The sequence below is a fragment of the Mus musculus genome, chromosome 6 (genome assembly GCF_000001635.26).
Source record: "Mus musculus strain C57BL/6J chromosome 6, GRCm38.p6 C57BL/6J".
Classification (NCBI taxonomy): domain Eukaryota; kingdom Metazoa; phylum Chordata; class Mammalia; order Rodentia; family Muridae; genus Mus; species Mus musculus.
Genome location: NC_000072.6, coordinates 123,822,514 through 123,894,602, shown reverse-complemented (window position 1 = coordinate 123,894,602; position 72,089 = coordinate 123,822,514). Strand labels below are relative to the sequence as shown.

At 38.5% G+C, this 72,089-nt stretch overlaps 1 protein-coding gene and 1 pseudogene across 1 annotated transcript; one reads left to right on the top strand and one right to left on the bottom strand.

Annotated features, from left to right (window-relative positions):
- On the bottom strand, window positions 7,348–8,207 carry Gm5317 (predicted gene 5317; annotated as a pseudogene).
- Window positions 41,413–71,789, top strand: Vmn2r25 (vomeronasal 2, receptor 25). Its single transcript, NM_001104641.1, has 6 exons — window positions 41,413–41,630; window positions 42,508–42,805; window positions 54,499–55,308; window positions 66,033–66,257; window positions 69,212–69,335; window positions 70,897–71,789. Exons 1-6 carry the CDS (start codon window positions 41,413–41,415, stop codon window positions 71,787–71,789), a joined length of 2,568 nt encoding a protein of 855 aa, NP_001098111.1.
- The last annotated feature ends 300 nt before the right edge of the window (window positions 71,790–72,089 follow it).

The window sequence follows — 72,089 nt, the reverse complement described above, 5'->3', positions numbered from 1 at the left end:
GCCAAGAAGTACTTAAAGATATGCTCATATTCCTTATCATCAGGGAAATGCAAATAAAATCTATGCTGAGTTTCATCAGATTGGCTAAGATCAAAAACTCAGGAGACAGCAGCACATGATGGTAAGGATGCATAGCAAGGGGAACACTTCTTCATTGCTGATGGGAGTGTATAGTTAAAGTCTTGGGAAATAATTTGGTGGTATTTCAGGAAACTGAGACTAGTTCTTTCTTAAGAACCAACTATCCCACTCCTGAGCACATACCCAAAAGGTATTTCATGATCATATAAAAATACTTTCTTAACTAGGTTCTTTGTAGCTTTATTTGGAATAGGCAGAAACTAGAAACAATTGAGATATACCTCAACTGAAGCATGAATAAAGAAAATGTGGTACATCTACACAATGGAATACTATTCAGCTATTATGCACCAAGGCATCATGAATTTTGCCAGCAATGGATGAAACTTGAGGATATTATTCTAATGATATAACCCAGGCCACAAACGACAAGCACAGTATATATTCAATTATAAATGGATATTAGTCATAAAATACAGGTATTTTACTATACTTGTTGGCATTAGAAGCAGTTTACACTTAGCCTCTAAATCCAGGGATGATGTTATCCCAAGGCTACAATGACCCTTCTGTGTCTGTTGTCATGACAATTGCCAAATATTCCCTGGGCATTCCTCACCTGCATCTCTTGTACTTGGTGGTGTCCATCATTACTTGGCATGCATATCATGGCCCAGATAAAAGAAAGAGACCACAAACCCCTCTCTCTTTTTCCTCTCCCTTGCTTCTTCCCCCTTTCAATAAAGAACTTCTCATGGGAATTGTGCTGGCCCAGCTTTCTAACTACACAAAGTAGCTAAGCAAGAAGGAAGGCACAAGAAAGGGTGCTTGCATCTCATTTAGAAGGATGGATAAAATAGTCAAAAGAGACAAATCAATGAGGGGTGTTGGAAGGATTTGGCAGGGAATGGGAACATTCTGGAATAGGTGTGGGGAAAGACAGGAGAGAAGGTTATATGGCCACAAACATGAATGAAAATCTGTGACTGACAGGGATGAGGGCTTGGGAGCATCTTCAAGAGGAGAGAGAGACCAGGTATAAAAGTGGTGCCCAAGAATCAATTGTGGTAAATTTGGCTGTGACTAAAAGCACTGGAGATATGGAAACTGAAGAGGCCACCTCCTGTACCTAGGCAGGAGTTCCAGTGGAGCAATAGAGATACCAAGTGACCCACAAAGCTTTCAACCCAAGATGTATCCTGTCTACAAGAAATGCAGGCATGGGTGGTGAATCAGAGACTGGGGGAATTACCAAACAATAACTGGCCCAAACTGAGATCCATCCCATGATCAAGAATCTGTCCCTGACACTGTTAATGATACTTTGTTGTTCTTGCAGACAAGAGTCTAGTGAGGCTAGACTCTGAGAGACCTCAGCAGTTGATTGGAAAGAATAGGTATCCTAAGAGGAGAGAAACTTCACAGGAAGACTAGGAGAATCAAGTATCCTGGACCCTTGGGTCTCTTAGAGGCTGACCAAGCAACCAAAGAACATACATGAATGGAAGTAGTCTTCAGTAGTCTTCACTACATACATGTAGCAGATGTGCAGCTTGGTCTTCATGTTAGTCCTAAACAACTAGAAAGTAGACTTGAAGAGCCAGGGTAGGGGTGATACACAGAGGATCCCATACCCATACTGAAGAAAAATGAAGGGGAGAATCACAGAAGGATAAGGTAAGGTAAGGAGTGTCTGGGAGGGGGAAGAGAGTGGGATATAAAATGAATAAGCAAAAATATTTAAAACTACTGCACGTAGTCATACTTCATTTCTATAAAACCATTCACGTCAATACAAATAATCAGCTAAACTGATGTAGACATCACAGTTAGCTTTCAAACATGATGTGAAATGTCAATTTATATATTTTCCATCATCATGTGTTTATGTGTAACTTTCATCGTCTTTTCTAGCTTTGGTAACAAAAGGACACACATGATATGCACTCACAGATAAGTGGATAGTAGCCCCGAAACTTGTACTACCCTAGATACAATTTACAAAACATATGAAACTCAAGAAGAAGGAAGACCAAACTGTGGATACTTCATTCCTTCTTAGAATGGAGAACAAAATAACCATGGAAGGAGTTACAGAGACAAAGTTTGGAGCTGAGACTGAAGAAAGGACCATCCAGAGACTTCCCCACCTGGGGATCCATCCCATATATAACCACTAAGCCCAGACACTATTGCATATGCCAGCAAGATTTTGCTGACAGGGCCCTGATATAGATCTCTCTTGTGAGGCTATGCCAGTGCCTGACAAATACAGAAGTGGATGTTCACAGTCATCTATTGGTTGGAACACAGGGCCCCTAAAGAAGGAGCTAGAGAAGGTAACCAAGGAGCTAAAGGGCTCGGCAACCCTATAGGAGGATCAGCAATATGAACTAACCAGTACCCCACAGAACTGTGTCTCTAGTTGCATATGTAGCAGAGAATGGCCTAGTCGGCTATCAATGAAAGGAGAGGCCCTTGGTCTCATGAAGATCATATAACCCAATACAGGGGAATGCCAGGGCCAGGAAGCAGGAGAGGGTGGGTTGGGGAGCAGGGCAGGGAGAGGGTATAGGGGACTTTGGGAATAACATTTGAAATATAAATGAGGAAAATATCTAATAAATTATATTAAAAATTATTGCTTACTTTCAATATTTACATACTAGCAGAAAACATTATTTTACGGCTATATATTAAGCAAGACTTTCTTCCCAAGGTAAAAAGAGTATCAAGTGTAGAGGTCAAATCTGCCTCAAATGATCATCCAATCATAAATGTAAAAGAAGACTTCTTTGTTTACCTCTATTTTTTGAGGTGGGTTTCCTACCTACATCAGGGTATAAGAACCAAGGATTTTAAAGTTCATGCTAGAAATTAGTTCTCAAATTTGTTCCAGTGTTTTAGTCTCCATAATTTTGAGTTCATTGAATTTACTGAGTTGGGAGTTATTGAATACATACAATGGCTAGGCAACGTTTTCATAACTGTGAACAGAATGTAACTGAACAAAATAAATACAGTGAGGAAAAGGACATACTTCAAATATAGGTAAACACTGTTCTACTGTTCATAATGTCAAAGTTTGTTCTTAAAGCAATGGTATCCTCCTCGGGCGAAAGACACTACACAGACAAGAACAGAGGGTCTTGAAAGTTGTGCTTCATTGGTGTCCAAGAAAATTCTGTTTGTTTCTCTCTCTTCCTTCCTTCCTTAATCCCTCCCTACCTCATCCACTGCTTCCCTCCTTCTCTTCTTTGTATAGTGTCAGTCTAACTGGCAGTCTACATGTAGAAAAGTAGAAATTGATCTGCTTTTGTCTCCTTGTACAAAGCTCAAGTCCAAGTTTATCAAGGACCTCAAATAAATAAATAAATAAATAAATAGATAGATAGATAGATAGATAGATAGATAGATAGATAAATACCAGATAGCTTTAACCTAATTGCAGAGCAAGTGGGAAAGAGCCTCAAACACACTGCTACAGGGGAAGATTTCCTGAACAGAACAAAAATGGCTCAGGCTCTAAGATCAACAATTGACAAATGGACCTCATGAAACTGAAAAACATCTGTAAGGCAAAGCACATTGTCAATAGGACAAAAAGGCATCCTACAGATTGGGTAAAATCTTTACTAACCCTAGGTCTGATAAAAGGCTAATATCCAAAATATACAAATAACTCAAGGTGTAGATTTCAGAAAACCAAATAACCCAATTAGAAATGGGTCACAGCGCTAAATGGAGAATTTTCAATTGATGAGTCAAGAATGGCTGAGTAGCACCTCAAGAAATTTTCAACAAACTCTTAGTTACCAGGGAAATACAAATCAAAACAAGTCTGAGATTCCACTTTACACCAAACAGAAAAGTGCTAGTGTGGTTGTGGAGGAAAAGAAACCCTCCTCCTTTGCTGGATTGGAAAACTGGTAGAACCATTTTGCAAATCAATCTGGTAGCTCCTCAGAAAGTTGCAAATAGTTCTACCTGAAGATACAGGTATACCACACTTGGGCATATATCCAAAAATTGCTTCAACATATGACAAAAACACATGCTCCATTATGTTTATAGCATCTATATTTATAAAAGCCAGAAGGTGAACAAAACCCAGATGTTCCTTCAAAGAAGACTAGATACAGAAAATGTAGTACATTTACACAATAAAATACTACTCGGCTGTTGGGAACTAAAAAGGGGGGCCCTGGTGAAGAGGTAGAAGAGAGACCCACACCCTGCCAGAGTTCCACCTGTGCTCTGGTCAGCCAGATGTGGAAGGGCTGCTATCTACCTTCCACTCATCCCTGGGTGGACATCTAATCCTCTGACCCACTTTTCAGGGGGTGGCAAGGGGCAGCACTACCTGGGATTCCCAGAGCTACATTGCTAAAGCCACTGCAGTTATAGGAGCGAGGGATGAAGGAAGAAAGGTTCCCAACACCAGCAAGAGTGAGTACAACGGATCTTGACTGGAACACAGGAAGGCCTTCTAAGGGGAGTTTATAAACAGCTCATTAGGAGAAAGCCTGTCCCATCCTCCAAGTGCAGTGGGCCTTGATGAGCAGAGTCATTCATTCTATGGTTTTATAGCTTTATTATAGAAAGGCAGGAAGAAAGAGAGAAGGTAGAAAGAGAGTGGGGGAAGGCTAGAGAGAAAGAGAGTAAGAGGGAGAGAAGAGAGGAGAGAGGAGAGGAGAAGACAAAGTGAGAGGAGAGAGGGGGTGAGAGTGAGAGGTAAGAGAGACAAGTAAGAGAGTGAGGTGGGAGCTTAACAGCCCCTTTTATGGTCTTCACTGTTGCAAGGTAACTGGGGAGAGGTTTAGCCTGAAGGTCAGAAGCTTGGGCCATTGCCTATGTGATTTAGACATGCTTCTCTTGTAGGGGCTGTGGGGAGGGCAGTAACTTAGGCAGGGGCCAGAGTTCCAGGAGCATGAGGGAATGCCTACCATGTCATGAAGGTGAATTATCATCCTTCGGGGTTCAGACCTCAGCTCGACTGGAGACCAGCCTGTCTATGCATAGCCAAAATTCCCCACACTTGGCTACTAAAAACAAGGATATCACTAATGTTTCCAGCAAATAGACAGAACAAGAAAATATAATCCTGAGTGATGTAACCCATACCTAAGTGGACATACATGGTATGTACTCAGTGATACGTGGGTATTAACCAAAAAGTACAGAATACCATGATACAACTCAAAGACCATATGAACCTTAACAAGAAGAAAGGCCCAAGTCTGGATGCTTCAATTCCAATTAGCAGGGGGAACAAAATAATCACAGGAGGCAGCTAGAGGGAGGAACCTGAGTGGGAGAGAGGAGGAGGAAATAAAAGGATTGGGCAGGTCAGATATGGGTGAAGACAGCAGAAAAGCCCAGAGGGCAAAGATATTGAATAGAAATATGCAGGACTGTGGGTTGGAGAATGGGAGGAACCACTAGAACATTCCAGACACCAGGAATGAGGGCTGCTTCCAGCACCCAATGGAGATGACATTAGCCCAAATGCCTAACAGCAGGGAGATAGAACCTGTAGAGGTCACCTCCCGTAGATAAACATGACCATTATTTGAGGGATGGGGCCACCCATCTTCAAAATTTTTAACTCAGAGTTGTTCTTGTCTAAAGGAAATGTATGGACAAAAAAAAAAAAAAGAAAGAAAAGAAAAGGAAAAAAATGGAGGAGAGACTGGAGGAAAGGCCAACCAGACACCATCCTTAGGATCCATCCCAGGTGCAGATACCAAACTAGACCATATTGCTGATGCCAAGATGTGCTTGCAGACTCTGCCTGGCATGGCTGTCCTCTGAGAGGCGCTAACAGCAGTTTCCTAAGACACAAGCAGGTACTTAAAACCAACCATTCGACTGAACCTGGGCACCACAATGGAAGAGCTAGTAGAAGGACTGAAGGAGCTGAGTGGGATTGCAACCTTATAGGAAGAACAACAGTATCAACTAATTGGACCAATGAAATCTGGAAGAGCTTAACCCACCAAAGAGTACACATAGTCAGGTCCGTGGTCCCAGCTACATATGTAACAGAGGACTGACTTGTCAGGGCTCAGTGGGAGGGCACACAGTTAGTCCTGTGGAGGCTTGATGCTCCAGAGAAGTTGAATGCTAGAGGGATGAGGTGGGAGTGGGTGGGTGTGGGTGCACCCTCTTAGAGGCAAAAGGGCCAGAATTGAAGGTAGGGGACTCATGGAATGGGGAACTGGAAAGGAGGCAACATTTGAAATGTAAATAAATAAAACAAATAGTAAAAAAGAACCTTTATTTGTGTACACATCAGAGCTGTCTACCCCTAAGAAAGGATTCAAGAGACCAACCTTGAGACATTTTCTGTTCCCATTTTATAGGGAAAAACCACAAGTTGGGAGATCCTTTCAAGCAAGCCTGGTTACAGAAGCAAGACCAGGCAGTTTTTACAAAACAGCTAAGGAATATTTGTAGAGTGTATTTTATACAACATTTTATGGTTACATTATGGGGTGGAGCTCAAATTACCAAACAACCTAGTTTATTGCCCAGACAGTATGTTGCTTTCCACAAACTTTGATTGCGAGGCCCTAGTGCACAACCCAACACGCACACAACTCATTGAACATGGAAAAGTTAAGCAGGTACTAAATAAATAAATAAAGCAGGAGGGTACTCTGCACATTCTTGAAAGGGAAACAAAAATGGCCACAAACCCTTTTGCACTATAGTGGTGTCTTATCTGTAAGATATGTTAGGGAAATGCTGGAACAAAACTTATAGGAGTAACCAAGTAATAACTGATTTAATTTAAGGTCTACTCCCCAAGATTATACCCATACCTGACACTGCTTGTTTGACTAAGATCTTGAGAGTACATGGCCCAGGGACCTAAGGAAGAAAACAAATATTACTGGTCTAAACAAACAAATCTTAATAATGAATGACTCATCCTTATATTCTGCTATACTCATATATCTGTGCCTTGTTCAGCCATCATCAGAGACACTTCCTCCTGTAGCAGATGGGAACAAACACAGAGACCCACAGCCATATATTACAAAGGATGAGAGCCCTTGGAGCACTCAGTTCTAAATGAAATGTTTCCGTAAAAACCCCTCTTCTTGGAGCACAGGAAACACTTGAGAAGAGGAGGCAGAAAGAATGAAAGTTTCAGAGGGAATGAAAAACACCATAAAAACCAACCCTCAAAATCAACTCAGCAAAGTTCATAGGGACTCACAGAGACTGAAGCAGCATGCATAGGGCTTTCTTGGGTTTAAATCACATTCTTTTTTTCTTGTTATCAGGTTGGTGTTATAAAATGACATCTGTTAGGCCATCTGTCACTTTACTAATTTCTTCAAGAATCTGTTCCTTGGTTTTACTCTTCGGAATAGAGCCCACAAAATGCCTATTGTTGGCAACTGAGATGCAGACACCAATGTGCTTTCTGGAAAGAATTTCATGATTATTATACAGTTTAACAGCCCCTTGTGCTGCATCTTTTGTACAAAAAGTGACAAATGCATAACCTCTGTTGAGACCAGTAAGAGGATCCATCATTAAACGAAGATCCCATATAGGTCTAGCTTTCTCAAATAATGGAACAAGCTCATCCTCAAACAGATCTCTGAGGATTTTCCCCACAAGCAGCTCAGTGTCAACAGAAGGCTGCTGACCTGAGTAAACATAATCAGGAGGTGGGCACGCATACTTCCTCTGACCTGTAGTCACATCAAGTGTGTAGTCCATTCTTTCCAAAAGTGCCTTAATCTTTGCTTCATTTGGTTGTTTACTAGAGTAAACTTTGCTCCCTTGTTTCTCTGTCTGCCTGTAAGTCTCCATGATTCCACATAAAAAGGCACGTTTGTTCTGAACATGAGAGAGATCTGGCTTTAAACTGTTGAAGCACTGCCAATGTGCCGTCTTCTTTGAACTCTTTTAAAGCTTCAATAGCTCTTTCATCCTAATAACTATGTGCAACTAGCCATGCAGCATAAATTTCATCTAGTTTTTCAGCAACTTTCTGTGGTAAATCAGCATCAAGCAATGTCTGAAACTTTTTTTGAATGGATAACTGCTAAAGTAGTATCCATGGGTTCTTCAGTATCATTTCCATTAACATGTTCTGTAGCCATGTTTTCAGAGATCTCCCCACAGGATTGGAACCAATGGGGTCCCATCCAATCCGATGGGTCGGGTGAATGGAAACACCTGCTCACTGCATGAATGTTCAGCGTGAATGCAGCTGTTGTAAAATGGCCTTCTTGAAAGTTTCTATTCTGGCTTCAAGATATATTATAGACATATTATATATGGTCACAAAAACAGCATGGCAGTGGCATAAAAATATTTATGAGAATCAATGAAACATAGTAGAAGATCCAAATATGGACAGACAGAACTACACCTAGCTGATATTTGGCAAATACATAAACAATAATTACTGGAGAGAGTACAGCTGTTTAACAACTGATACTAACAAAACTGGATATCCATGTGTAGAAGAATTAAGCTAGATACATATCTGTCACTTTGCAAAAAATTCGTTTCAAACAGATCAGACACCACAACTTAAGAACTGACACTTGCAAACTGCTACAGCAGAAATTAAGTAGAATTCCAAAATATATGCTGCTTAGGGTTTTCGTTTTCCCATCATTTATACTTAGTGCTTAAAGTTTTAGGTGAGGGAGACTGTATTATTCACCGCCAGATGTAAAGGCAATGGATGAATCCTTGAGGACAGGTTGCTGTCCCCTGAAACTGAGAGTGTCATCAGGTAACATTTGAAACCTGTCCCAGGGTTTTGCCTACTTTGCTTTAGCAGGTCTACATGGTTTTCCTACCAAGATAGTTGAAAAAAAAAAAAAAAAGCCTTGATTGGATTCATGGTTTGGAGTTTTTCTCATTGTTATACTAATTTTCATTTAATTACTTCCATGTAGGTATTGTTACATTATCTGAGGACAATCTGACTTCATATATATGAGGGGATAGATATAAGAGAAAGGCATACACAAATACATTTCATTTCACAAGACACAAGGTTATTCAGAAATAAAGAAATGGAAATATATGTTTTGAGGTAGATAATCCTAGGGGAAGAGAGCAAAAATGTGCAACTTAGGAAATAAAGTACAACCTACTGCTAATAAAGTAGGGGAACTTCTAAGGTCTGTGCAGTCTCCTTTCAGGGGTAGAACCCTTGAAACCTGAGAGCCTTGATGGGATAAGGGATAGCAGGCCTCAAGGTTATGGCTTTCTTTAGGGAAGAAAGGCAGGTAGAAAGCAGGCATGTCCACACTGCTTTTGCTACTTTCTAATTTTCCAAGGTGCTACATTGGTATTTTTTAATTATCTTCTTCTTCTTCTTCTTCTTCTTCTTCTTCTTCTTCTTCTTCTTCTTCTTCTTCTTCTTCTTCTTCTTCTTCTTCTTCTTCTTCTTCTTCTTCTTCTCCTCCTCCTCCTCCTCCTCCTCCTCCTCCTCCTCCTCCTCCTCCTCCTCCTCCTCCTCCTCCTCCTTCTTCTTCTTCTTCTTCTTCTTCTTCTTCTTCTTCTTCTTCTTCCTGTTCCTCTTCCTCCTCCTCCTCCTCCTCCTCCTCCTCCTCCTCCTCCTCCTCCTCCTCCTCCTCCTCTTCTTCTTCTTCTTCTTCTTCTTCTTCTTCTTCTTCTTCTTCTTCTTCTTCTTCTTCTTCTTCTTCTTCTTCTTTTACTTATTCACTTCATATCCTATTCACTGCCCTCTTCCTGGTCACTCTCTCCCACAATCCTTCCTTCATCCCCTCTCCCCTTTTTTTCTGAAAGGGGATGCCCCATGGTACTTCAAGTCTCTGCAAGGCTAGGCACATCCTCTCACACTGAGGCCAGACGATGCAGCCCATCTAGAAGAACATATTCAAGAGACAGGCAACAGCATTTGGGATAGCTCCCATTCCATTTCTTTGGGACCCACACTAAGACCAAGCTGCACATCGGTTAAATATGTGTGGGGAGGCCTAGGTCTAGTCCCTGTATGTTTTATGATTGTGGTTCATACTCTGAGAGCCCAAAGTATCCAGGTCAGTTGATTCTGTTGATCTTCATGTGGAGTTCCTATCCCTGTTGGGGCTTTCATTCTATTCTCCTATAAGAGTTCCAAAGCTACATCCACTGTTTGTCAGTGGGTGTCTGCCTCTATCTGAGTCAGTTGGTGGATGGGGCCCCTCATAGAACACCCATTCTAGACTCTTGTCTGCAAACAGAAGAGAGTATCATTAATATTGTCAGGCATTGGTGTTTGTCCATGGATGGATCTCAAGTGGTGTCGGATGTTTGGCATTTCTCTCAGTCTCTGCTCCTTCAAGAATCCCTGCATTTCTTGGAGACTGGATAAATTTTGGGGATTGATGTTTGTGGGTGGGCTGTTGTCGTCCCTATAACTCCACCATGGTTCCTGCTTGACCACAGGAGGCAGTCTCCCCAGGCTCTATATACATAATGCTATGAGTAACAGCTAAAGACAGTGCCCACTTACTCTATGGTGCCTCCCCTAAATCAGGTCACTTTCTCTTCCTGGAGATTCATTTTATGCTCCCTCCATCTCTTGCAAAATTTCATTGATTTTCATGGCCATCATGACATCCACTCTGCCTCTCCTCACACCTGGCTCCAAGCTACCCAAAACCTCTGTATGTTCCTTGTCCCACCCAATTCCCTCCTGCCCTATGCTTTCACTAAGATTCCATTCCTGATTCCAAGTGAGCCACAAGCGTCCTTGGGTCCAGATTCCTTGGATCGGTTGTGTGTAGCATGGGCATCATCATTTTATGGGTAATATCCACCTATAAGTGAATACATATCATTTATGTTGTTTAGGGACTGGGTAATCTCAATCTATGATATTCTCAATATACAACTATCTGCCTGCAGAATTCATGATGTCCTTATTTTTCATAGCTGAATAATATTCTATTGTGTAGATGTACCACATTTTCTTTATCCATTCTTCAGTTGAGGAACATCTAAGTTGTTTCCAATTTCTGGCTATTATGAATATAGTTAAGCAAGTGTCTTAGTGGAATCGTGGAACATCTTTTGAATATATGCCCAGGAGTGGTGTAGCTGGGTCTTGAGGTAGAACTATTCCCAGCTTTCTGACAAAGTGCCAAATTGATTTCCAAAGTGGCTGTACAAGTTGGCACTCCCACTACCAATGGAGGGTGTTCTCTTAATCTACATCCTTATCAACATGTGTTATCATTTGAGTTTTTAATATTAGCCATTCTGACCAGTGTAAGATAGAATATCAGAGTTGTTTTGATTTGCATTTCCCTAATGACTAAGGATTTTGGAGGTTTTTAAAAGTTTTTCTTGGCCATTTGAGATTCTTCTGTTGAGGATTATGTCCCATTTTTTAGTTGTGTTATTTGTGTTGTTTAACTTCACAAGTTCTTTATAAATTTTGGACATTAGCTCTCTGTCAGATGTAGAGGTGTTGAAGATACTTTCCTAATCTGTAGGCTACTATTTTGTTGCCCTGACCTGCAGGGATAATCAGCAGGGACCTAGGGCAAGGGAGTGAGAGAATGGGAGGGACAAGAAACACGAAGAATGGGAGCAAGTCAATTTCCTGATCAAGCTCTGAAAAACTTCAAGAGTGGCAATATAAGTATAAGCAAGAAGAGACTTCAAAGGAGGGGGGAAGAGTCCAGGGACTCTCCAAAGGTCAGGTGGCAATCTTCAGCTCCTGAAACCAATGGTCACAGTGCCTTTCTACCCACAAACATTCTTACTGTTATGACCACGAATTTTGTCTCAGGGTTGTTTATGTAAGTTAGAAAATTTCCACAGGGCCATGGTTGAGGCCATGTCTCCTGGCATTTTGTCCTACTACAGTGTTTTTGCCTTACAGAAACTTTACAGTTTCACTCGTTTCCATTTATCAATTTGTGATCTTAGAGCCTGAGACATTGGTGTCAGGAAATTGTCTCCTGCATCAATTCATTTAATGGTACTTCCCAATTCCTCTCCTGTGAGATTTAGTGTATCCGGTTTTATGCTGAGGTCCTTCATCCAATTGGATATGAGTTTTTTGCAGGGTGGTAAGTATGAATCTACTTTCGTTCTTCTACATGCAGACATACAGTTATACCAACACCATATATTGAAGATGCTTTCTGTTGTCCATTGTATGGCCCAAGCTTCTTCACCAAAAATCAAGTGTAATTGGTATGTGGGTTTATTTTGGGGTTTTCAATTTGATTCCATTTGATCAATGTATCTGTTTCTGTACCAATACCAGGCAGTTTTGGTTTGGTTTGGTTTGGTTTTTAAATCAGTATTACTCTGTAGTAGAGATTAAGGTCAGAGATTGTAATTTCTCTCAAAGTTCTTTTATTGTTTAAGATTGTTTTGGCTTCTCTCGGTTTATTATTTTTCCATATGGAGTTCAGAGTTGCTCTTCTAAGCTCTCTATATAATTGGGGTGGAATTTTGCTGGGGATTGCATTGAATGTGTAGATTGCTTTTGGTAAGATGGCCATTTTCACTCTTAATCCTACCTACACATGATCATGGGAGACCTTTCCATCTTCTGATATCTCCTTAGATTTCTTTCTTCAGAGACTTAAAGTTCTTATCATACAGACTTTTCATTTTTGTGGTTAGAGTTACACCAAGGTATTTTATATTATTCATGGCTATTGTAAAGTATGTTGCTCCCTAATATTTTTCTCAGTCAGTTTATCGTTTGTACAGAGGAGGGTTACTGATTCCATTAAGTTAATTTTGCATCCAGCTACTTTGCTGAAGATGTTTTAAGCAGTAGGAGTTCTCTGGAAAAAAGTTTCGGGGTCATTCATGTATGCTTTCATATTATCCACAAATAGTGATCCTTTGATTAGTTCTTTTACAATATGTATCTTCTTGATCTTTTTTAGTTGTCTTATTGCTCTGGCTAGAACTTCAAGCTCTATATTGAAGATAGGGAGAGAGTGAGAGGTTTTGTCTTCTTCTTGGTTTTATTGGAATTGCTGTAAGTTTTGAAAGGATAAAAAATACAGACTCAACTCCAGCCTCCTAAGAAGCCCTAAATACCACAAATTCTAGACCCTTCTCCCTGCTAGAGTATAGGTAGAAGGTCACACTTCTTGCTGCTCCAGGGCCTGATTTTCTGTGAATATGTGATCCTGGCCTAGTAAGGTAACTGGAAATAAGTTGACTAACTGCTTATCTAGCTTCTGTAAACTGCTTGTACCATAGAAGGAAAGATTACATACTGAAACTGTGATTTGCCACCCCTGCCCAGGAACCCACACAAATGCAGACCTCTGGGGCCATAGAAAACTGATTGGCTCCCGGAGCCCAGGCTTGATGATTTAAAATGATTGGCCTAGAAACTATGGAGTGGTACAAATCGATTAGCCCACACTGTGTGGGCTCTTGATGCTATGACATGATTGGTTTGTGAAGCGCAGGCTTCGTTGTAACCCCATAAAAGCTGTCCCAATTCTACACTCATGGTCTGCGGTCCTCCACCCCTGCATGGTGTACGACTGTGGGCACCAGATCGCGCCTGGAATAAAAAGTCCTCTTGCGGTTTTCATCAAGGCCGTTTCTTGTGAGTGATTTGGGGTGTCGCCTCTCCTGAGTCAGAATGTGGGGGAGTCCTCACTTTGTGAGTCTTTTGGTTTCTCTTCATTTTGCTTGATGTTGGCTATTGGCTTGCATATTAATTTCATTATGGTTAGGCATATGCCTTGTATTCCTGATGTCTCTGATACTTTTAGCATGAAGGAGTATTGAATTTTGCCAAAGGCTCTTTCAGCATCTAATGAGATGATCATGTATGTTTTTTTTTCTTTCTCTTTGTTTATATGGTGGATTATTCATAGATTTTCATATACTGAATAATCCCTGTATCCTAGGAATAAAGCCTACTTCATCATGTTGGATGATTTTTTTTACATGTTCCTGGATTCAGTTTGCTAGTATTTTATTATGTTTCCATCAATGTTCATAAGTAAATTGGTCTGACATTCTCTTTCTTTGTTGAGTCTTTTAGTGGGTTTAAGTATTAGTGAGACTGTGGCTTCATAGAATGAGATTGGCAGTGTTCTTTTTGTTTCTGAAATCATTTGAGGAGTGCTGGAATTAGTTCTTCTAGTAATTTAAAAGTCTGATAGAATTCTGTGTTAAAGCCATCTCACCCTGTGCTTTTTGAGAGGTGGGGAGAGACTTTTAATGCCTGCTTCTATTACTTTAATGGCTATAGGGATATTTATCTAGTTTACCTGATCTAAATTTAACTTTGAGGAGTGGTATTTGTCTAGAAAATTCTCCATTCATTAATATTTTCAAATTTTTGTAGTATGAGCTTTTGAAGTAAGATCTAATGATTCTTTGAATTGCTTCAGTATCTATTATTATGTCTCCCTTTTAATTTCTGATTTTGTTTGTTTGGATTCTGGCTCTGTGCCTCTTGGTTAGTTGTAGCTACCTGCAATCACATGAACTGAGTACCTGAGTGAGAGGCTGGAGCTATATGGGAGGAAATGGCAGGAGACAAAATTCTGACCAAGGCCCAAGAGTTTACTAAGAGTCTGAGCTTATAAAGGGGGAAGGAGCATCCTCTGCTATGCCAGGCTCTTGATGCTTTGTTGCCAGTCTGTCAGCATTTGGTCCCCAGGCTGTTGCTTATCTCAAGAAGACAGGTTCAGCCTCTCATCGGGTAGCAGTGTCTTGGAGAAGAGCACAGGTGGCAGAACAATAGACCTATCTAGGTTGAAAGATTCCACCCTAGGTAGTCTCATTCACAATGGCAGAACAGGTCAGAGCCAGCCTGCTCAAGGCTGGGGGAGGCTACAGTTAGTTGAGTTAAGGATTGAGCTATCTTGTTGATTTTCTCCAAGAATAAGTTCTTGGTTTCCTTGATTTTTTTGTATTGTTTCTTTGTTTCTAACTAATTGATTTCATCCCAGATTTTGATTATTTCCTGGCTTATACTGAAATAAAATTAAAATTCAAGGTCCATGACTCATGCAGCTTGCTAGTTAGGAGGGCTTTTAGGCCTAGTGCAAAGATCAAAGGCTGAAAATCATCCCAGGAACCAACTAGCCATAAAGATAGGGAAGACATACAAGAGTGTCTGGACTAGCCCGACACCTCCCTATCTCCCTCCCTTCTGACATGGGTTAAATGTTAACCAGACGTTCTGCTATTACCTTGATCTGCGTGTACAGTTTGCTGATGTTTAAATGAACCAATCGTGTGAAAACACGCCAATTCCTCCCCCAGCCCCAGACCCTTTTCTATAAAAACCCCTAGCTTTTGAGCCTAGTGGCCGACAACTGCTATCTCCTGTGGGAGATATGTATAGGTCTGTAGCTCTGTCATTAAACTACCTCATGTGTTTGCATCAAGACAGTCACTCATGATTCTTTGGGTGCAGGCCGACTTGGGATACAAGTGGGGGTTTCCCCACTAGGTTCTTTCAATACTCCTATTTGGCCTGCTAGCCCTTTTTTTCTATAGCTTTCAGGTGTACTTTTAAACTACTGACAAGAGAACTTTCTAATTTATTTTTGAGGGTACTTTATAGGTGCTATGAACTTTCCTCTTAGCACTGCTTTCCTTTTGTCCTGTTAATTTATGTATCTTGTGCCTTCATTTTTTTTTAAATTTTATTTTTATTTTTTCTGTTTTTTTAAATTAATCATTATCATTTATATCTCAAACGATATCCCAGTTCCTGGTTACCCCTCCACAACCCCCACATTAGACATCTGCCCTCTCCCCCCTCCTCTTTGCCACTATGTTGGTGTTCCCACAACCAGCCACCCACTCCCACCTCACTGCTCCAGCATCCACCTATGATGGGGCATCAAACCTTCACAGGACCATGGGCCTCCCCTCCCATTGATGTCAGACAAGCCATCCTTTGCTATATATGTGTTTGGAGTCATGAATTCCTCCATGTAAACTCCTTGGTTGGTGGTCTATTCCCTGGGACGACTGGGTGGTCCATTATGCAGATATTGTTCTTCCTATGGGGTTGCAATCTCCCTTTGCTCCTCCTGTCCTGCCAGGTCCCCCACCGGGGGCCCCCAAACTCAGTATGAAGGTTGGTTCCAAGCATCCACATCTTCATTGGTGAGTTGCTGGCAGGAACTCCCAAGGAAAAACCACACCAGGTTCCTGTCAGAAAGTGCCTCTTGGCAACAGCAGCAGTGCTGGGTTTTGGTGTCTGCAAACACAGTGAATCCCCAAGTCAGGTAGTCCCCAGATGGCCATTTCTTCAGTCTCTGCTCCATTTTTTGTCCTTTCCCTTCCTTTAGAAAGGAACATTTATGGGCTAAAAAATTTGAGATGGGTGCATGGCACTATCCCTCTTACCAGGGGCAGTGCCTATCAACTGGCAGTGGTCTCTACAGGTTCTCTCTCCCCTTCCTTGTGCATTTCAGCTACAGTGATCTCCTTTGGGTCCTGGGATCCTCTCCATTTCCTGGCATCTGGGACCTTCCAGTGTCATGCCTTCATTTTAATTGAACTCTAATATGTCTTCAATTTTTTTCTTTATTTTTTACTGGAACAAGAGATATTGAGTAGAGAATTTTTTAAAATTTTTATGAGTGTGTGGGCTTTCTACTGTTTCTGTTGTTGAAGTTCAGCTTTAATCCATGATGGTCTGATAAGATACAAGGCAGTATTTATATTTTCTTCGATCTGTTGAGGCTTGCTTTGCTACTAACTATAAGGTTAGTATTGGAGAAGGATCCCTGAGGTGCTGAGGAGAAGATATATTCTTTGGTGTTTGTGTTGAATTTTCTATAGATGTCTGTTAGATCCATTTGATTTATAATATCTCTTAGTTTCATTATTCCTCTGTTTAGTTTTTGTCTGAATGACCTGTCAATTTGTGAGAGTAGGGTGTTGAAGTCTCCCACTATTAGTGTGTGGCGTTCAATGTGCAATTTAGCTTCTACAATGTTTCTTTAAAAATGTGAGTACCTTAGTGTTTGGGGCTCAGATGTTCAGAATTGAGTTTATCTTGGTAGACTTTTTTTTTTTCCTCTGATGAGTATGAAGTGTCTTTGCCTGTCTCTTTTGTGTAATATGGGTTTAAAGTCTATTTTATTAGATATTAGATAATATCCAGCTTGCTTCTTCGTCCATTTGCTTTGAAAACTTTGTTGCAGCTCCTTATTTTGAGGTAACATGTATATTTATTCATTAAGTGTGTTTCTTGTATGCAGCAGAATGATAGATCCTTGTTTTCATATCCATTCTGTTAGCCTGTGTCTTTACTGGAAAATTAAGTCCATTGATATTGAGAGTTATTAATGACCAGTAATTGTTATTTCCTTTTATTTTGATGTTGGTGGTATTAGTGTGAATGTGTGTTTTTCTGTGTTTGTGTTTGTGTGTGTGTATGTGTTTCTGTGTGATTTTCATGCTTCCCTTGCTTTTGCTGGTATAAAATTACTTATTTACTGTGTTTTCTTGGATACAGTTATCCTCCTTGGGTTTCAGTTTTCCTTCTAGTATTCTCTGTAGGGCTCATTTGTGCATAGATACTGTTTGAATTTAGATATATCTTGAAATATCCTGCTTTCCTTATCTATGGGGATTAAGAGATTTGCTGGATATAGTAGTCTATGTGGGCACCTGTGCTTTCTAGAGGTTACAAGATATCTGTTCAAGTCCTTCTAGCTTTCATGGGCTTTGTTGAATAGTCGGGTGTGATTCTGATAGGTCTGCCGTTTTATGACACTTGTCCTTTTCCCCTTGCTTCTTTTAATATTCTTTCTTGATCTGTATATTTTGTGTTCTGGTTATTATGTTGTGGTAGAATTTTCTTTTCTGGTCCAGTCTTATTGGTGTCCTCTTTGCCTCTTGTGTGTTTGCAGGCATCTAAATTTTTTGGGAAAGTTTTTTTCTATGACTTTGTTGAAAATATTTTCTGGGCCATGGAACTGTGACACTTTAATTTCTTTTACTCCTACTATTCCTCGATATCTTTTCATTATATTCCAGATTTTTGAGATGTTTTCTGTCAGGAATTTTTTTAGATTTAACATTTTCTTTGACTGATGTATCAGTTTCTTCTATTTTATCTTCTATGCCTGAGATTAATTTTTCCATCTCCAATATTATGTTGTTGAGGCTTGCATTTGTTGTCCCTGTTCTCTTCCCTAGGTTTTCGATCTCCAGGATTCCCTCTGATTGTATTTTTTTATCGTTTCTATTTCCACTTTCAGGTCTGGCACAGTTTTATTTATTTGTTTCACCTGTTTAGATATATTTTTCTATATATCTTTAAGGGGTTTATTTGTTTCCTTTTTGAAGAACTCTATTTGTCTGGTTGTATTTTTCTTTATTTCCTTAAGGGATTTATTCATTTTCTCTTTAAAGGCCTTTATCATGTTTTAAGATTGGATTTGAAGTCATTTTCTTATGCTTCAGTTATGTTTGGATATCCAGGTCTTGTTGTAGAAGAGTTGCTGTGCTCTGAAAGTGCCATAATGCCCTGGCTTTTTGATTGTGTTTTTCTTTGGCCATCTGTTTGCATTTGGTTCCCGGGTGTTCCTATTGTAGTATGTATGGGAGGATGTTTAACCTTGATGATCCTGGTGTGACAGACCTCTGTGGATATCATTGGGTTGTTTGGTTTTGAATCTTCAGATATGTATGGTTCTAGCTCAGCAAGTCTGATGAAGGTAAGCAGTGAGGTGGCTGAGGAAAGTAGGATCACCTGGGCTAGAAAATTTTCCTTGCTCCAAAGATTCAGTAAACAGGGCCCAAGTGTGTCTTTGTACAAGCTTTCTTTGGTTATAATTTATGCCTTTGTTCCCAGATTGCTTTTTTTTTTTCTTTTTTTTTAAATTAGGTATTTTTTTCATTTACACTTCCAATGCTATCCCAAAAGTCCCCCAAATGCCACCCCCCCACACACCTACCAACTCCCACTTCTTGGACCTGGCATTCCCTTGAACTTAGGCATATAAAATTTGCAAGACCAATGGGCCTATCTTTCCATTGATGGCCTACTAGGGCATCTAGAGACACGAGCTCGGGGGGGGGGGGGGATCTGGTTAGTTCATATTGTTATTCCACCTATAGGGTTGCAGATCCCTTTAGCTCCTTGGGTACTTTCTCTAGCTCCTCCATTGGGGATCCTGTGATCCATCCAATAGCTGACTGTAAGCATCTACTTCTGTGTTTGCTAGGCTCCTGGATAGCTTCATAAGAGACAGCTATATCAGGGTCCTTTCAGCAAAATCTTCCTAGGTATGCAATGATGTCAGCATTTTCAGGCTGATTATGGGATGGATCACCAGGTATGGCAGTCTCTAGATGGTCCATCTTTTCATCTTACCTCCAAACTTTGTCTCTGTAACTACTTCCATGGGTGTTTTGTTCCCAATTCTAAGAAGGGGCCTAGTGTCCACACTTTGGTCTTTGTTCTTCTTGAGTTTCATGTGTTTTGCAAATTGTATCTTGTATCTTGGGTATTCTAAGTTACTGGGTTAATATTCACTTATCAGTGAATACATATCATGTGAGTTCTTTTGTGATTGGGTTATCTCACTCAGGAGGATGTCCTCCAGGTTCATCCATTTGCCTAAGAATTTCATAAATTCATTCTTTTTAATAGCTGAGTAATACTCCATTGTGTAAATGTACCACATTTTCTGTATCCATTCCTCTGTTGAGGGGCATCTGGGTTCTTTCCAGCTTCTGGCTATTATAAATAAGGCTGCTATGAACATAGAGGAGCATGTGTCCTTCTTACCAGTTGGGACATCTTCTGGATATAAGCCCAGGAGAGGTATTGCTGGATCCTCTGGTAGTACTATGTTCAATTTTCTAAGGAACCGCCAAACTGATTTCCAGAGTGGTTGTACAAGCTTGCAATCCCACCAACAATGGAGGAGTGTTCCTCTTTCTCCACAACCTCACCAACATCTGCTGTCACCTGAATTTTTAATCTTAGCCATTCTGACTGGTGTGAGGTGGAATCTCAGGGTTGTTATGATTTGCATTTCCCTGATGATTAAGGATACTGAACATTTTTTTCAGGTGCTTCTCAGCCATTTCATATTCCTCAGGTGTGAGTTCTTTGTTTAGATCTGAGCCCCATTTTTTAAACGAAGTTATTTGATTTTCTAGAGTCCACCAACTTGAGTTCTTTGTATATATTGTATATTAGTCCCCTATCTGATTTAGGATAGGTAAAGATCCTTTTCTAATCTGTTGGTGGCCTTTTTGTCTTATTGACAGTTTCTTTTGCCTTACAAAAGCTTTGCAATTTTATGAGGTCCCATTTCTCAATTCTCAATCTTACAGCACAAGCCATTGCTGTTCTATTCAGGAATTGTTCCCCTGTGCCCATATCTTTGAGGCTTTTCCCACTTTCTCCTCTATAAGTTTCACTGTCTCTGGTTTTATGTGGAGCTCATTGATCCACGTAGATTTGACCTTAGTACAAGGAAATAGGAATGGATCAATTCGCATTCTTCTACATGATAACCACCAGTTGTGCCAGCACCATTTGTTGAAAATGCTGTCTTTTTTCCACTGGATGGTTTTAGCTCCCTTGTCAAAGATCAATTGACCATCGGTGTGTGGGTTCATTTCTGTGTCTTCAATTCTATTTCATTGGTCTACTTGCCAGTAGCTATACCAGTACCATACAGTTTTTATCACAATTGCTCTGCATTACAGCTTTAGGTCAGGTATGGTTATTCCACCAGAGGTTCTTTTATCCTTGACAAGAGTTTTTGCTATCCTAGGTTTTTTGTTATTCCAGATGAATTTGGAGATTCCCCTTTCTAATTCCTTGAAGAATTGAGTTGGAATTGTGATGGGGATTGCATTGAATCTGTAGATTGCTTTTGGCAAGATAGCCATTTGTCTTAGTCAGGGTTTCTATTCATGCACAAACATCATGACCAAAAAGCAAGTTGTGGAAGAAAGGGTTTATTTGGCTTACACTTCCATACTGCTTTTCATCACCAAAGGAAGTCAGGACTGGAACTCAAGCAGGTCAGGAAGCAAGAGCTGATGCAGAGGCCATGAAGGGATGTTCTTTACTGGCTTGCTTCTACTGGCTTGCTCAGCCTGCTCTCTTATCGAACCAAGACTAGCAGCCCAGAGATGGTCCCACCCACAAGGAGCCTTTCCTCCTTGATCACTAATTGAGAAACTGCCTTACAGCTGGATCTCTTGGAGGCATTTCCTCAACTGAAGCTCCTTTCTCTGTGATAACTCCAGCTGTGTCAAGTTGACACAAAACTAGCCAGTACACCATTTTTACTATATTTATCCTGCCAATCTATGAGCATGGGAGATCTTTCCATCTTCTGAGATCTTCTTTAATTTCTTTCTTCAGAGACTTCAAGATCTTATCATATAGATCATTCACTTCCTTAGTTAGAGTCATGCCAAGGTATTGTATATTATTTATGAATATTGAGAAGGGTGTTGTTTCCCTAATTTCTTTCTCAGCCTCTTTTTCCTTTGTGTAGAGAAAGGCCATTGACTTGTTTGAGTTAATTTTATATCCAGCTACTTCACTGAAGCTGTTTTTCAGGTTTAGGAGTTCTCTGGTGGAATTTTTAGGGTCACTTATATTTACTATCATATCAGCTGCAAAAAGTGATATTTTGACTTCTTCCTTTCCAATTTATATCCCTTTGATCTCCTTTTGTTGTTGAATTGCTCTGGCTAGGACTTCAAGTACAATGTTGAATAGGTAGGGAGAAAGTGGGCAGCATTTTCTAGTCCCTGATTTTAGTGGGGTTGCTTCCAGCTTCTCACCATTTATTTTGATGTTGGCTACTGGTTTGGTGTAGATTGCTTTTATCATGTTTAGGTATGGGCCTTGAATTCCTGATCTTTCCAAGACTTTTGTCATGAATGGGTGTTGGATTTTGTCAAATGCTTTCTCTGCATCTAACAAGATGATCATGTGGTTTTTTTCTTTGAGTTTGTTTATATAGTGGATTATGTTGATGGATTTCCGTATATTGAACCATCCCTGCATCCCTGGAATGAAACCTACTTGGTCAGGATGAATGATAATTTGATGTGTTCTTGGATTCGGTTAGCCAGAATTTTATTGAGTATTTTTGTATCAATATTCATAAGGGAAATTGTTATGAAGTTCTCTATCTTTGTTGGGTCTTTCTGTGGTTTAGGTATCAGAGTAATTGTGGCTTCATAGAATGAGTTGGGTAGAGTACTTTCTACTTATATTTTGTGGAATAGTTTGTGAAGAACTGGAATTAGATCTTCTTTGAAGGTCTGATAGAACTCTGCACAAAACCCATCTGGTTCTGGGTTTTTTGTTTTGTTTTGTTTTATTTTGTTTTGTTTTTGTTTTTGTTTTGTTTTGTTTTGGTTTGGTTTGGTTTGATTTGGTTTGGTTTGGTTTGGTTTGGTTGGGAGACTATTAATGACTGCTTCTATTTCTTTAGGGGATATAGAACTGTGTAGATCATTAACCTGATCCTAATTTAACTTTGGTACGTGGTATCGTTCTAGAAATTTGTTCATTTCATCCAGGTTTTCCAGTTTTGTTGAGTATAGCCTTTTATAGAAGGGACTGATGGTATTTTGGATTTCTTCAGGATCTGTTGTTATGACTCCCTTTTCATTCCTGATTTGTTAATTTGTTGGGAGCTATTAAGATAACACTATTGTCCTGATCTCTGAATTGGGCCTCTCTCCCCGAGAAGAAAAGAGGGTCAAAAGCGGGCCACCAACACACTGCTCTGAGAACAACCACAGATTGTTCCAGCCCTAAGTTAGCACCTGATGTCCTGACCTCAAGATACCCAGATACCACCAAGTTCCTGCTTTCCTGTGTAACTGCCTAAGAATGTGCAATTCTATTGGCCTACCCCTCCCACTGATAAGTACTTCTCCTTTTGCTTGTGCATTTAAACCTCAGGCCTGACTAATACATTTGGGGCTTTGATGCATTCCAGAACAGTTTCTGTATCGTTATTTGCACAAGGCCCTCGTCTCTCTCTACCCACACCACAATTTGGTTATTAGGAGGAGGTCCCCTCGAGACCCTCGAATAACTGGATCTGCTGGACGGGTCATTAATTAGGATGCTGTCCCTCTGCCCTCTAGTGAGTCTGGCTAAGGGTTTATCTATCTTCTTGATTTTCTCAAAGAACCAGCTGCTCTTTTGATTGATTCTTTGAATAGTTCTTGTTTCCACTTTGTTGATTTCACCCCTGAGTTTCATTATTTCCTGCTGTCTACTCCTCTTGGGTGAATTTGCTTCCTTTTGTTCTAGAGCTTTTACGTGTTTTGTCAAGCTGCTAGTGTGTGCCCTCTCTAGTTTCTTTTTGGAAGCACTCAGAGCTATGAATTTCCCTCTTGGGAATGCTTTCATTGTGTCCCAGAAGTTTGGGTACGTTGGTTCTTCATTTCCATTAAACTCTAAAAAGTCTTTAATTTCTTTCTTTATTCCTTCTTTGAACAAGGTATCATTGAGAAGAGTGTTGTTCAGTTTCCACGTGAATGTTGGCTTTCTATTATTTATGTTATTGAAGATCATCGTTAGTCCATGGTGATCTGATAGAATGCATGAGACAATTTCAATATTATTGTTACTGTTGAGGCCTGTTTTGTGACCGATTATATGGTCAATTTTGGAGAAGGTACCATAAGGTGCTAAGAAGAAGGTATAGGATAAAACGTTCTGTAGATATCTGTTAAATCCATTTGTTTCATAATTTCTGTTAGTTTCACTGCGTCCCTGTTTAGTTTCTGTTTCCAGGATCTGTCCATTGATGAAAACGGTATGTTGAAGCCTCCCACTATTATTGTGTGAGGTGCAATGTATGCTTTGAGCTTTACTGAAGTTCCTTTAATGAATGTGGCTGCCCTTGAATTTGGAGCATAGATATTCAGAATTGAGAGTTTCTCTTCGAAGATTTTAACTTTGATGAGTATGAAGTGCCCCTCCTTGTCTTTTTTGATAACTTTGGGTTGGAAGTCGATTTTATTAGATATTAGAATGGCTACTGCAGATTGTTTCTTCAGACCATTTCCTTGGAAAATTGTTTTCCAGCCTTATATTCTGAGGTAGTGTCTGTCTTTTTTCCTGAGATGGGTTTTCTGTAAGCAGCAAAATGTTGGATTCTGTTTGTGTAGCCAGTCTGTTAGTCTATATCTTTTTATTGGGGAATTGAGTCCATTGATATTAAGAGATATTAAGGAAAGGTAATTGTTGATCCTATTATTTTTGTAGTTAGAGTTGGCATTCTGTTCTTATGGCTGCCTTCTTTTAGGTTTGTAGAAGGATTACCTTCTTGCTTTTTCTAAGGCGTAATTTCCGTTATTGGATTGTTTTTTTTTTTTTTTTTTTTTTTCTGTTATTATCCTTTGAAGGGCTGGATTCATGGAAAGATAATGTGTGAATTTGGTTTTGTCGTTGAATACTTTGGTTTCTCCATCTATGGTAATTGAGAGTTTGGCCGGTTATAGTAGCCTGGGCTGGCATTTGTGTTCTCTTAGTGTCTGTATAACATCTGTCCAGGCTCTTCTTGCTTTCATAGTCTCTGGTGAAAAGTCTGGTGTAATTCTGATAGGCCTGCCTTTATATGTTACTTGAACTTTTTCCCTTACTGCTTTTAATATTCTCTCTTTATTTAGTTCATTTGTTGTTCTGATTATTATGTGTCAGGAGGAATTTTTTTTTTCTGGTCCAGTCTATTTGGAGTTCTGTAGGCTTCCTGTAAGTTCATGGGCCTCTCTTTCTTTGGGTTTGGAAGTTTTCTTTTATAATTTTGTTGAAAATATTTGCTGGCCCTTTAAATTTAAGTTGAAAATCTTCATTCTCATCCACTCATATTATCTGTAGGTTTGGTCTTCTCATTGTGACCTGGATGTCCTGGATGTTTTGAGTTAGGATCTTTTTGCATGTTGCATTTTCTTTGATTGTTGTGCAGATGTTCTCTATGGAATCTTCTGCACCTGAGATTCTCTCTTCCATCTCTTATATTCTGTTTTCTAATGTTTGCATCTATGGTTCCAGATTTCTTTCCTAGGGTTTCTATCTCCAGTGTTGTCTCATTTTGGGTTTTCTTTATTTTGTCTACTTCCCTTTTTAGTTCTAGTATGGTTTTGTTCATTTCCATCACCTGTTTCGATGTGTTTTCCTGTTATTCTTTAAGGACTTCTACCTGTTTGGTTGTGTCTTCCTGTTTTTCTTTAAGGACTTGTAATTCTTTAGCAGTGTTCTCCTGTATTTCTTTAAGTGAGTTATTAAATTCCTTCCTGATGTCCTCCTACTATCTTCATGAGATATGCTTTTTAATCTGGGTCTAGGTTTTTCGGGTGTATTGGGGTGCCCAGGACTGGCTGAGGTGGGAGTGCTGCGTTCTGATGATGATGAGTGGTCTTTGTTTCTGTTAGTATGATTCTTATGTTTGCCTTTCACCATCTGGTAATCTGTGGAGTTAGTTGTTATAGTTGTCTCTGGTTAGAGCTTGTTTCCCTCTTGATTCTGTTACCCTCTATCAGCAGACCTGGGAGAGTAGCTCTCTCTTGAGTTTTAGTGGTTAGAGAAGTCTCTGCAGGCAAGCTCTCATCTTGCAGGGAAGTAGCACAGATATCTGGCGTTCGGACCTGCCTCCTGACAGAAGATGAAGTCCTGAAACAGGGCCTGTCCCAGAAGCTGTAAGCTTCTGTAGTCCACACCCTCACCTTTGCAGACTTGTCTAGGCAGGATCCGGGAATCAAGATGGCTCCCCGAGGTGCTCCAGCAAATCCCTTCCGGATGGGGTGGACACCTCTCCTCTGGCAGGGAAGGTGCCTGGATGTCTGTATCCTGAAACAGTGTCTGCCTCAGAAGCTGTGTGGCTTCCGCCTGTCCCAGAAGCTGTTAGCTTCTGTAGTCCACACTCTCACCAGCACAGACTATCTTGGCAGGATCTGGGTACCAAGATGGCTCCCCCAGTTGTAACAGCCCAGACTGCTTATAATAGCATGAACATTTTGGTTACATTAAACTTTGAAACCAGTAAGGTTTTGGCTTTTTTTTTTTTTCCTAAATTTTTTCCTTCAGAGTCTAAAAGTTTTCACTGTAGGGTTTTATGGTTGTTTCCTTGGTTGGATTTATTTCTAGAATGTGTGTGTGTGTGTGTGTGTGTGTGTGTGTGTGTGTTTTCTCCTTCTCTCTCTCTCTCTCTCTCTCTCTCTCTCTGTATCTCATATTCTTACATGTGTGGTTAATTCTATGACTAATTTTGAGTTTTGTCCTTAGTGATTTGGAATTCTTGTGTGACTCCCACTTTGTTGAAAATGTTTATCATCTCTATGAGTCTTCGTTTGAATCTTTAGGATTTATGAGTAAAGTTATATCAGTTACAAATAAACACACTCTGACCTCTTTTCATATATATTTTTTCATTACTACTCTAGGTAAGATTTCAAATGCTAATGTTGACTAGGATTGGAAAGAGTAAAAATTTTTCTTTGCTTCCAGTCTCAATGATAATGCTTCATCTTTTGATTGTTGGCTATAGCTTTGGCATAACCTTTATCATGTTTAGGTGTATACCTTCCATTCTTATACTCCTTTGGGTCTTTAATATGAAGAAATATTGGGTTTTGACAGAGCATTTCCTGCATGTAATGAAATGATCATGTAATTTCTGTTTTTGAGACCATTTAGCTTGCAAATGTCATTTATTGATTTATGTGTGTTGATTCATCTCTGAATCACTGCATCACAGCCAACTTGATTACTGTGAATCATCTTTTTGATATGTTCTTAAATTCTGTTTGCAAATATTTTATTGGCAATGCTTTTATCTGCATTCACCAAGTAGATCAGACTCTAATTTTCTATCTTCTTTTGTCTTTATGTAGGTTGTTACCAGGATAATGTGGTCTTCTTTAAAGGCTCAGGAAGGATTTGTTCTCATTTGAGACAATTTGAGTAGTATTTGGTATGAGTTGCACCTTGAAAATCTGGTAGAATTCACCAATGATCTATGTGTTCTGAGGATTGCTTTTGCTTGAGAAATTTGTTGTTGTTCTTTTTTTTTAAGATTTATCTTATTAATATATGTAAGTACACTATAGCTGTCTTCAGACACTCTAGAAGAGGGAGTCAGATCTTGTTGCGGATGGTTGTGAGCCACCATGTGGTTTCTGGGACTTGAACTCTGGACCTTCGGAAGAGCAGTTGGGTGCTCTTACCCACTGAGCCATCTCACCAGCCCCTGTTGTTCTTTTTTTAATTGGATATTTTCTTTATTTACATTTCAAATGATATCCCCTTTCTTGAGCTCCCTCCTGCTTCTGCTTCTATAAGGGTGTGCCCTCTCCCCTTGCCCTCCCCCCATCACTCTTGCCTTCTTGCCCATGCATTCCTCTACACTGGGGCATCGAGTCTTCTCAGAACCAATGGTCAATTCTCCCATGGCCATTGGGAGAATACAAGAACATCCTCTGCTAAATATGCAGATAGAGCCATGGGTCCCTCCATGTGTACTCCTTGGTTAGTGGTTTAGTCCCTGGGAGCTCTGGGGGGTCTGGTTGATTGATTTTGTTGTTATTCCTGTGGGGTGGTGAACCCATTCAGCTCCCTCAGTCCTTTCTCTAACTACTCCATTGGGGATCCCATGCTTAGTCCAATGGTTGTCTGTTAGCATCTGCCTCTGTATTTGTCTGGCTCTGGCAAAGTATCTAGGAGACAGTTATATCAGGCTCCTAACAGTATGTACTTCTTGGCATATACAATAGTGTCTAAGTTTGATGACTGTATATGGGATGGATTGCCAGGTGGGGCACTCTCTGGATGGCCTTTCCTTCAGTCTCTGCTACACAGTTTGTCTCCATATTTGTGCCTGTGATTTTTTTGTATTCCTCATTCTAAACAGGACTGAAGCACCCACACTTTGGTATTCCTTCTTCTTGAACTTCATGTGGTCTGTGAATCGTATCTTGGGCATTCCAAGGTTTTGGGTTAATATCCACTTATCAGTGAGTGCATAACATGTGTGTTCTTTTGTGACTGGGTTACCTCACTCAGGATATTTTCTAGTTTCATTCATTTGCCTTACATGTTCATGAATTCATTGATTTTAATAGCTGAGTAGTACTCCATTGTGTAAATGTACCACATTTTCTGTAACCATTCCTCTATTGAAGGGCATCTGGGTTGTTTCCAGGTTCTGGATATTATAAATAAGACTGCTATGAACATAGTAGAACATGTGTCCTTGATATATGTTGGAGCATTTTTTTGGGTATATGACCAGGAGTGGTATCGCTGGGTTCTCAGGTAATACTATGTCCATTTTAATAATTATATGTTAGATTGATTTCCAGAGTGGTTGTACCAGCTTGCACTCCCACCAACAATGGAAGAGTGTACCTCTTTCTACACATCCTTGTCAGCATCTGCTGTTACCTGAGTTTTGGCCTTACGCATTCTGAGTGGTGTGAGGTAGAATCTCAGGGATGTTTGATTTGCATTTCCATGATGACTAAGAATATTGAACATTTCTTTAGGTGCTTCTTGGCCATTTGATATTGCTCAGTTGAAAATTCTTTAGTTAGCTCTGTATAAAATTTTATAATAGGGTTATTTGATTGTCTAGTGTCTAGTTTCTCGAGTTCTTTATATATATTGGATATTAGCCCTCTATGCGATGGAACAAGATTTTTTTCCCAATCTGTTGGTTGCCATTTTGTCCTGTTGATATTGACCTTTGCCTTATAGAAGCTTTGCAATTTTATAAGGTCCCATTTCTCAATTCTTGGTTTTTACAGCATAAGCCATTTGTGTTCTGTTCAGGAAATTTCCCACTGTGCCCATGTGCTCTAGGTTCTTCCCCACTTTTCTTCTATTAGTTTCAGTGTATCTGGTTTATGTTGAGCTCTTTGATCAACTTCGACTTTAGTTTTGTTCAAGTAAATGAGAGCATACTGAATTGCATTCTTCTACTTGCTGACTTCCAGTTGAACCAGCACCATTTGTTGAAAATGCTCTCTTTTTTCCACTGGATGGTTATAGTTCCTTTAGCAAAGATCAAGTTACCATAGGTTTGTGGGTTCATTTCTGGCCCTTCAATTCTGTTCCTTTGATCTACCTGCCTATCTCTGTACCAATACTATGCAGTTTTTGTTTTTTTTTTTTAATCACGATTGCTCTGTAATACAGCTTGAGGTCATAGATGGTGATTTTTCCCAGTTCTTTTTTAGTTGAAAATAGTTTTTACTATCATGTTTTTTTTTTTATTCCAAATAAATTTGAGAATTGCTCTTTCTAATTCTATGAAGAATTGAGTTGGAATTTTGATGGGGATCACATTGAATCTGTAGATTGCTTTTGGCAAGACAGCCATTTTTACTACATTAATACTGCAAATCCATGAGCATGGGAGATCTTTCCGTCTTTTAAGAACTTATTCAACTTCTTTCTTCAAAGACTTGAAGTTCTTGTCATACACATCTTTCACTTGCTTGGTTAGAGACACACCAAGGCATTTATATTATTTATGACTATTGTGAAGACTGTCATTTCCCTACTTTCTTTCTCAGCCTACTTATCCTTTGAGAAGAGGAAGGCTACTGATTTGTTTGAGTTAATTTTATATCCAGGCAATTTGCTGAATTTTTTATCAGCTGTAAGAGTTCTCTGGTGGAATTTTTGGGGTTAAGTATACCATCATATCATCGGCAAATAGTGATATTTTGACTTCTTCTTTTCCAATTTGTATCCTTTTGACCTCCTTTGTTTTCTAATTGCTCTGGATAGGATTTTGAGTACTATATTGTATAGGTAGGGAGAAAGTGGGCAGCCTTGTCTAGTCCCTGATATTAGTTGGATTGCTTCAAATGTCTCTCCATTTAATTTAATACTGGCTCCTCATTTGCTGTATATTGCTTTTACTGTGTTTAGGTATGGGCCTTGAATTCCTGATCTCTCCAAGTCCTTCATCTTGAAGGGGTGCTGAATTTTATCAAATGCTTTCTCAGCATCTAACAAGATGATCGTGTGGTTTTGTCTTTAAGTTTGTTTATATAGAGGACTATGTTGATGTATTTCTGTATATTGAACCATCCTTGCATCCCTGAGATGGAACCTACTTGATCATGATGGATCATTGTTTTGATGTGGTCTTGGATTGGGTTTGTGAGAATTTTATTGAATATTTTTGCATCGATATTCATTAGGCAAATTGGTCTGAAGTTATATTTTTTTGTTGGGTCTTTGTGTTGTTTAGTTGCAAGCTTAATTGTTGCTTCATAGAACAAATTGGGTAGTGATCCTTCTGTTTCTATTTTGTGGAATCATTTGAAGAATATTGGTATTAAGTCTCTTTTGAAGGTCTGATAGAATTATGCATTAAACCCATCTGGTCCTGGGATTTATTTATTTACTGACTTACTTACTTATTTATTCATTTGGGAGTGTTTTAAGGACTTCTGCTCTTTCTTTAGGAGCTTGGTCACACCAAGTATTTTAGGATCCCAGAGGCAGCTTGACACCCAGAATCTCAGGATCACAGGATCCCAGATTCATAGCATCACAGAGACAGCTAGACTCTGAGGAGTTCTGACACAACCAGGATCACAAGAGGGACAGGCTCCAATCAGTGACAGCAAGGGCAGGTAGCAAGATAGATAACCAGATGGGAAGAGGCAAATGCAAATACATAACCAACAGAAACCATGCCTTTTTTGCATCATCAGAACCCAGTTCTCCCACCACAACAACTCCTGGAGACCCCATAACACCAGATAAATAAGATCCAGTTTTAAAATCACTTCTCATCATTATGATAGAGGACTTTAAGAAGGAGATCAATAACTCCCTTAGAGAAATATAGGAGAACTCAGGTAAACAGCTAGAAGCCCTTAAAGAGGAAACAGAAAACTCCCTTAAAGAATTACAGGAAAACACAACCAAACAGACAAAGGAATTGAGCAAAGCCATCCAGGATATAAAAATGGAAATAGAAACAGTAAATAAATCAAAAAGGGAGACGACCCTGGAAATAGAAAACCTAGGAAAGAGACTAGGAGTCATAGATGCAAACATCACCAATACAACACAAGTGATAGCAGAAAGAATATCAGGTATAGAAGATACAATAGAAAACATTGACACAGCATTCCAAGAAAATGCAAAATGCAAAAATATCCTAAGCAAAAACATCCAGGAAATCCAGGACACAATGAGAAGATCAAACCCAAGGATAGTAGGTATAGATGAGAATGGAGATTTTTCAACTTAACCAGGCCAGTAAATATCTTCAACAAAATTATAGAAGAAAACTTCCCTAACCTAAAGAAAGAGATGCCCATGAATATACAAGAAGCCTACAGAAACCGAAAATGATTGGACCAGAAAAGAAATTCCTCCCATCAAATAATAATCAAAATACCACATGCACAAAACAAGAAAGAATATTAAAAGCAGTATGCGAAAAAGGTCAAGTAAAATATAAAGGCAGACCTTTCAGAATTATACCAGACTTCTAACCAGAGACTCTAAAAGCCAGAAGATCCTGGGTAGATATCATACATATCCTAAGAGAACACAAACTCCAGCCCAGGCTACTATACCCAGCAAAACTCTCAATTAACATAGAGGGAGAAAACAAGATATTCCATGACAAAAAACAAAAATTACACAATATTTTTCTACAAATCTAGCCTTACAAAGGGTAATACAAGGAAAACTCCAAGTAGGGAAACTATACCCTAGAAAAAGCAAGAAAGTAATCATCTTTCAACAAACTGATAAGAAGACAGCCACATAAACATAATCCCATCTCTAACTACAAAAACCCAGGAAGCAACAATCATTTTTCCATAATATCTCTTAACATCAATGGACTCAATTCCCCAGTAAAAAGACATAGACTAACAGACTGGATACTTAAACAGGACTCAGCATTTTGCTGCATACAGGGAAGGTGTCTCAGTGACAAAGACAGATACTACCTCAGAGTAAAGGGTGGAAAAAAATTTTCCAAGCAAATGGGCCCAAGAAACAAGCTGGAGTAACCTTTCTAATATCAAATAAAATCTACTTTCAACCAAAAGTTATTAAAATGATAAGGAAGGACACTTCACACTTGTCACAGGAAAAGTCTACCAAGATGAATTCTCAACTATGAATATCTATGCTCCAAATTCAAAAATGGGCAGCCATATTCATAAAAAGCAACTTTAGTAAAGCACACATTATATCTCACACAGTAATAGTGGAAGACTTTAATTCCCCATTCTCATCAATGGACAGATCATAGAAACAGAAACTAAACAGAGACACAACGAGACAAACAGAAATAATTAGCCAAGTGGATTTAACATATATCTATAGAATATTTCATCCTAAAACAAAAGAATATACCTCCTTCTCAGCACTTCATGGTACCTTCTCCAAAATTGATAGTATAATTGGTCACCAAACAGCCCTCAACTGTTGGGAGCTATTAAGGCAACGCTATTGTCCTGATCTCTGAATTGGGCCTCTCCCCCCTCGAGAAGAAAAGGGGGTCAAAAGCGGGCCACCGGACGCACCACTCCGAGAAAGTCAGCGCCGGATGTCCTGACCTCAAGATGTACCCTGATACCACCAAGTTCCTGTTTCCCCGTGCAGTTGCCAAAAGAAAAATTTCCGCTGCCCCATCCCTCCTGCTGAAAAGTACTTCCTCTCTTTCTGCTGCCCCATCCCTCCTGCTGAGGTGCATTTCCTCTGCCCCATTCCTCCTGCTGAAAGGCACTTCCCCTTTTGCTTGCCCATTTAAGCCTTGGACCTTTCAAAATACATGGGGGCTTTGATGCATTCCTGAACGGTTTCCGTGTCATTATTTGCACAAGGCCCTCGTCCCTCTCTACCCCCCATTTGGTTCTTAGGAGGAGGTCCCCTCGAGACCCTCGAATAACTGGACCTGCTGGACGGGTCACTCAACAGATACAAGAAGATCGAAATAATTGCATACCTCCAATAAGATCACCACTGACTCTTGGTCTTTAATAACAACAATAACAATAGAAAGCCCTCATATACATCGAAGCTGAACAACACTAGACTCAATGATAACTTGGTTAAGGAAGAAATAAAGAAAGAAATTAAAGACTTTTTAGAATTTAATGAAAATGAACACATCACATACCCAAACTTATGGGACACAATGAAAGCAGTGCTAAAAGGAAAACTAATTGCTTTAAGTGCATTTAAAAAGAAACTGGAGAGGGCATACACTAGCAGTTTGACAGCACACATGAAAGCCCTAGAAAAAAAAGAAATAAGAGGAATAGAAGGCTGGAAATGATCAAACTCAGGACTGAAATCAACAAAGTAAAAACAAAAGAACTATACAAAGAATCAACACAACCAGGAGCTGGTTCTTTGAGAAAATCAACAAGATAGATAAACCCTTAGCCAGACTAACCAGAAGGCACAGAGACAGTATCCAAATTAACAAAATCAGAAAGGAAAAGGGAGACATAAAAACAGAAACCGAGTAAATCCAAAAAAAATCATTAGATCCTACCACAAAAGCCTATACTCAACAAAACTGGAAAATCTGGATGAAATGGACATTTTCTAGACAGATACCAGCTACCAATGTTAAATCGGGATCAAATAAACCATTCTAGCAGTCCCATAACCCCTAAGGAAATAGCAGCCATTGTTGTTATTGTTTCAATTTTGCTTCTGATTAAAGAGTTGTTTATCTACTTCTTGGTTTAATTTGGATATGTCATATACATCTCAAAATTTATCTATTTCTTTTTGGTTATCCAATTTAGTGGCATAAAGTTTTGGAGGTATGTGCTTATGGTTTTCTGAATTTCACTGTTGTCTATCACAATGTCTACCTTCTTTTCACTAATGTTGTTCATTTGAGTCTCCTTTGTCAATCCTAATTTTCTTTTCAATGAACACTTTTTTTCTGTGATAACTATTTTTACTTATTTTTCACTAATTATTACCCAACCTAATTATTGTTGTTGCTTTTCCAAGGACTTAATGATTTTCATTAATTTGTTCATTGAGTCCTCTCAAATATCTTGGTATGAATGTTTTGTGGTACAAGCTTCCTTTTATACTGCCCTCTTTGTTTCTCACAGAGTTTTGACATGTGTTCTGTTTTAATCCGTTCTGGGAATTTTAAAACATTTATTTTCTTTATTTTACATGTATGAATGTTTCAACTTCATGTATATCTATTCACTATTTTTATGCCTGTTGTCCGCAGAAGTCAGAAAGGGTTTCAGATACCCCGGAACTGAATGATTGTGAGCCAACCTGTGGGTGCCAGGAACCACATCCAGGTCCTCTGAAAGAGCAAAAAGTGCTATTAACTGCTGAGTCCTCTCTTCAGCCCCAGTTCCAGAAATTTTATTATTTCCTTCTAATTTCATCAGTGGCCCATCCTGTATTCAAAGTTTTGTCATTTATCACTCTTGAGTTTTTATAGTCTCAGTTTCTATTGCTCTCGTTATCTAGCATGATTATATTGTTGTTATGGGCCTTTTATAAGTATCAGTTGTCTTATTAGCCCTGCTAGCTCCCAGTTAATTGAGACTAAATTATGATATTTATTTAACAAGCTGCAAGTTCACAACTGTGCAGCATTATTCTATTTTAATCCTAGAAGCTACTATAGTTATCTCCAAGTCAAAATCCCAGTGTTACTTGCATTTTAGTACTGATCTGGTGTTCCGGGGTCTAGGTGTTTTCTCATGGAGTCTCCTGTATTTTCTAGCTGTGGTACATCTCCAGTTCCCCCACCCCCCACCTCACTGTCTTCCACCTCCCCTGGCTAAGAGGAATTCCAGCCCTATTCTCTCCCATGATCAATCACTGGCTGATCAACTAGACTTATTGTCCGATTAACAAATAATTGGGGAGCAATATTTACAGAACATTAAGACAGAATATTCTCAGAATAAGTATTGAAAGCAGGTATGGGGAAACAGAAATCAGTATTTGAATAATACTAGGATAATTTTTATACAGGGCACAATAACTTTATGCCTACATATTTTTGTCTGATAAATGACAGGATCCAAGTTCAATTTTCATGTATTTATTGAGGCCTGCTTTATCTTCTAATATGTGATCATTTTTGGAGAACATTCAGTGAGCTGCTGAGATCCTATGCTCTTTAACATTTGGAGAGATGTTCTGTAGATTTCTGCTAAATTCATGTTATTCTGATATAATTTAACTTCTATGTTTCCTTGTTTACAGGTTTTTTCTAGATAAGTGATCTATTGTTTAGAGTAGGGTTTTAAATTTATCTACTCTTGTTGAATTAGGATTAATCTGTGGTTGTATGGTTGTTATTTTATGAAATTGTCAGTACTTGTGCTTGATGGAAATGTCCTAAATTTGTAATAGCCTCATCATGGACTCTTCCTTTAAGGAATATGAAGAGGCCATTCTTACCTGTTCTGAGTAGTTTGGTTTGAAGTTTGTATTATTGGATATTTCATGATCCATGCTTGCTTCATTCTTAATTCCATTTTCTTAGAAAATATTTTTCCATCCTTTTATTGTAAGATGGTAACTATCTTTGGTATTGTTTGTTTTTCAGTTCATTAATATTCAATGGAATTTGTGGAGGATGTGTTTATATTCCTGTAATTTGATGATTTTTGTATTGTTTTCTTAGACCTCTTTTTATTAACTTTCTTGATAGTGTTTATTCATCTCGGGGAGCCAAGTGTGTGCTTTTGAGACTTAAGCATTACTTCTAGAATCCTCTACAGAGATGCTTAGGTGTCATCAATTCCTGTGCATTTTTATCATGGAAAGTTTATATTTCTCCTTCAAATAAAGGGCAAAAGATTACTATGCATAATATTCAGGTTGGCAGGTATGGTCTTTTAGAATTTGGAATGCATCCTTCCAGACTCTTCTGTTTTAAATATTTCTACTTAATGTGTGTAACATTGCTTTTCTGAGGAGCATGTCTTTGTAAGTGACTTTGTCTGTGTCTGTCACAGCTTTTATTGCCCTTTATTTTGTATTTCCAGTATTTTAACTGTAGTATGTCATGTGAAATTTCTTTTCTGTTCCTTTCTATTTGTTTTCTGTAGGCCTTTTGTACCCAATTGATCATCTCTTTCTGTCGATTTGGGGGCTTTTCTACTATGGCTTTATTGTAAATATTTTCTATGCTTTTGTTATGGAATATTATTCTTTGTGAGTAAAATGTGAGGATTGGGTATTTTGATGGTGTTACAAAGCTCTCCCCTTTCTACACTTGTTGTGGATAGCCCTGGTGCTGTTTGTATTTTGATGCTAATTCAGCTTCCCCAAGAGGAGTGGTAGGTGGAGGGAATCCTGTTGACTTCTTGTGACCCTTCTAATGAATAAGGATGTGAAGGAAAGCAATCTTTGGGTAAGTAGGTGGGATTTCCAGGTTGGGACAGAAGGAAGGGGGAAGAAGAGAGTGTGCTTTTGGATAGGAGCCCTGGGGTGAAAATGTTGGTAGCTGAGGCTCCCATTTCAGGTGACAAATCTGTTTGGATCCTTTACTGGAGGATTTAACTGAGAATGGCTTATAAATTAGGATGTTTGTTGCTGTGCCCAAGTTGATTGAGTTACTTGTTGATTCTGAGCTAAGTTTGTGTGGTGTTTTCCTACAGGTAGAGACTGGACTGAGTTCCAGACAGAAAGGTACAGAGGTAAAGTGTACCCCAAAAGGTAGTGGGAAATTTTAAGTGTGGGGCTGGTGTGGTAGCAACCCAACAGTGGGAATTTAGCAAGCTGGGTGGAGAGATTTTGTAGCTCCAGTTCAGAGTCTCCTGGAGATGAGAAGAGGCTGGTGCCTTGCCAGTGATAACATTTATTGCTTTTTTATATTTCCTGACCATTATTGAATTATCAAATTTCTCTACCTTGTCTTCCAGTCCTGATATTCTCTCTTCAACACAATCCATTATTTCAATGAAGTTTTATACAAGATATACAGAGTATATTTTTTCCAGCCTCATTTCAACTTGACTTTTTTTCCAGCAATTGTATTTCTTTATTGAACTCTATTTTCACATTTTTATTGACTTCCTTACTCTTTTTAGCTTTTTTGTTTTTATTGTTTTGGAGTAAATTATTGTCTTCTTTTAGTTGTTTAGCGTAGTTTATAAAATTCATAGCATTATTTTCTTAATTGTTCTATTTATTTATATTCCAACTGTATGTTAACCCCCTTCCAGGCACCTCCTCCAAGATTCTTTGAGCCCCTCCCTCCTCCCCTTTGCTTCTGAGAGGGTGCTCCTGTAGAATTGTTGGGCTGCATCTGCTCAGCCACTGGATAAGTTCACTTGGGAAGGCAGAATTCTGGGAGTTTGACTGTGCATATACCATGTTGCCTCCAGAGGAGGCTTCTGGGCCACAGGGAAATGCCAAGACACTGCTCCAGAGGTAGTAAAGTGAAGTCTGAGATGTGAAAAAGCCTTACTTTTGATTAATTCATTACCATCTGGGTCCATGGCTTCCTCTACAAAATCTGAAAGACTTGTGGCTATGTTGGTGTCCCAATCCCTTCCCCTGGAAGTCATGCCTAGTTCCAGGAGATGTCCAGTTCAGGCTCCATATCTCTCATTGCTGGGAATCTTAGCTAGGAGTATCCTCATTGAATCTGGTGATTTTCTAGTGTCCTTGATTTCTAGTTTCTCTCAGAGATAGCCCTCCTATTTCCTTTTACTCTTCCTTTTACATTCTCCCTCGGCCGTCCCCACACACGATTTTTCCTATTCCCCTTAACAGGAAAATATTAAATCCCTTAAATATATCCAGCAAAATACAAACAAATGGGTGAAGGAAATTAATAAATCTGTTCAAAATGTGAAATGGAAATAAAACCAATAAAGAAAACCCCAAACTGAAGTAATCCTGAAAATGGAAATAATACATAAGTGAACAAGAATTACAGATGTAAGCATCACTAAGAGAGTTCAAGAAGCAGAAGAGGGAATCTGAAATATAGAAGATATGACAGAAATTGATTACATTGGTCAAAGAAAATGTTGAATCTAAAATGTTCCTAACACAAAACTTTCAGGAAATCTAAGATACTATGGAAAGACAAAACCTAAGAATAATAGGACTAGAACAAGAAAAGATTCCCAGATCAAAGGCCCAGAAAATATTTTCAACAAAATCATGAAAGGAAATTCCCCTTACCTAAAGAAAGAGGTGTTTAAAAAGGTAGAAGGTTACTGAACAATATATAATTTGGGCCAGAAAGGAAAGAGTCCCTTTCACATAATAAAACAGCAAATATAGAGAAAAAGAAAGACTATTAAAAGCTGCAAAAAATAATTGTCAAGTAACATATAAATGCAGAGCTATTAGAATTATTCTTGACTTCTAAACAAAAACTCTAAGAGACAGAAGGGCCTAGACAGATGTCTTTCATACTTGAGGAGACCACAGATGTTGGCCAAGGCTCCGATACTCAACAAAACTTTCAATCACCACAGATGGAGAAAACAAAATAATCCATGAGAAAACTAAGTTTAAACATCCATTCACAAATCCAGGCCTAGAGAATGTAGGAAATAGTGTACAGAAAAAGGAAAACTCCAATCCAAGGACATTAACTAAATGCAAAAAAGTACAACAAATAAATAATAATTGTATGCCAGCAAAGTCAAAAGAAGGAAATCATGCATGTGCACGTGTGTGCGCATGCACACACACACACACACACACACAAACACACACACACTACCAACAACAACATAAAAACAAGAATTAACAAACATTGTTCATTAATATCTGTCAACATTAATTGACTCGATTCCCTAATTAAAAGACACAGGCTAACAGAATGGATGTGGAAATTGTATTCATCATTCTGCTGCATACAATAAACACTCCTCAATATCAAACATGGATACTTCCTTAGTGTAAGGGGCTGAAAAAATATTCCCCAGCAAATGGACACAGGAAACAAGCTGGTGTAGCTGTTCTAATATCTAACATAATAGACTTTCAACCAAAATTAATCAAAAGAGATGGTTAAGGACACACCTCATATCCACCAAGATGGCATTTAATTCTCTTAACATCTCTGCCCCAAATGCAAGGACTTCCACATTCATAATAGAAACATTGTTAAAGGACGATCGCACATCCACTCTCACACACTGTTAGTGGGATACTTCAACACCCCAGTCTCACCAATGGAAAGGTCATCCAGACAGAATCTAAACAGAGAAATAATGGAGCTAACCGATATTATGATTCAGATGGACCTAACACACATATACAGAAATTTTCACCCAAACACAAAGGAAAAATATTCTTTACAGGACATTATGGAAACCTATCCAAAATTGAGAAGTCACAAAGCAAATTTCAACAGACACAAGAAACTTGAAATATAATGGGTCTTCCTCAGGACACAGCTATACAATTCCTGGACACATACCCAAAGAATGTTCCACCATAAGGACATGTGCTCAACTCTGTTCATAGCAGCTTTATTCATAATAGCCAAAAAACGGGAAACAACATAAATGTCCCTCAGCTAAAGAATGGATAAAACAAATATGGTACATTTACACAATGGAATATTACTCATCTGCTAAAAAGAATGGCCCAAAATTTGTGGGCAAATAGATGTAAGTAGAAAATATCATCTTGAATGAGGTAACCCAGACCCAGAAATACCAATGTGGTATGTTATCACTTATATGTGGATCTTAGCTGTAAAGTCAAGTATAACCATGCTGCAATCCACAGACCCAAAGAAATAAACTGAGGATAAGGTGTGATTTTCCTCATGGTCTAAGCAACAAAGCCTCAGTACACATTCTTACCTACAGATTCTTACTCTTTTAAGGGCTTTGATGAAGTGGTTTTTCCATGTGAATGAATTTAATATGATTTGAAAAGAAAAAAAAAAGGACACATCTCTTCATGCATCAGAATTTGTTATTATAAATACAGATTTTTCATATTAAAATATGTTAATGGTTATGCTTGGTGATGTACACCTGTAACCTTGATTAAACTGAAGATTGAGACTGGAGGTCACAAATTCTAAGACAACCTTGGAAACACAGTCCCTTAAAGATTTATAAAGGCTAAGGATGTAAAGCTATGGTAGAGTACTTGGTCAGTATATACACACTTCAGGTTTACTCTCCTACAGTGACCACAGCAAAAATGAATGAATGAATGAATGAATGAATGAATGAATGACAGAAAGAGAGAGAGAGAGAAAGGAAGGAAGGAAGGAAGGATGGAAGAAAGAAAGAAAGAAAGAAAGAAAGAAAGAAAGAAAGAAAGAAAGAAAGAAAGGGAGAAGGAGGGAGGGAGGGAGGGAAGGAAAGAAGGAAGGAAGGAAGGAAGGAAGGAAGGAAGGAAGGAAGGAAGGAAGGAAGGAAGAGAAAATAGATTCACATGTCAGGAGGTGTGGGGTGGGGAGCATTTGGGGTACAGACCAGGAGTGGGATGAAGTGTGGACTGTAAAAAGGATTAAAGAGTAAAAATAAATAAATAAAACAGATTACACATTGGACCTCATACAAAATAGACATTTTTTAAAATCTAGTAGTATTCTTTGATTTACTTTCTTTGAAGTACATAAATTTGAAATAAAGCCAGTGCTTGAAAAAAATCTATGTGTTAATTGAAAATATATATTTAATTTTCACAATATATATGTATTTCAAAACATTGTCTTCATAGGGACATACAATATAAGATGTTTAAAATATACAAGTTGATAATTGACCTTATAAAGGGGTCAGAAATAATGTTTTCTAATTGTAAGGCTTTGTTTTGCCTTACAGAAATACTCTAAAATGACACTGATGTTAAATGATTAAGAGTCTTCGCCCTCCCTGCCACCCCACCACCACCATGCTCCAAACACTGAACCCTTTGATGCCTCCTTCAGATGACCCTTCATTACTTAATAATGCTTCCACTGGTTAGTCTCTCTTTACCTTGGGGCACTGAGAAGTCCCAGCTCACAGAGTGTACATACCCCACAGGTATTTTAGAGGACTTCACATTTTTCTTAATTGTGTGTTTTCCTGCTGAGAATCAGGATTCCCAGGTGCCAAGTGAGAGGTTCCTGAGCCCTTGGGGACTCACAGTGACTATGTGGAGGGGACATAATCTAGGGCTAAGTAGGTGCAAAGCAGATTATACTCCAGCGAACAGAGGGAGTGTTTGGATACTGGTGGGCCTGTATCAGGACACAACAATGCTTTATAACCTTGATCTACACTGACCAGACAGCCACATGTTTTATTTCTTTGCTGATGTGCTTTCAGAGTTGATTAGCCCAAGATCCTCAACTGAACAGATATCAATTATTTATCAATGTTAGTATGAAATTACTCATTGCTTTCTCCCCCCTAGTTGTTCTCATTTTATTCCAGGAACATATTTCTTGTTACTACTTAACTAAATATGCTTCTTCTGGCTACTATCAAGATGCAGATTTTGTTATTGGAGGACTCTTTTCCCTTAGAGTGACTGATGGAAATACATTTATAAGTAGATCTGGCATTGAAGATACAAGCCATATACCAGAATATGTTTTTGCGTAAGTGCTTGGCTTTTCTTTTAAAAAAAAATATTGTTTCAGGATTTTATACATGTATAAAATATATGTTGATCACACCCACCTCTATTGCTTCCCCTCCAATATCTCCTGTCTTCAAATTCATGGGGTCTCTCTGTCTCTCTCTCCCTATCTCTCTGTTTGTCTCTGTCTCTGTTTCTCTCTCACTTTTTAGGAGTGCCAGTACTGCAGGAATATAGGACACCTTCTAGAGTGTAGGCAAGCTACTAGGGCAAACCTCCTAAGGAAACTGACTCTCCCTTCCCCAGTAGCCACAATATGCCAATAGTTACTCAGCCATGACTGGCTCTCTGTGTGTCTCTTCCCTAATCAGGCTGAATTCTTTTAAATATGTAAGACATTGTTGAAAAGACTTTGTAGTCGAAAACAATATTTGTTTGTTTTTATTTAGTGTATTGTACTGAGAACATTTTATTTTCCATGTTTAAACTTACTTGACACTATTTTTTTCAGTTGCTATGTTTGATCAAACATTGTATTTTCCTGAGGTCTGGAACTCACTCTGTAGACCAGGTTGGCCTTGAACTTAGAAATCCACCTCCTTCTGCCTCCCAAGGGCTGGGAATAAAGGCATGTGCCACCACGGCCCGGCTAACTAATATATTTCTAAGTAGTCCTTTTCAAGTTATTTTTAGTATATAGAATATCATGCTTTTTTCTTGAAATACAATGAATGATCTTTATATGCCTTAGATTGCTGTAAATAAAAATCCAAAATTTGAGAGGGAGCACTGGAGGAGCTGCAGGGAGAAAAGAGATGGAGGTAAATGATGTAATTATGTTTTAATTAAAAATTGAAAAGGAACATAAAAATGTTTTTTCCAATTTTTCCTCCTAGGGATCTCATTAAACATTATCAGCACATTTTAGCAATGGTTTTTGCTATAGAAAAAATCAACAAGGACCCAAATATTCTATTCAATAAGTCCCTGGGATTCTTTCTCTTCAATGTCAACTTCATTGAGATGAAGGCTGTGGAAGGTTCTATGGCTTTGCTCTCAGGAGAGAGCCCCCCAATTCCTAACTACAGCTGCAGGCCTGAAAAGACTGATAAGCTGGTTGCAGTGATAGGAGGCATTTCAACATCAATATCCATTCAGATCTCCCGAGTTCTAAGTCTCTACAAAGTCCCACAGGTACCCAAAGGGTCCTTAGGTTAAACATAGTAACATAGTAATGTAATAAATGCTAATTAATTCCAGTATTGTTTACTGAAGAGTTATAGGACGGCTTAATAATTTACTATTCATCATTTTTAACTCTGAATAATAATTTATTTATAAAATGAAATAATATTTGGATAATAAATTTAATTTCAAGACTTTTAAAAATTGGAAAAAAAATGCCAACTCACTATGCCAACTTACATGATATTGAACTTCCTATGTAGCCCACAATATTCTGATTTTTTTTTTTTGTTGTTTTTTTTTTTTTTTGTTTTTTTTCCCAGAAGGGAGCATCAGATTCTTTATAGTTGAAGTCAAATAAATCCCTTCCTCCTATGTTGCTTTGGTCATGGTGTTTCTTTCTTTTTTTTTTAATATTTTTATTAGGTATTTTCCTCATTTACATTTCCAATGCTATCCCAAAAGTCCCCCATACCCTCCCCCCACTCCCCTACCCAACCACTCCGACTTTTTGGCCCTGGCATTCCCCTGTACAGGGGCATATAAAGTTTGCATGACCAATGGGCCTCTCTTTCCAGTGATAGCCGACTAGGACATTTTTTGATACATATGCAGCTAGAGACAATAGCTAGGGGGTACTGGTTAGTTCATATTGTTTTTCCACCTACAGGGTTGCAGTTCCCTTTAGCTCCTTGGGTACTTTCTCTAGCTCCTCCATTGGGGGCCCTGTGATACATCCAATAGCTGACTGTGAGCATCCACTTCTGTGTTTGCTAGGCCCCAGCATAGTCTCACAAGAGACAGCTATATCTGGGTCCTTTCAGCAAAATCTTGCTAGTGTATGCAACGGTGTCAGCGTTTGGAGGCTGATGATGGGATGGATCCCTGGATATGGCAGTCTCTAGATGGTCCATCCTTTTAACTCAGCTCCAAACTTGGTCTCTGTAACTCCGTCCATGGGTGTTTTGTTCCCAATTCTAAGAAGGGGCAAAGTGTCTACACTTTGGTTTTCATTCTTCTTGAGTTTCATGTGTTTCACAAATTGTATCTTATATTTTGAGTATTCTAAGTTTCTGGGCTAATATCCACTTATCAGTGAGAATATATCATTTGATTTCTTTTGTGATTGGGTTAACTCACTCAGGATGATGTCCTCCAGGTCCATCCATTTGCCTAGGAATTTCATAAATTCATTCTTTTTAATAGCTGAGTAGTACTCCATTGGGTAAATGTACCACATATTTTGATTTCATTCCTCGGTTGAAGGGCATCTGGGTCCTTTCCAGCTTCTGGCTATTATAAATAAGGCTGCTATGAACATAGTGGAGCATGTTTCTTTCTTACCAGTTTGAATATCTTCTGGATATATTGCCAGGAGAGGTATTGCGGGATCCTCCAGTAGTACTATGTCCAATTTTCTGAGAAACTGCAGACTGATTTCCAGAGTAGTTGTACAAGCTTGCAATCCCACCAACAATGGAGGAGTGCTCCTCTTTCTCCACATCCTCGCCAGCATCGGGTGACACCTGAATTTTTGATCTTAGTCATTCTGACTGGTGTGAGGTGGAATATCAGGGTTGTTTTGATTTGCATTTCCCTGATGATTAAGGATGCTGAACATTTTTTTTCAGGTGCTTCTAAGCCATTTGGTATTCCTCAGGTGAGAATTCTTTGTTTAGGTCTGAGCCCCATTTTTAATTTGGTTATTTGATTTTCTGGAGTCCAACTATTTGAGTTCTATATATATATATTAGATATTAGTCCCCTGTCTGATTTAGGATAGGTAAAGACCCTTTCCCAATCTGTTGGTGGCATTTTTGTCTTATTGACAGTGTCTATTGCCTTACAGAAGCTTTGCAGTTTCATGAGGTCCCATTTATCAATTCTCGATCTTACAGCACAAGCCATTGATGTTCTATTGAGGAATTTTTCCCCTGTGCCCATATCTTCAAGGCTTTTCCCTACTTTCTCCTCTATAAGTTTCAGTGTCTCTGGTTTTATGTGGAGTTCCTTGATACACTTAGATGTGACCTTAGTACAAGGAAATAGGAATGGATCAATTTGAATTCTTCTACATGATAACTACCAGTTGTGCTAGCACCACTTGTTGAAAATGCTGTCTTTTCCACTGGATGGTTTTAGCTCCCTTGTCAAAGATCAAGTGACCATAGGTGTGTGGGTTAATTTCTGCATCTTAAATTCTATTCCTTTGGTCCACTTGTAAGTAGCTATACCAGTAACATGCAATTTTTATCACAATTCCTCTGTAGTACAGCTTTAGGTCAGGTATGGTGATTTCAACAGAGGTTCTTTCATCCTTGAGAAGAGTTTTTGCTGTCCTATTTTTTTGTTATTCCAGATGAATTTGCAGATTGCTCTTTCTAACTCGTTGAAGAATAGAGTTGGAATTTTGATGGGGATTGTATTGAATCCATAGATTACTTTTGGCAAGATGTCCATTTTTACAATGTTGATCCTGCCAATCCATGAGCATGGGAGATCTTTCCATCTTCTGAGATCTTCTTTAATTTCTTTCTTCAGAGACTTGATGTTCTTATCATACAAATCTTTCACTTCCTTACTTAGAGTCAAGCCAAGGTATTTTATATTATTTGTGACTATTGAGAAGGGTGTTGTTTCTCTAATTTCTTTCTCAGCCTGTTTATTCTTTGTGTAGAGAAAGGCCATTGACTTGTTTGAGTTAATTTTATATCCAACTACTTCATCGAAGCTGTTTATCAGGTTTAGGAGTTCTCTGGTTGAATTTTTGGGTCACTTTTATATACTAACATATCATCTGCAAAAAGTGATATTTTGACTTTTTCCTTTCCAATTTGTATCCCCTTGATCTCCTTTTGTTGTCGAATTGCTCTGGCTAGGACTTCAAGTACAATGTTGAATAGGTAGGGAGAGAGTGGGCAGCCTTGTCTAGTCCCTGATTTTAGTGGGATTACTTCCAGCTTCTCACCATTTACTTTGATGTTGGCTACTGGCTTGCTCTAGATTGCTTTTATCATGTTTAGGAATGGGACTTGAATTCCTGATCTTTCCAAGACTTTTATCATGAATAGGTGTTGGATTTTGTCAAATGCTTTCTCCGCACATCAAATGAGATGATCATGTGGTTTTTGTCTTTGAGTTTGTTTATATAATTGATTAAGTTGAGAGATTTCCATATATTAAACCATCCCTGCATTCCTGGAATAAACCCTACTTGGACAGTATGGGTGATTGTTTTAATGTGTTCTTGGATTTGGTTAGTGAGAAGTTTATTGAGTTTTTTTTGCATCGGTATTCATAAGGGAAATTGGTCTGAAGTTCTCTATCTTGGTTGGATCTTTCTGTGGTTCAGGTATCAGAATAATTGTTGCTTCATAGAATGAGTTGGGTACAGTACCTTCTACTTCTATTTTGTAGAATAGTTCGTGAAAAACTGGAATTAGATCTTCTTTGAAGGTCTGGTAGAACTCTGCACTAAACCCATCTGGTCCTCGGCTTTTTTTGGTTGGGAGACTTAATGACTGCTTCTATTTTTTAGGGGATATGAGACTGTTTAGATCGTTAACTTGATCCTGATTTAACTTTGGTACCTGGTATCTGTCTAGAAATTGGTCTATTTCATCCAGGTTTTCCAGTTTTGTTGAGTATAGCCTTTTGTAGAAGGATCTGGTAGTGTTTTGGATTTCTTCAGGATCTGTTGTTATGTCTCCATTTTCATTTCTGATTTTTTTAATTAGGATGCTGTCCCTGTGCCCTCTAGTGAGTCTGGCTAAGGGTTTATCTATCTTGTTGATTTTCTCAAAGAACCAGCTCCTCATTTGGTTGATTCTTTGAATAGTTCTTCTTGTTTCCACTTGGTTGATTTCGCCCCTGAGTTTGATTATTTCCTGCTGTCTACTCCTCTTGGGTGAATTTGCTTCCTTTTTTTCTAGAGCTATTAGGTGTGTTTTCAAACTGCTACAGTGTGCTCTCTCTAGTTTCTTTTTGGAGGCACTCAGAGCTATGAGTTTCCCTCTTAGAAATGCTTTCATTGTGTCCTATAGGTTTGGGTATGTTGTGCCTTCATTTTCATTAAACTCTAAAAAGTCTTTAATTTCTTTCTTTATTCCTTCCTTGACCAAGGTATCATTGAGAAGAGTGTTGTTCAGTTTCCACGTGAATGTTGGCTTTCCATTATTTATGTTGTTATTGAAGATCATCCTTAGTCCATGGTGATCTGATAGGATGCATGGGACAATTTCAATATTTTTGTATCTGTTGAGGCCTGTTTTGTGACCGATTATATGGTCATTTTTGGAGAAGGTCCCGTGAGGTGCTGAGAAGAAGGTATATCCTTTTGTTTTAGGATAAAATGTTCTGTAGCTATCTGTTAAGTCCATTTGTTTCATAATATCTGTTAATTTCACTGTGTCCCTGTTTACTTTCTGTTTCCATAATCTGTCCATTGATGAAAGTGGGGTGTTCAAGTCTCCCACTATTATTGTGTGAGGTGCAATGTGTGCTTTGAGCTTTAGTGAAGTTTCTGTAATGAATGTGGCTGCCCTTTTATTTGGAGCATAGATATTCAGAATTGAGAGTTTCTCTTGGAGGATTTTACCTTTGATGAGTATGAAGTGTCCCACCTTGTCTTTTTTGATAACTTTGGGTTGGAAGTCCTTTTTTTTTTTCAATATTAGAATGGCTACTCCAGCTGATTTCTTCAGACCATTTGCTTGGAAAATTGTTTTCTAGCCTTTCACTCTAAGGTACTGTCTGTCTTTTCCCTGAGATGGATTTCGTGTAAGGAGCACAATGTTGGGTCCTTTTTGTGTAGCCAGTCTTTTAGTCTATGTCTTTTTATTGGAGAATTGAGTCCATTGATATTAAGAAATATTAAGGAAAAGTAATTGTTGCTCCTATTATTTTTGTGGTTAGAGTTGTCATTCTGTTCTTGTGGCTGCCTTCTTTTAGGTTTGTTGAAGGATTACTTTCTTGCTTTTTCTAGGACTTGGTTTCTGTCATTGTATTGGTTTTTTTCTGTTATTATCCTTTGAAGGGATGGATTCATGGAAAGATAATGTGTGAATTTGGTTTGTCATGGAATACTTTGGTTTCTCCATCTATAGTAATTGATAGTTTACCTGGGTATAGTATCCTGGGCTGGCATTTGTGTTCTCTTAGTGTCTGTATAACATCTGTCCAGGCTCTTCTGGCTTTCTTAGTCTCTGGAGAAAAGTCTGGTCTAATTCTGATAGGCCTGCCTTTATGTGTTACTTGACCTTTTTTGCTTACTGCTTTTAATATCCTATCTTTATTTAGTGCATTTGTTGTTCTGATTATTATGTATCGGGAGGAATTTCTTTTCTGTTCTCAGTCTATTTGGAGTTCTGTAGGCTTCTTGTATGTTCATGGGCATCTCTTAATTTAGGTTTGGGAAGTTTTCTTCTATAATTTTGTTGAGGATATTTGCTGGCCCTTAAAGTTGAAAATCTTCATTCTCATCTACTCCTATTATCCGTAGGTTTTGTCTTCTCATTGTGTCCTGGATTTCCTGGATGTTTTGAGTTTGGATCTTTTTGCGTTTTGTATTATCTTTGATTGTTGTGCCGATGTTCTCTATGGAATCTTCTGCACCTGAGATTCTCTCTTCCATCTCTTGTACTCTGTTGCTGATGCTCGCATCTATGGTTCCAGATTTCTTTCCTAGGATTTCTATCTCCAGCGTTGCCTCACTTTGGGTTTTCTCTATTGTGTTTACTTCCCTTTTTAGGTCTTGGATGCTTTTATTCAATTCTATCACCTGTTTGGTCCTGTTTTCCTGCAATTCTTTAAGGGATTTTTGTGCTTCCTCTTTAAGGTCTTCTACCTGTTTAGCAGTGTTCTGTATTTCTTTAAGTGAATTATTAAAGTCCTTCATGATTTCCTCTATCATCATCATGAGATATGCTTTTAAATCCAGGTCTATCTTTTCGGGTGTGTTGGGTTGTCCAGGACTAGGTGGGGTGGGAGTGCTGCGTTCTGATGATGGTGAGTGGGATTGGTTTCTGTTAGTAAGATTCTTAAATTTGCCTTTCGCCATCTGGTAATCTCTGGAGTTAGTTGTTATAGTTGTCTCTGGTTAGAGCTTATGTTAGCCTCTATCAGTAGACCTGGGAGACTACTCTCTCCTGAGTTTCAGTGGTCAGAGTACTCTGTGCAGGCAAGCTCTCCTCTTGCAGGGAAGGTGCCCAGATATCTGGTGTTCAAACCTGCCTCCTGGCAGAAGTTGTGTTCCACTCACCAGAGGTCCTAAGATCATCTGGAGAGTCCTGTGGGGACCTTGGGGGTGTCAGTAGACTCTGGGCCCAAGGTGTGTTGGTGCTGGTGCTGACTGGAAGGGACTTGTGACCCTTGCCCACGATATTATTACTGAGATCCTCCTTCCTTTGTTTGCCCAGGGCTGGGATTAAAGACATTCTTCATCATGTCTGATCAGATTTTTTGTTGCTGTTGTTGCTGAATCTTTTTATTTATTCTTCAATAATTTTTGTCATTGAAAATTTCTTACATTTCAATGTCTCTTGATCTTTCCATTTTTATCTTGTATGTATGTATGTATGTATGTATGTATGTATGTATGTATGTATGTATTTTAAACTCCAGATATTATTACCCTTCCAGTCCACCCTCCTAGTCTTCCAGATCCTATACCTCCTTGCTGCCCCCTGTCTCCATGAGGATAGAGACACCCCACCAGACCTCAAACTCCCTGGGGCCTTATGTCTCTTGAGGGTTAGGTGTATCTTCTCTGACTAAACTCAAACCCAGTAGTTTACTGCTGTATATGTGTTGGGGACCTCCTATCTGCTGGTATGTGCTGCCTGGTTGGTGGTCCAGTGTTTGAGAGATCTCAGGGGTCCAGATTAATTGAGACTGCTGGTCCTCCTATAGGATTGCCCTCCTCCTCAGATTCTTCCTGCTTTTCCTTAATTCAACCACAGGAGTCAGCAGCTGCTGTCCCTGGGTGCAAATATCAGCATCTGACTCTTTCAGCTGCTTGTTGGGTCTTTCTGAGGACAGTCACGCTAATAAGTGGATATTAGCCAATAAATAAATAAATAAATAAATAAATAAATAAATAAATAAAATTACAGAATACAAAAGATACAGTCCACAGAAGCCAAAAAGGTCAACAAGCTGAATGGCCCAAGTGAGGATGCCTCAGTCCCACTTGGGTGGGAGAAGAAAGCAATCACAATGGGGGAGGAAGGGAGGGACCTGGGAGGGAATGAGGGTTGGGGGAGGGGCGAACCAGACCCTTTCTGTGAGCACCTCATAGCCTCAGTCATAGTGACAGGCCTTGGAACTTCCCCTTGAGCTGGATCCCACTTTGGGACTGTTGCTGGACCTTATTTTCCTCAGGCTCCTCTCCATTTCTATCCCTGCAGTTCTTTCTGACTAGAAAAATTATGGGACAGAATTTTGACTGTGAGATGGCAACCCATCCCTCACTTGATGCACTGACTTTCTGTAGGAGATGGGCTCTATAAGTTTCCTCCCTACACTGTAGGGAATCTCATCAATGGTCCCCAATTCTGAATCCTGAGAATATCTCATCTCCCAGGTCGGTGGTACACTCTGTTAGGTTCCCCCAACCTCTGACTTCTCCAGTTTGCCTGTTTTCATTCTTTCTGCTGGACTTAATATCTTTAGTCCTTTTCCTTTGCCCAATAACACATCATGGTCCCCTCCCCCAACCCTCATTCCTTCCCAGGTCCCTCTAATTCTCCCCCATTGTGATTGCTTTCTTCTCCCATCCAAGTGGGACTGAGACAACCTCATATCATCCTTCAGATTGTTGACCTTTTTGAGTTCTGTGAACTGTAACTTGTGTATTCTGTAATTTTATTTTTTTGGTAATATCCACTTATTAGTGAGTACGTACCATGCATGTCCTTTGGCTCTGAGTTACCTCACTCAGGACGATATTTTCTAGTTCCATTCATTTGCTTGCAAAACTCAGGATGTCCTCATTCATAGAGCATTGTAATATTCCATTGTGTACATGAACCACATTTTCTGTATCCATTCTTCTGTCGAGGGACATCTGGGCTGTTTCCAGCTTCTGGCTATCACAAGCAAGGCCACTATGAACATAGTGAAACATGTGCCCCTGTGGCATGGTGGGACAGCTTTTGGATATATGCCCAAGAGTGGTATAGCTGGGTCTTCAGGTAGATCTATTTCTAATTTTCTAAGGAACCTCCAGATTGATTTCTAGATTTTAATTTTTATGAGATTTTATGAGTGAATTTTTAAAACTTGGTATATAATTTTGAGATGGGTGAGTGACCCCATCTCTCAACTAGCCGTGCTTAACTTCTTTAGAAGGTCTTCTTTGGTTCTATGTCCCCTCTGTTGGGCATTGTGGCTAATGTCATCCTAATTGGGTCCTCAGAATATCTCACATCCTTGGCATCTGGGGCTATCTGGTGGTTCCTTCTATCCCCTTTTCCCTACCAGGGAGTAATCTGAGTTTTGGGTTCAATATCCACTTATCAGTGAGTGTATACCATGTATGTCCTTTTGGGATTGGGTTACCACACTCAGGATGATATCTTCTAGTTGCTTCCATTGGCCTGCTAAATTCATGAAGTCATTGTTTTGAATAGCCATTGTGTAAATGTACCACATTCTCTGTATCCATTCTTCTGTTGAGAGACATCAAGGTTCTTTCCAGCTTATGACTATTATAAATAAGGTAGATTTTTCCCTTTGACCAGTATTAGGTGTCCTTCCTTATCTTTTGATAACTTTTGGTTGAAAGTTGATTTTATTCTATATTAGAATGGCTACTCCAGTTTGTTTCTTGAGATCATTTGCTTGGAAAATTATTTTACAACTTTTTACTCTGAGGTAGTGTCTGTCTTTGTCACTGAGGTGCATTTCCTGCGTGCAGCAAAATGCTGGGCCCTGTTTACATATCCAGTCTGTTAGTCTATGTCTTTTTATTGGGGAATTGAGTCCATTGATGTTAACATGTTATGAGATATTAAAAAGGGGAATTATGACTTCCTTTTATTTTTGTTGTTAGAGGTGGAATTATGTTTGTGTGTCTACCTTCTTATTGAATTTTTGGAAGAAGATTACTTTCTTTCTTTTTCTAGGGTGTAGTTTCCCTCCTCATGTTGGTGTTTTCTACCTATTATCCCTTGTAGGGTTGGATTTAGGGAAACATATTGTATAAATTTGGCTTTTTATGGAATATCTTGTATTCTCCATTTATGTTAACTGAGTGTTTTTCTGGGTATAGCAGTCAGGGTTGGAATTTGTGTTCACTTAGGGTTTGAATGACATTTGCGCAGGATCTTCTGGCTTTCCTAGTCTCTGGTGAGAAGTCTGGTGTAATTCTGATAGGTCTGCCTTTATATGTTTACAAAAAGAACTATACAAAAATCAACAAAACCAGGAGCTGGGTCTTTGAGAAAATCAACAAGATACATAAATCCTTAGCCAGACTAATAAGAGAGCAGATAGATTGTATCCAAGTCAATAAAATCAGAAATGAAAAGGGAGACATAACAATGAAATATATCTTAAATATTATTCTCTCTGTTGAATATTAACTGTTGTAAGTATTAAAATCATGTTCTACACAAAAAATGTTACTTTTGACCTATACTTACTATGATATTTATAATGAATACAATTATTTATAAGAAATGTGTATATTATTGTACTTGGCTCATTTTGTCACCTATTTATTAAAAATTCCAAATATTGCCCCCTTCTAAGTCTTTCTCCCAGAGTTCTGAACGCAATCCCGACCCTTGTCTCTGAGAGGGTGCTCTGCCATCCCCAACCCCTACAACATTCCCCCCCCCTCCCCGCACAGGATCTTCTATTCCTGGGGCATCCAGCCTCCTCCTAACTAACTATTCAATTTGTTGCCATTGGACATTCTATTTGACACCTTCCTGCTGAGACAGCCTCAAGCAGGCCTTGTTCATTTTCCTGCATACTATGTGAAGTATTATAATTCCCTATTCTCAGCCCCCCACAGGACATCAGTGTTAGATGATCAGTTCTTTCTTGAGATGGCAGCCTGCCATAGCCCTGTGAATGACAAAGTATAGCTCTTCTGCTTTGTCATTCAATCTACAGGAGACACCTGGATTGGAGGCCCAAAAGAGACCTAGGCTTGTTCTGTCTGGAGGTCGAGTATCTCCACCACAGACTCTTGCCTGGTCTTTTGGATGCAATTTGTCACAATTCAAACATTTTTTTTTTTAATTTATGGTTTAAAAGTAGTTCATTCAGATTTTTAAATATATGTTGAATTAACATTAGTTAATAAAACATTAAAATTATGTTTTATTAATTAGCTTCATGGTACACATAAACCCATTATCAGAGTTTGTAGATATAAAAAATTGTATCACCATGAGTCATTTATTTAAATTGATTACTTTTGTGCATTTAATAAATATTGAATATTTCTTTATTCTACTGTTTCCTTCCTCAAAGTATTCACCTTCACTTCATTTTGTGATTCCTTCTTTCCCCTTCCTGTCCCTTCTCCCTAACCACACCTCTCTCCCAATCAATTAACATGTATTGAGTGTCTGTATTCAATTATCATGACTTTGGATCCAATAAGTGAAATGTTCACTAAACTTCTAGACTCAGATGCCTGTGGAGAAGTCAGTGCATAGAACCATGATGTGGGCCATGGATTAGGGCATGACCTAGTGGGCATCTGATTTTAGGAACTTATTATTTAGAGAATTTGTATCGAAAGGGGATCAAGTCCAAATCTGAGCCATGGGACAACAAGATATTCTGATACCACTAGAAGGGAGAGAGATAGAAAATTCAGTAAGGCAGATTGATAGTATTGGCCAAACTTGGAAATATGTTCCTTGACTAAAGAAAGAATCCTGGAACTCATTAAAGAGCACATTTTGAGGAAAAACATTGGTTCATGCCAATAAAAGATTAAGTGGAGTGAATTTGATAATTGGTCATTTGATATAGCAGATTAGGTAATTAATGATCTAGTCCACCCTCCACATGACAGGAGATGCCCTAAAAAGCATAGAGATGACAATGTAGACAACTCAATTAAAGTTTTTTGGTAAGAGGGATAGCAGTGTTATGGGGGTGCCCATAGGTTCTTATTAAAAGAGAGACTTTATAATAAGCATTGACTTAGTTAGTCAGCCTTGTACCCTAAGAAAGCTTATTTTAGGATAATTAACTATGGCTTAAGCATTACAGAAAGACATGAGGCATAGGAACTTCCTGTGAAATATAGACTTTACCAGTGGATTTTACAATGCTTCATAGAGTCCTCTTTATTGATTAATTAGTTATGGATTTGTGACATCAAGTAAAAGGGCCTTTATTGTTAATGTTTCTCCAGTTAGATTATCAGGATGAGGAATGGTTTGGTATGGGAAGTGACAGATTTGCAAATGCTCTTGTTTGATTGATATTAACTGAACTGAGATCAGGAAATAGATACTCTCTGACTGTGTTTTGTATGTTCTATAAAAGTATAAAGAAAAAGATACATTTCAGGTACATAGAGAGAAGTATGTAACATAGATAACAAATTGATTATTTTAGCAAAGTTATTTAACTATTTAATTTGTCCTAGAGTGACAAAACAGAGATCAACAAAATTATTTGAGAATAAACCTAATTGTCTCGACTTAAGGAGTAACTTTCTTTCTGTTTAGATCAGCTATGCTCCTTTTGACCAGATTCTTGGGACCAGAGTCCAGCTTCAGTCTCCTTATCAGTTTTCAATGCACACCGCAGCTCTGTATCAGGGAATTGTCCAACTGATGTTATACTTCACTTGGATCTGGGTTGGCCTGGTGGTTCCAGATGATATGAGGGGAGAACTCTATCTTAGGGATATTACCGAGGAGATGATCAGCCATGGAATTTGTGTTGCATTTGCAGAAAAGGTTACAGAATATTCTAGTAAGAACACAGTAAACTGGAAACGTTTTATGGAACGATTCACTTTGACACCTGTTATCATTACTTTTGGAGACACACATTCTCTTCTGCGAATTGTCTATTTTGTCATTTTTTATAATCTTTTAGGTAATGTCTGGATCACAACTTCTGATTGGTATATCACCACATTACCCTTTGAACAGAATTTAATTTATACACACTTTGGTGGAGGATTATCATTTTCATTTCACATGGATGAAATTCTGGGATTCAAGGATTTTCTCAGAAGTGTTCAACCTAGAAAATACCCTCATGATATCTTTATCCGGCATGTATGGTCAAGCTTATTTGGATGTCCACATTACTACCAACACAGACTCTGGGATCTAAGTCAATGTGAGCCAAATGGCAGCCTGAGCACACGACCTCTGCATGCTTGGGATATGAATACTTCACCTATGAGCTACAAAGTCCATGCTGCTGTGTATGCCATTGCCCAGGCACTCCATGAGGAGCTGTCACTCAGAGTGGAAGGAGATTCATTTGATAAAGTTATACTCCAAGCTCCTCATCCATGGAAGGTAGCAATAGCTTTTCTTATCTTTATCTAAGCTGTTTGACTCTGGCTTGTAATAATGCATTTTGATTCATAATTCTTTCATACTTAGTGTTAAAAAATATTTCTTAGGCCACAATCTCTTTCCTCAAAGTATTCATGTTTATTTTAGTAGTATAAAGAAATAGAGTTAGAAAAATAAAAATAAAAAAAATTATAGTTTTTAATTTAAGCTAACATTTCTCTCAGAAAACAATACATTTATGATGTTTATAAACTGCTTTTCATGCTGGACAGTGTTGGCACACGCCTTTAATCCCAGCACTTAGGAGGCAGAGGCAGGTAGATTTCTGAGTTTGAGGCCATCCTGGCCTACAGAGTGAGTTCCAGGACAGCCAGAACTATACAGAGAATCTCTAACTTGGTGGGGAAAAAAATAAAGCTTTTCCTAGTTTAAGCACATTTAAACAAAATATTTATGCCAATTTATTGTCACATCCTTTTTTTTTTTTTATTACTGCTTATAGAAGAACACATAGCTCCAATAAGGCTCAACAATATCATCCATGACTGTAAAAGGATCATGAGTTTGAAGCCAGTCTGGGCTATACCCACTCCCATCAGTTGCAAGATGAAGTCTCTGTGATGAAACCTGGACTAGGCACTGCTCCATGACTATAGCAGAATATCCTTAGCAATCTGTTCTTTGACTTGTTGCTCTTGTTGTGGTTTATTGTATTTGGTTCTACCTTAGGTCTCGGAGCCACCCAGCTTCTGGTTCCTAGCCATCCAGGCAATGTCTTTCATGGGTTGCCTCTCATGGCTTGAGCCTCAAGTTAGACAAGTCATTCTTTGGTCACTCCCACAAATCCTGAGCCACCATTGCCCCAGAACATCTTGCAGTCAGGACAGATTTTGCATCCAATGGTTTGTGAATGAGATGGTCTCCCAGATGCACCTCTGGTACAACTCCCTGGTTAAAGAAGATGGTCAATTCAGGTTCCATATCCTTCATTACTAAGTTCTGAGAGAGTGGGGGCAGTCCATGGGTTGAGGACTGGTGTTCTGATAGCTATCATAGTCTCTGTTTCAGCATTGGGCCTTTGTCAAAGATGGCTGCAGAATATGGTGACAGAGATGAGAGAAGCAGTTGGCAGAAGGCTGGATGTGCACTAAGAGAATGGCACCAGTCTGTGTGCAACTAGCATACCTGAAGTTCTGCCAGAATGTTTGGCCTTGGTGGGGAATGGCGCTTCCACAGAAATCCATGGGAGGGATTGTTAATGGTCAATCCTTGGGCTCTGCAATGGAAGTTAAGTTAAAGTTTAAATTTTCTTTGTGTCTAACAATGTTGAACCTTTTTCATATGCTTATTGGTTATTTGTTCTTCATCCTTTGGGAGTTGCCATTCCATTAGCACATATTGAGCTGTATGATTTCTCTTAAGGTTTCTTAGGTTTTCTAAGTTCTTAGTATACTCTAGATGTTAGTCTTATATTAGATGTGTCATTCCCAAACACTGTCTACCATTCTCTGGCATATTTCTTCACTTGATTGTTTCCATTGCTATGAGAAGCTTTTTAAGTTTGGGAAGATTCAAGACCTACTCTGGGCATCTTTTTCAAATGAATAGATTCTTCCACCTCCTCCTTTTCCTCCTCCTCTTCCTCTTCATTTATCTTTCTTCCTTTCTTTTCTTCTTTTTCTCTTTCTTTTTCTCTTTCCCCTATTTCTTGTTCTTCTTATCCTTCCTGTCGTTGTCGTTGTCGTTGTCGTTGTTCTTCTTTTTCTTCTTCTTCTTCTTCTTCTTCTTCTTCTTCTTCTTCTTCTTCTTCTTCTTCTTCTTCATCTTCATCTTCATCTTCATCTTCATCTTCTCCTCCTCCTCCTCCTCCTCCTCCTCCTTCTCCTTTCTTCTCCTTCTCCTTCTTCTTCTCCCTCTCTCCTTACTTCTCCACTCCACTCTCCCCCCTCACCCTCCTCACCCTCACCCTCCTTCTTCTCCTCTTCTGACTGGAATTCTTTTGAGACAGCTTTAAGACACACTTGTCTCCTGAAGTCTTGTCTCCTGTTTTGTATATTTTATTAGTTTCAGGACTTACATGAAGGTGTCTGAATCCCATGAAATTAATTTCCATGCAGTGCAGGAACAAATTCAAATCTAGTTAAATTCTATTGGCAACTATCCAATCTCTCCACCACTATTTGTTGAAGAAGTGTGGGTCTTTATGTACAGTATGGACTTTGCTCTGCATGATGGTTAATGTATTGAGGGACATAGATTCTCTTCTGAATGTACTGAAAGGGTTCATCAGGTAAATATGTTGAATTTTCTGATGTTTTTCTGTGTCTGTTGAGAGAAATATGTTAATTTTTAAACTTTATCTGTTATTAACCTATATCAAACTCAGTAATATAATTATGATAGACTGAGTTCAGCATGGAGACAAGGATAATGTTTTAAAATGAGAAGACTATTTATACTTTTTCTTGGGAAGAATTTTCTGTATATATCTCAGGTTCTTTTGATCTACTGTTAACTTCAAGTTCAATATTTCACTTTCAATTTCAGTCTGAATATTTATTTATTTCTTAAAGTGGAGATATGGATTTTCACTACTGTTATTTTGTTGTGGCCTATTTCTGCTTTAGCTCTGTTTATATTTGCCTTATATATTTGGATGTATTTGTGGTTGTTATATCTTTTTAAGGAACTTTCCCCACAATTATTATTTGACATCCCTTGCCTTTCATGATGATGTTTGGTTTAAATTCTGCTCTCCTCCAAGTCACATTCAAGTGTAGCTAGTCTTGCTGCTGCTGCTGCTGTGGCTGCTGCTGTGGCTGCTGCTTTTTTTGATTTTTGGAGTCAGGGTTTCTCTGTATAGCCCTGGCTGTTCAGGAACTCACTCTGTAGACCAAGGTGGACTCAAACCTAGAAATCCACGTGCCTATGCTTGCCAAGTGCTGGGATTAAAGGCATGAACCACCACTGCCTGGCCTCTAGTCTTGCTTCTTTTATCTATCCATGTATGTATGAATCTATCTATGCATCTATGTATCTATACATCTATGTATCTATGCATCTATCTATCTATCTATCTATCTATCTATCTATCTATCTATCCAACCACCAATATCTCTCAGTGCTATGCATTGAATCCCGGACATTGTGCATGGTGGGCCAGTATTACCAATGAGATCTCTCCTCAAACCTACTCCTTCTTATTTTGATTATTAGTTACATGAATTGCCATTTTCTATCCTTCTACTTTTATAACCTAAGGCCAAATTCAATCTCTTTGGGCAGAGTCTAGTTATATTGAGATCATTTTTTTATTGGATATTTTATTTTGTTATATTTTTGTTTGTTTTTGAGACAGGGTTTCTCTGTGTAGCCTTGGTTGTCCTGGAACTCAGTCTGTAGACCAGACTGGACTCGAACTCAGAAATCTGCCTGCCTCTGTCTCCCAAGCGCTGGGACTGAAGGGGTGCCCCACCACTGCTCAGTGGATATTTTATTTATTTACATTTCAACTGTTATCTCCTTTCCCAGTTTTCCCTGGGCAAATCCCATATCTCATTCCCCCTTCCTCTGCTTCTAAGAGGGTGTTCCCCCATGCACTCCCATCTTACTTCCCTAGCATTCTCCTACACTGGGGCATGGAGTGTCACAGGAAAAAGGACATCCCATCTCGTTGATTCTCCATAAGGTAACCCTTTGCTACATATGAAGCTGGAGCCATGGGTACTCTTCCCATTTTTCCCTCCTCCCTTTCTCTATGGTGTGCTCCTTTACTCGTACACCCTCTTCTACCTCAGCACCCTAGCATTCCCCTTCATCTTCTCCAATCCTTGTCCTAACTCCTTATCTTCCTTCTTCTTAAGCTTCACATGGTCTGTGAGTTTTATTGTGGGTATTATGAGCTTTTTGCTTAATATTAACTTACAAGTGAGCACATACCATGTGTTCTTTTGTGACTGGGTTACTTCACTCAATATGATATTTTCTAGTCTGCATGTGAATTTCGTGAAGTCGTTATTTTTAATAGGTGAGTAGTACTCCATTGAGTAAATGCATCACATTTCTTATATAGATATTTCTGTTTTGGGGCTTCTGGGTTGTTTCCAGGTTCTTGCTATTATAAATAAGGCTTTTATGAACAAAGTAGAGAACATGTCCATATTATATACATATAATATATGTATATATTGGTATATGCCCAGGGGTGATATAACTGGCTCCTCAGATATTTGGTATATGCCCAGGGGTGATATAACTGGCTCCTTCAGATATTACTATATCCAATATTCTAAGGAACTGTCAGACTGATTTCCAAACTGGTTGTACCACCTTGCAATCCCACCCAAAATGGAGGAGTGTTCCTCTTTCTCTACATACTAGCCAGCATCTGCTGTCAACTGAGTTTTTGATTGTAACCATTCTGACTGGTGTAAGGTCGAATCTCAGAGTAGTTTTGATTTGCATTTCCCTGATGATTAAGGGTGTTGAACATTTCTTTGGGTGCTTCTTGTCCATTCAGAATTCCTCCTGTGAGAATTCTTTGTTTAGTCCTGTATCCCATTTTTAATAGGGTTATTTGGTTCTCTCGAGTCTAACTTTTTGAGTTCTTTGAATATATTGAATATTAGCCCTCTATCAGATGTAGCATTGGTAAAGATTTTTTCCCAATCTGTTGGTTGCTGGTTTTTCCTATTGACAGTGTCCTTTGCCTTATGGAAGCTTTGCAAATTTAGGATGTCCCTTTTGTCAATTCTTGATCTTAGAGTATAAGTCATTGGTGCTCTTTTCAGTAAAATTTCCCCTGTGCCCATGTTTTCCCATAAGTTCTTTCATTGTAGAGAATAGTTTTCGCTATCCTGGGTTTTTGGTTATTCCAAATGAATTTGCAAATTGTTCTTTCTAACTCTATGAAGAATTGAGTTGGAATTTTGGTGATGATTGCATTGAATCTGTAGATTGCTTTCTGCAAGATTCTCAATTTTACTATATTAATCCTGCCAATCCATGAGCAAGTAATATCTTTCCATTCTCTGAAGTCTTCTATGATTTCTTTCTTCAGAGATTACAAGCTCTTCTCATACAGATACTCCTTTTTCAGTTGCTTGTGGTGAGTCACACCAAGATATTTTTATATTATTTGTGACTATTGTGAAGGTTGTCATTTCCCTAATTTCTTTCTCAGCCTATTTATCCTTAGAGTAGAGGCCAGCTACTGATTTGTTTGAATTAGTTGTATATCCAGCCACTATGCTGAAGTTGTTTGTCAGGTTTAGGTGTTCTCTGGTGTAATTTTGGAGTTCACTTAAGTATACTTTCATATCATCTGCAAATAGAGATATTTTGACTTTTTCCTTTCCAATTTGTATCCTTTTGACCTTCTTTTATTGTCTAAGGATCCAGGAATAGGATTCTTCTGGTTTCCACATTTGCCTGGGAGTTCACCCTTTGCCATACCTCTCCATATCCAAATTCTGCCCAGAGAGAGCAGCTGTTGCAGAAGTGCTGTCACATGTGAGATCACTGGTGAGACCACCAATACTATCTCTTTTAAAAATAGCCTTAGACTGTTATTTTGGGGGGCTGGTGAAGAATTTATTCCAGGTATTACTATAATTGGTGCCACAAAAAAATGCATAAATCAAGAGGAAATCACAAACAAGGTGGTAGTCTAATAAGCTTTTATTTTCTAAAGATGGTGTGGTCAGACTCTTTTGTACATTCATACTCTGAAATGTTTGTTCAATCACAAAATTTTCCAATAATGCATTTCTCAGAATGGATCCTTATTGTTAAGTAACAATAGCAGCAGTTCTTTTATATTTAACATAATTATTACTGGGTAAAGACTTACTGTTTTTGTTTTGTTATTAATAATTTATTTATTTACATATTTAATGGTTTCCTTTTCTCTTCATTTGTAATTTTCAATAGTGGTATGCTTTGATCAGTTTCCTTTTCTCTCTTTATTGTTCTCTTTTTCTACTCTGTTTTTGTTTCATATTCAAAATACATAAAATGTCTTTTAGCTCTGTGTTTTACTTAATTGCATTTGGATGCATGGTTATGTACTTCCAGTTATTCCAGTTTTATTGACATTAAAATCAATATCTTCATGCATCCTGTATCCATTAATTTGTCAGCATTATTACTTTTATTGCTTTTTAAACTACTGAACTATAGTTAGAATTTATTTCAAATCATCATTATTAAATTTTATTATACTGAATTTTACTGTGTATATATATATATAGATAGATATAGATATAGATATATAGATATATAGATATAGATAGGTAGATATACCTATGACTTTCTACTTTGGCATGTTTTTCTTTTTATGAATTAGTATATTCTAATTTCAGCTTGAAGAACTTTCAGCATTTCTTACAAGATAAATTTTATGTTGAAAAGGAACAAAGTAAAAGTATCTTATAGAAGTCAGCTACACAATATATTCAGTGAAGCTACCAATAACATACTGTATACTTCAAGATAGCCAACAGAGTACATTTGCCTTAGGCCTTGAAGTGATAGATAAACCAATTAACTGGGTTTAATTGTTCTTCCTGGGTGACACTATGGAGAAATACTTTCCTTGTCACCTTACATTGAGATTCTGATTCCTGGGAACTTTTTGTGTGAATTTTAACTCACTCACGTTCCTTCTTGGAGAGATTAGACTCTCCAGAATATATATTTCTTGAATGATTTAAGGCAAAGTATGTACTGACGGCCTTTTTCTTCTGATAAGTGTTAAGGCTATGAGATATTTGCATTTATGAGACTTCTTTAAATCCTGACAGTACTGTGCTGTCTACAGGGACTTTGACTCTCTATATGTATAGTTTATACTAAGTTAGCTTATATCTACAGAAAAATCTACTAACATTTTGAGCGGGGTTGTATTCACTCTATAGGTCAACTTTGATGGAAATGAAATATTCACAGTGTTGAGTCTCCTTACTCATTACCACAGAAATTCTCTCCATTAAAAATAAATATTCCATTAAATGTTTGTTCCATAACTATTCAATAAAGATGTGTTGTAGTGATTTGTCTATTTGTTAAAGTGTATTTGTCTATTTCTCCATGAACATCTATTGGTTACTTTTCTTCTTTGGCTTTTTCTTGGACATGTACTTTGGAAGCATTATGCTTCTCTTAGATAAGTGAGAAAAATTTTAACTTTGTTAAGTTTTACAGGCTTTTTTTTTCTTTCTCTTTTTCTGAATTATTATTCTCATGTCCTTTTTAATGTCCCAGTTGATCTGAAGGCTACTTTGCTCTCTTTAATATACTAATTCCAACTTTCTTTTGATTAGTGTTGGCATAGTATGTTCCTGAATGTCTTGTCAATCTACCTTTGTCTCTTTCTTACCCCTTTTTATTGTTTTAGAATTACGTATTTGCATACAATGTGTTTAGATCAAATCCTCCCATTGTTTATTCTCCAACACCTCCACCCTTAGCCATGCCGCCCCAGGTACTTATGCTCTGTGTTTTAAGCCCAGTGAATCCACTTAGGTCTTCATGCATATGCATGAGTTCAGGACCATGTACTCTAGCAGTGGTAAGCTTGCACTTCCAGCATTGCTAAGGGATACTTACTCTTCCTTTGGATTTCATGTTAACTAGCACACAGTCAGTATTGGCAGCTTTTTGTTTGTCTGGTTGAGTACAGTATTTTCCAACAATTTGTTTCTGTTTTAAATTCATGCATTTAGTGAAATCACCTTAAATTCATTATTGATCTTTATAAAAATGAACATCATGTAAGAATTTTCTATTTGGGGGTGGTTGACCACTTTTTGTCATCTCTTTATCTAACTTCTTTAGATTTAATTGAATATTTCTATTGTACTTTTTCTCATATAATATCAGTTATACTTAAAAAGTTCTGGTCATTTTCTAATATGTTCAATACATACTTACATATACTGCTTGTCCCCAGTACTGGCACATTTAGTAACCCTTCTTCTTCTGCTTTCCTATTTGTTGTAACAGTGCTGTCAAGTGTTCCATTTATCTAAAGATGTAGCTATGTGCTACTGTATTCACTTTGTGGTTTTGAGAAGATGATAGCCTTGTAGAAAAATAAAGAAAATACAATGCTCAATTTTACTATGTATTCTGCTTCATTGCTATTATTGTCTCTGTGTAAGTTTAATTTTCTAGCTTATACATTTTCCTTTTCTCTGAATGTTTCCTTTAACATTTCTACAAGGCTGGTACATGAACAAAATTTCACTCCTGCACATTTTTATCTCAGATCATATTCATTTTCCTTTCATTTTAACAGGATGATTTTGCTGGTTCATTCTTAAAAGGAAGATGTCCTACTATCTAAGTAAAGGAAAATTTTCACATGTTTCTTCAGAGAACTATTTGTTTGCCTTTTTAAGTTTAAATTATAAGGTTAGATGTAGTTGTCTTTATATCCATCTTATATGGGCTATTACAATTTAGTCTTTTGACAACTACATTCAAGCATACAAGTACACAATTCACAATACCTTCTGTTCAAAACAGTTTCCTTCCTCCATCATATCTATCCATCCTCACAGACCCTCCAGCCTCCCACCATGTCCCTATCCTATATTCATATCTTTTGGTTTGCTTTTATTTTTCATGACTCACTGGATTTATGACCCAAAGGCCATCCATGTGAGCATGAGTATGCAACTATCCAATGAGGCAGAAATAACTCAAAATTGGTGGCATTTCTGACAACAATGACTTCCTCTTCTCCAGAATTCTTTGATTTCTAACATTGCTCATGTGAGGGGCTGGATACCATAAGACCCCTCCCTCATTTGTGGTTAAACATTTTCATTGGTTCAATCTTGTGTTGATCCTATATAGGCAAACTTAGCTGCCATAAGCTCATGAGTGCCATTACCATGTCACACCTAAAAGCATTTTATGGATCTCCTATCTAGCATCTGACCAATGCATTCTCTGCGTCCCCTCTTTCACAATGCTTTCTGTGCTTTAGAAATAGTCACTTGGGTGACCCATTTAAATATGAGCACTCAGTACTCACTTTTTCCTCAAGCACTGATATTCTGGGCAAAAAAAAGATTCTCTGATGTAATCTGACAATAGCACTATCCTATGTTTGTTAATTTGCAGGATGCAATTCAATAATATGTCTTCTTAGCCAAACAGAAGAAGTAGGCTCACCCATAGGACCTCTGATTTTCCCAGTTATGGATCAAGAATAAGTTTGCAGTAACAGGCATGAGTCCCTCTTGTAAGGAAGTCCTCAAATAAAATCAGTAAGCAGTTGTTTACTCCCATAGTAATTGTGCCAGTGTTTCTCCAGTATGCATATCGTGTCTGGGAAGTTGGTATTAGAAAACGTAAGGGTCCACAGTTGGGAAAGGTCCCTGCTAACTTTTCTTCCCCAGCAGCTTGCAGTTCAGCTTCTGCCAGTATGAAATGTGTCAGACAAACAGACAACCAGAACAGACAACAGGGAGAAAGTTTTCACCTTAGTTCCAGATTCATTACTGTGTCTTGTAGCAATGGTGTGCGGTGTCTTCAGGAATAGGTCTTAAAATCTGCTTCTTATGTACAACCAAGGGCAATGGTCACAACCTGCATAGTCTTGGGATTTTTTGGGAGCTTCCTAACTGCCACAGAAATTTTTTATATATAATAAACAGTAATACCTCTGTACTGGCTGGTTTTGTGTGTCAATTCTTGACACAGGCTGAAGTTATCACAGAGAAAGGATCTTCAGTTGGGGAAGTGCCTCCATGAGATTCAGCTGTGGGGCCTTTTCTCAATTAGTGATCAAGGGGGAAGGGCCCCTTGTGGGTGGGGCCATCTCTGGGCTGGTAGTCTTGGGTTCTATAAGAAAGCAAGCTGAGCAAGGCAGGGGAAGCAAGGCAGTAAGTAATATCCCTCCATGGCCTCTGCATCAGCTCCTGCTTGCTGCTCTGCTTGAGTTCCAGTCCTGACTTTCTTTGGTGATGAACAGCAGTATGGAAGTATAAGCTGAATAAACCTTTTCCTCCCCAACTTGTTTCTTGGTCATGATGTTTGTGCGGGAGTAGAAACCCTGACCAAGACAACCACTGTTTAAATTATGTTTTCTTTCTAACTAGCTCAAAGTTGTAGCTTTATGTGTGACTTCTTTATATATCTTCAGGTTTGGTTTACTAACCCCACTCTATTCTCCCCAGCTCCCATCCTTCTTTGCAGCTCTCTATCACATGATTCTCTACATTTCTATAGCACACAGGTTCTGCTTTCCTCTCCCTCCTTACTTACAACTTTCATATTTTAAAATCTGAAATTTTTATTTTATTAGAAAAATTTTATTTAGTTTATATCTATGAAAAATTATAATTTTTCAGAAAAACTATTATGCAAAAAGTTTAAAATACATCACTCAAATAGTTCCTATTTTTCATAAAAATTAGAATCTGGTGGCCAGAGTCCTTCTTTCATCACTGAGTGACTGAGAAAATTTCAGTTATCAAATTTGAATAGTTGAGATAGTGTTAAAAGTAGCATATGATCATGCTATTTATCATGTCTACATATAGACCTACTGCTAGCATGTATTAGCCTTGTAATAAATGTTTGATAAACAGAGCAATATTGAAACCTGCAAGGACATACAGTAAGTTAATGAGAGGTCAGTTAAAGTATCCAGGTTTATTTGCATCTCAGTGAGTTGTGCTGCACATTTTGACAGACATTTTCTCTTTTAGCTCCATCCATTCCTACAAAAGGGCCAAGTTGGGAGAAGCACCAATGAGGAGTACAGTGTGAACAAGGAAGTTTCAGCAATCAAGCTTGACATCTTTAATTACCAGTCTCTGCAGAGTGGTACTGAAGCTCATGTGAAGGTTGGCGAATTTGTCTTTGAATCTCACAGTGTTCAGCATCTTTCACTAAATGATAAAATAATAACTTGGGGTGAGCACCACAATCAGGTGAGAATCTTCAAAGTCAACACTGTGTGTTTTTCTTAGAGTGGAATTTCTAAGATAATAGAGTTCAGGTGACTGCTGAGTGCCATCAGGCTGAGAGTACCCTAACTTTGTCCTTTCCAGTGCTAAATACCTGAACTTTCTGCCTGCAGAATCACTGTAAGAATTACAGATTCATTTTGGACTAATTCTTCAGATGGTTCCATCCTTGAAATGATCATATACAGCTATGGCCTACCTCGAAAGAAAAAAGAAACAATCAACACTTGGGCAGTTACTTCCACTAAAGTTCTTGACCTGTATGATTCATCAAGAAAATAAACAGTCTCTGCAAATAAGTGTTTGTAAATATAACTTATTTTCATGAAGCTAATTGTCACATCTGAGGCTTACTTCCTCCATCTGTTAATCACTGCCTATTTTTGGATGCTTCTAGACTCCTACAATCTATTCTAGTCCTAGAATGTTTACAGCCATTGAGACTTAATGCTGAATAAGCTCACCTGTCTATCTCTTTCTGAGTTCTGCTGGCTGGTTCAACTCAGCTAACCTAGCCCAAACTCTTCTTCAAGTTGACTTGTTTAATCTGACTTCTCTCACTTTCTGACTGAATTTTCTCTGACCTCATTCTAACTTTGGCAATAAACTTTGGGCTCCTTTTCAAATTCTGACTGGTTTTGTCTTTACCTGTGTCTAGCTTGCTATCTCTGCAATCTTACTCTATGAAACTGTTCCAGTAAAACTCATTGGCCCCAACCGCCATGCACTGTTCCCCTAAGTTGCTGACAGAAACCATCTAGGAAAGGCTATGGCAAGCAAGTAAGATTTCTGGGGATAGCCCACAGTTTTGGTGGGTGCAATGGGTGCACTCTGCGAGGCAAAGGGCCCAGAGACTTTGACTCAGATATTACTTCTCTTTCCTCTAACTATTACTTAGCTTAATGATTTCCTGGGTACTAACACCTCCTACTGGGAAGATTTCCTGCAGAATCAATATAAAGATTACTTTCATGTAGCAATGCTGTTTAGATGAATTGATGATTTCCTAATTGCTGATCTTGATTTTATAGAGCTCCTAAATTGATTCACGTATTCTCAAGCACCTGATACAATAAAAGTTGCAAATAGATCTCTGTATACCTTCATGGGTCATGGACTAATTGAGCCAGGAGGAAAAAAAAAACAGGAGTGGAACAAATTAATATCAATGAAAAAACATTTATTCAATGATAGATAAAAGTAACAGGCCACAGGTGATGACTGTGGAAAAGCAAGGCCTTATGGAACTGTTGCTTTGAACTTATGAGTTTGTACACTGAAACACTGCTTTGAACTTACAACATCCTTTCTGATGCAATTCCCTTTTTTATTTTAACATTTTATGTATGAGGTAATTTTTTTTTCTTACAGAGATTTTTGTAACTAAAATCTATAAAAAACTAAAAGCAAAAATAAAGGCTTGGAGTAGCCTCTTTCTGCTTCACCAATGTGTGTTTGTCCCTCTGTATCTCTGACTTCCTTCCTTCCTTCCTTCCTTCCTTCCTTCCTTCCTTCCTTCCTTCCTTCCCTCCTCCCCCTCTCCCTTCCACTCTCTCTCCCCCTCCCTCTTCTGTCTCTCCCTTTCTTTCTGGCTTAGAAGTTTTAACCAACTTTGAGCCTCTTGCCTGGCAAGCATGAGGCCCCTGAATCAATGACTAAACAGCCCAAGTAACTAACTTTTCTTAATCATCTCCTGCTATCAGTCAGTTGCAAGAAATTATCAGCTTTTGTTCTAGGAAATGTAAAACCAAGTTAATTGCCAAAACTTACCAGCTTCTTCTCCCAGTTTAGCAAGAAAGAATTAGATAGCCAGAAAACATCAGATTCTGGGTTCCAGAACATTAAGAGTATTAATGGTCAGAGGTCTTCATCCTTTGTCCTTCATCTGTTACTGTGTCCCACCTCAGTACCTGATTGTAGAAGCTTTGTCCCTAGCAAATTGCCTCTCTTACCTATCTATTCTTATGAGAGTTGGGGGTATCCTATCTCTGACTCATTCTGTCAAATCTTCCTCTAATTTGTCACTTTCTCTGCCCTTTGGTTAGAAGTTACTTTCAAACATGGGTGCTTCATTCTACATACTAACTTTGCCTTCTTTATTTGTGATTAAGGATGCATTCTAGGGCTGAGCCATACCACAACTAGAAACAGATTTTTTAGTGAATAATATGATCTCAGGGTTCACAATGTGATTTAATATCCTGTGACAGGTATTTTGGAATTTGAATGTAAAACTATATACACAAAATATATACTTATTGTTGACACTGTTCACCATGAACATTTCTGTGACATGAAAAAACAAGGTAATACATACTAATGTGGAAAATTATGGTCTTCAAGAGACCTGATAAGTTTTTTTCCAATGGAAAACACTGGGTACATCCACCACACCAAGGCATGTCTCATGCTCATTCAGGGACTCTACAATATTTATGTACACACATTTATTTAGTTATGGCTTAGTAAGTTTTGTTCTTTGTTTTTGTTTCTTTGGTGCTTTTATAGTTTATTTTTCTAGGTTTTGGATGATTTGCTGCATTTTTGGAATTTCAGTTTGTTTTTTTGAGAAAGAACTTAAATTTTGGTGAATAGAGAGAGTACTTGGACAGGCATGGGGGGGGGGGAGACATGACCAAAATATAGGCAAACCAATTGGATATAATATAATGAAATACATTATATAAAATTAAAAAAAAACAGATCAATGAAATAAAATAAAGCAAGAGAGAGATAAGGAGTGACAGACAGAGAGAAAGAGAGAGATAGAGAGAGATATATTGGCTTCACACTCTCTAAAAGCATGGTAGTTCTTGGTTGTTACAGTACACAGATGCCCTGCCGAAATTTACCATCTGGATGCTAATACTGAATGTCATGAATTCACTGCCTTCCCTCTTCTCATGTCTCCTACACAGACTCCTTTATCTGTTTGCAGTCAAAGTTGTCCACTTGGATTTAGCAAAACAGCTGTTGAGGGGAAACCATTCTGTTGTTTTGATTGTGTCCCATGTCCAGATGGAGAAATTGCAAATAAAACAGGTATTTATAAAATGATTCTCAATATGGAATTTGTAGAAATAGTTTTAAATATGGAAATTCTAGAAAGGGTTTTGATTGTGTGAATTAGAAGAAATAATTCTGAATGTTGAAATTTCTAGAAATGATTCTGAATGTGGAAATGATGCACCACAGGATAGGGGTGAGTAACACAACAACTAAAGACACAATTGTATTTATGTAGTGCTGCAGACCCTTTTTGGTCCCTGTCTGCATAGAATGGGTCTCTGGTTGCAGGTGGACAATGAGTTGGCAAATCACAGACAAAATCAACACAAGAGGTTGTGTAGAATCTGAATGTATTGTCACAAAGTGAACACCAGTCTTAAATAATACAGAAAATAAAGGGGTAGGATGTCACAGTAGGCAAAGCACATTGAAGTTAGCTGACACAAAACAAAGGAATGACTTCAAAAGGACTTACAGGAACCAGGTAATATTTACAGTAAAGATAAAACAGCCCTGCCTAGAGTCAGCTAATGACAGGTAAGGATTTCACACCCTAGTCACAATTTGTGCTACTCCTTTGAGCCTTGTGAAAGCTAGCACCAGGGGGTTCTGCTCTAGCAGACCTTCTCATGAATAATGCAATACCACAACCCCATTATTTCCTAGGCCTTGATAAATTCTTGTATGAGTGTAACTTGGCTGTTCTTATAAGTATCTGTGGAGAATCTCCATTTGTCAGAATTCACCAGCTTGCTTCTAATATGCAATATAGCCTGCTATACCTGGCTGTAGTGAAGATTCCTTTATCAGTGGGATTCTGTAACTCTTACATGGTAAACCCACCTATTAGCTAGGCCATTGCGAATTCCCATGTCTGGGTAAGACTGGCTACTGCCCCAAGTAATCACTCTGCAGACTAGCCCTGAGCTATTCTAGCTCCATTCTTTGTAATGCCTAATTAGTTTCATTGTCTCTACTAGAAGTAAATTTGAATGTTATTGAATAAGTAACCTCACTGAATTTCTACTGAATTCCAAGTTTGTTGGCTTCAAGGATTTTCTAGGATATTGGAACACTGGCAGAGGCTTAGCTATGTCAGAATACACTTTAAAGGCACTTATAATAAAATAATACTAAAAGAGAGCATGTCGATCCATACACCAGACTAACGTGGGGATAGGGTATGAGTATACGGGATATGAGAATGCCAAGGTTCCAGGAGATTGGGTTTCCTTGAAACTCTTTGCCTCCTGAGTGCTTCCAGGCCTCTTGGCCTGTCAGGCAGGCTTTACTGGAGTGTGAGTAGCAATGTACCTAACTCTCAATAATCTCAACTATATTTCTACATTTCTGATACTCTGATTGTTCAAGTCCACTCACTTTCTGAATATATTATGGATACAGTATATCTGTATTATTCTCTCATGAAAAAATTAACTTATTCATTGTTGGTTTTCAATATTATGGTTTAGTGAATATAAGCAGGGATATTTCCTTGAGAACTCAACAATTGCTCTGCATAAAATATATGTGCCATAGGTATATCTGGAGAGTGACAAGTTGAATGTAATAAAACAATCTACTTTCCTTTCAGATATGCATCAATGTATTAAGTGTCCGGAAGATCAGTATCCAAATAAACAGAGGAATCAGTGTCTCCCTAAAATTATGGTATTTTTGGCCCATGAAGATCCACTGGGAACTGTTCTTGTCTCCTTGGCCATTAGTTTATCTGCCTTTTCAGCTATGATTCTAGGATTATTTATCTGCTATCGAGAAACACCCATTGTCAGAGCAAATAACAGAAATCTCAGTTATCTCCTCCTCATTTCTCTAAAGCTCTGTTTCTTTTGCTCACTAATATTCATTGGCCAACCTAGAACAGTCACTTGTGTCTTGAGACAAATTATTTTTGGGATTGTATTTTCCATTGTCATTTCTGCTATCTTGGCAAAGACCTTCATTGTGGTTGTGGCTTTCAAAGCCATCAAACCAGGAAGCATCTTAAAAATGGGGATGGTGACCCGACTCTCAAATGCCATAGTCTGCTGTGGTTCCATCATTCAAGTGTGCATCTGTGCAGTCTGGCTGGGAACATATCCTCCTTTCCCTGATGTTGACATGCAGTCAGAGTTTGGGCAAGTCATCCTCTGGTGTAACGAGGGGTCCACCCTTGCTTTCTATTGTGTTCTGGGGTACTTGGGCTTTCTAGCCAGTCTCAGCTTGCTTATTGCTTTTCTGGCTAGAAGGCTACCTGACAGCTTCAATGAGGCAAAAACAATCACATTCAGCATGCTGGGTTTCTGCAGTGTGTGGATTTCTTTCATACCCACTTACCTGAGCTCGAAGGGCAAAACCATGGTGGCCGTGGAAATTCTTTCAATTCTAGCCTCCAGTGCTGGCTTACTGGGATGTATATTTCTTCCCAAATGCTATGTGATCCTACTGAAGTCAGGTGGTCATTCAAGAAAGAAGTTCTTTAAATGACTTCATCCTTAAGACAAAGGAATATATTGTGATTTGTATAAAATGAACTGTGCTGGAATATTCAAACATGTCATGTGTAGTCAATACATTTTTCCAAACAGTGGCATCTGCAACTTAATCACTTTTCCCTGTTATCCTTAGAGCCAACTAGACACAGTGAACCAAGCCAACACAGATTAGATAATTGCAACTGTATATGGCCTTTGGTGTGTCTACTAGATGTTTCTTAAATCACAGTCTTCTCAGTTTTTTTGTTTGTTTGTTTGTTTGTTTTGTTTTTTTTTTTTTTGTTTTTTGGGT

What these genes read in the sequence shown, in the direction of transcription:
- Vmn2r25 (NM_001104641.1), top strand. Translation starts at nt 41,413, where the DNA reads ATGAAATTACTCATTGCTTTCTCCCCCCTAGTTGTTCTCATTTTATTC. An exon ending in ATACCAGAATATGTTTTTGC is followed by an intron (nt 41,631 to 42,507) that starts GTAAGTGCTTGG and finishes TTTTCCTCCTAG; the next exon opens with GGATCTCATTAAACATTATC. An exon ending in GGGGTGAGCACCACAATCAG is followed by an intron (nt 66,258 to 69,211) that starts GTGAGAATCTTC and finishes TCTCCTACACAG; the next exon opens with ACTCCTTTATCTGTTTGCAG.